This window comes from Glycine soja, chromosome 20, assembly GCF_004193775.1.
Source record: "Glycine soja cultivar W05 chromosome 20, ASM419377v2, whole genome shotgun sequence".
Taxonomy (NCBI): domain Eukaryota; kingdom Viridiplantae; phylum Streptophyta; class Magnoliopsida; order Fabales; family Fabaceae; genus Glycine; species Glycine soja.
In genome coordinates this window covers 47718371-47790459 of record NC_041021.1, presented here as the reverse complement: position 1 = coordinate 47790459, position 72089 = coordinate 47718371, and the positions used below count along the sequence as shown (strand labels likewise).

General features: G+C 30.2%; 5 protein-coding genes and 1 pseudogene across 8 annotated transcripts in view; 5 read left to right on the top strand and 1 right to left on the bottom strand.

Annotated features, from left to right (window-relative positions):
* Window positions 1–3164: 3164 nt before the first annotated feature.
* On the top strand, window positions 3165–4686 carry LOC114402284 (CBL-interacting serine/threonine-protein kinase 4-like). The gene has a single exon (XM_028364798.1). The coding sequence runs from the start codon at window positions 3225–3227 to the stop codon at window positions 4533–4535; it is 1311 nt and encodes a 436-aa protein (XP_028220599.1). The 5' UTR covers window positions 3165–3224; the 3' UTR covers window positions 4536–4686.
* A 7748-nt stretch (window positions 4687–12434) lies between these two features.
* LOC114403294 (putative ion channel POLLUX-like 2) lies at window positions 12435–24495 on the top strand. Of its 3 annotated transcripts, XM_028366158.1 has the most exons (25): window positions 12435–12568; window positions 12718–12837; window positions 13017–13093; window positions 14511–14632; window positions 15273–15559; window positions 15704–15775; window positions 15938–16013; window positions 16125–16223; window positions 16299–16453; window positions 16544–16648; window positions 17690–17776; window positions 18957–19041; window positions 19145–19292; window positions 20182–20258; window positions 20347–20427; window positions 21708–21893; window positions 21992–22105; window positions 22471–22566; window positions 22659–22782; window positions 22844–22920; window positions 23056–23103; window positions 23186–23255; window positions 23352–23425; window positions 23829–23939; window positions 24020–24495. In XM_028366158.1, the coding sequence occupies exons 2-25, from the start codon at window positions 12752–12754 to the stop codon at window positions 24119–24121; spliced, it is 2559 nt and encodes an 852-aa protein (XP_028221959.1). In that variant the 5' UTR covers window positions 12435–12568; window positions 12718–12751; the 3' UTR covers window positions 24122–24495. The 3 variants fall into 3 exon arrangements, with proteins under 3 accessions (XP_028221959.1, XP_028221961.1, XP_028221960.1); XM_028366160.1 differs by lacking the exons at window positions 12435–12568; window positions 12718–12837; window positions 13017–13093 and adding an exon at window positions 13447–13465; XM_028366159.1 differs by lacking the exons at window positions 12435–12568; window positions 12718–12837; window positions 13017–13093 and adding an exon at window positions 13675–13799.
* Window positions 24496–27182: 2687 nt separating this feature from the next.
* Window positions 27183–30571, top strand: LOC114403658 (rRNA-processing protein EFG1-like). 2 transcript variants are annotated; one of them, XM_028366759.1, is made up of 7 exons: window positions 27183–27432; window positions 27510–27770; window positions 27862–28000; window positions 28250–28364; window positions 28660–28723; window positions 28851–29108; window positions 30192–30571. In XM_028366759.1, the coding sequence occupies exons 1-7, from the start codon at window positions 27280–27282 to the stop codon at window positions 30195–30197; spliced, it is 996 nt and encodes a 331-aa protein (XP_028222560.1). In that variant the 5' UTR covers window positions 27183–27279; the 3' UTR covers window positions 30198–30571. The 2 variants fall into 2 exon arrangements, with proteins under 2 accessions (XP_028222560.1, XP_028222559.1); XM_028366758.1 differs by having other exon boundaries at window positions 28845–29108.
* A 2448-nt stretch (window positions 30572–33019) lies between these two features.
* Window positions 33020–39653, top strand: LOC114402188 (annotated as a pseudogene).
* A 7741-nt stretch (window positions 39654–47394) lies between these two features.
* Window positions 47395–49036, bottom strand: LOC114401268 (auxin-induced protein 22B-like). Its single transcript, XM_028363743.1, has 4 exons — window positions 48636–49036; window positions 48269–48459; window positions 48049–48148; window positions 47395–47941 (listed from the first exon to the last, which is right to left on the bottom strand). Exons 1-4 carry the CDS (start codon window positions 48851–48853, stop codon window positions 47866–47868), a joined length of 585 nt encoding a protein of 194 aa, XP_028219544.1. The 5' UTR covers window positions 48854–49036; the 3' UTR covers window positions 47395–47865.
* Window positions 49037–69092: 20056 nt separating this feature from the next.
* LOC114402187 overlaps window positions 69093–72089 on the top strand; it is a 6392-nt gene continuing 3395 nt past the window's right edge. The window contains exons 1-2 of the mRNA XM_028364689.1: window positions 69093–69378; window positions 69465–70312. Coding sequence (XP_028220490.1) covers window positions 69093–69378; window positions 69465–70312 — 1134 coding nt within the window. The remainder of the gene's footprint in view (window positions 69379–69464; window positions 70313–72089) is intronic.

Here is a 72089-nt window from a genome sequence, read left to right as displayed (position 1 = left end):
AATTCCTTCATATAAGCACATGATTTTTCTTGTAAATACAAAAAATAAAATAAAGCAGCCGCCTTAGTACTTTGTCGTTATTCTATCGTGGAATTCAAATAAACCTCCCCTAACCCTATCCCACTGACACATCCTTGGAGTCTGTACTCTGGAGTTTGGAATATCATGCTAGGCTGAAAAGATTCTCATCAAATTCAATTACCAATAAAGTCCAACATCTTTATTTGATTTAGGTAATTTTATAGTAAAAACAATTACTTACTTTTTTGGTGAAATAAAAAATACTTTTCTAATTAGTTTTTGGAGAAAATTAAAAAAAACATTATATTTAGATTTATTTTATATATACTCCATACATTTCAAAATGAGCTCAAAGCATATTTATATTGAATAATGAGTGATTTAGATATTCATATTATAAAAGAATGAAATTTAAACTTTAGGTATATATAATTATTTTAAAGAAATAGTTTTACCAAATTATGAATTTTTGAATTATTTGAATTGATTTTTCACTGAAAATATTTATGATCATAAATAAAATAAGGACTTCTAATAATAATTAGATGTATCATGTTCATCTAATCCAATACTATGATTAGAAAAAAATTATACTAATAGAAAAAAATATGAAAAAAGATTCCTATGAAAAAAAAAAGCGTCGGAGAAGGCTCACACACCGTTCGTTATTTGGAATCCGTGATTTTTTTGGGAAATTAAAGTGAAGCCAAAATTGGCTAGGTGGTCTTCAATGTTGTTAAATTTACAGCAAGCAGGCTTGATTGGCTGATGCGTTGAGAGAAAGAGAAGTAAGAAAATATATTAATGAATTCCGGTTAACAACTATATATGCCTTTGCATATTTTATTTCCAGATTGTACCCAATAGCTTTGCCTTGCCTTAATAATTCTTTCTTGAAAAAGATCGCACATTACATGATATTTTTGTTTACTGTTTACATTGTCGGTACTTATATTATATAGACTAATTAGTCTTTGTATATCTTTTTAATGTTTACTAATTTGTGTTAGTGGCTTTGCTTTTTGAATGCTTCTTATTCCCTCTTTTCCAGCACAGTGATTTATATTTATTTTTTATTTATTTAAAAGTGATCATTTTATATATAAAATATTTCAGCTCAACAAAAGAAGTACTCCAATTTAAGTTCGTGTTTAATTTTTTTATAAGAATGATCTCTCTCTATCACTATCTCACCTTTATTAAAGCTCTTTTAAGATGTTAAAAGAAAACGATTTCGTTTGACAAATTCCAATTAAATTTTTGCGAACGTATATGTTGGTTTGAAGTTGAAACTACTAATTTCGCTTGACGATAATCATGAAGTCACTTTTATTAGTCCTAAGTAACATTTTTTCTACATATTTAAGCTTCATATGTTAACATGTTTTCTTTCGGGTTTGAACAATTTGTTCAAAATTATGGCTCTTATTAGCAAGTAATATTGAAGTTGAAGGTTATGTTAGAATAAAATTAATTGAAAAGTACAAAATTATAAAAATAATAAAATTATGATTTATTTAAAAAAAAATTGAATAAATATATTGAGGATAATAATGAAAGAAAGTATAAGAAATTAAAATGTTTTAAAAAAATATTAGAAACTATTAAAAAAACTTATTTATCCAACAATCAAATAAACTTTTCAACTAAAAAATAATAAATAAAATATATTAGCAAATATAGCCAAAGATTATCTATTAAACGAGAAGAGAGTGTGTGAAATTAGAAAAAAGAGATGATCAAATATTGTACTAGTGTGTAAAGCATATTGAACGAAGAAAGAAAATATTATATACAAAAAGACAAAAATGAAATCTAACAAAGAAAAAAGGTCTAGAAAAGTTTCAAGAATACAGGTGAGATTATTAGATAAAAGCTATATTTATAGACTCTACTAAAACTTCATATGAAATTAAAATCCCACGAGATAATTCATCAAAATATGTATATATTTTAATATTAAAATAATTTTCATAAATTATAAAAAATTTAATTAAATATTATTTTTATTATTCTCTTAGTTTTTATAGTCTTGATTAAATAATAAAAAATTATTTTATTTTTTTTATCAAATACCATAAAAAGTGCACCTCATTGTCCTTAATTAATCTTTCCAACCCAATCTGGACAAGTTATTTAGATAAATAGTTTATTAGATAAATTAAATATACTTAACTTTTGACATTCATATGTATGTACCGTACTCCAACACTCCTTTCTCCCTTCTTTTATTGATCTTCAGATAAGTTATGAGAAACTTGAAGTTAATTACTTACTATGTTTTGCTTAACAGCTTCTATGCAACTCAATCACGTCCTCCATTTGATTCAAACGTGCAAAGCAGTCAAGTCAACTATGGCACTTTGTGTTTTACTTGTTTATTGGCTACAATTAATCAACACTTGGGTAAATAGACTAAGCCAAGGACCAACTATTAACATATGATTAAAATGCGGGTGTTGTCATGTGCAATCTAACAGTATTGTTGGTGCATCCATCATTCTTCTATTTTTCCAATTTTGTCTTTTAGTCCTATGGAAGAACTTTTTTTTAAGAATATGGATTAAATAATTTGTATCATTTATATAAAATTAATTATCATAAAATTTATTATTTAAATTTACATCCGCATTAAATATACATATAAAATTTTATTATTATATATAATAACATTATTTATTTTATAATATAATTGGTTCATTAACTCGATTAATTAAAGAATTGTGTTAATAACCTGAAAATCATAGGTTTAATTCTTGCTTGAGTCATTAATTTATTATAAATATTTTTTAAAAAAAATAAGAAAAAAATTCTTACAAAAGAAATTCTCCCATAAGAATAAGATTTCTTCTCAAAGAGTACTCTTACTCTTTCTTTCGTAAGACTAAAGGATAAAATTGGAAAAATGGAAAAATACTAAATGCACCAGCAATACTGCTTGGTTCACTTAAAATGCTGATTCCAACTTTAGATTCTCATTTATAAGTGTAAAATGTATTTATTTTTTTCTCAGCAAAATTTCGGCTCCTCTGATTTCTGCAATTAATTTAATGATATTTTAAAGTGGAAGCCAACCGGTGCATCTTCTCTCTCGGTGACAGCGATAGGTCCCAACACCACACCATCTCTATATAAACCCGCGCACATCCTCTCTTTACCGTGGTTTATAACTTAACACTCTTTTTGCTATTAGACGTTAAACCATGGAACCGCCATCGCAGCAACAGCCTCCGCAACCGCCATCGCGCACTGCCACCATCCTCGGAAAGTACCAGCTGACGCGCTTCCTCGGCCGTGGCAGCTTCGCCAAGGTCTACCAGGGGCGATCCCTCGTCGACGGTGCCGCCGTGGCCGTGAAAATCATCGACAAATCGAAAACCGTTGACGCCGGCATGGAGCCACGCATAATCCGCGAGATCGACGCCATGCGCCGCCTCCACCACCACCCTAACATCCTCAAAATCCACGAGGTGCTCGCCACCAAAACCAAGATCCACCTCGTCGTGGAGCTCGCCGCCGGCGGCGAGCTCTTCGCCAAAATCTCCCGCCGCGGAAAGCTTCCGGAGTCCACCGCGCGCCGCTACTTCCAGCAGCTCGTCTCGGCGCTCCGGTTCTGCCACCGCAACGGCGTGGCGCACCGCGACCTGAAGCCGCAGAATCTCCTCCTCGACGGCGACGGCAACCTCAAGGTCTCCGACTTCGGGCTCTCCGCGCTGCCGGAGCAGCTCAAGAACGGCCTCCTCCACACCGCCTGCGGCACGCCGGCGTACACCGCGCCGGAGATCCTCCGCCAGAGCGGCGGCTACGACGGGTCCAAGGCCGACGCTTGGTCCTGCGGCCTCATCCTCTACGTCTTCCTCGCCGGACACCTCCCATTCGAAGACACCAACATTCCCGCCATGTGTAAAAAAATTTCCCGGCGAGATTATAAGTTCCCGGAGTGGATTTCAAAACCAGCCCGTTTTGTAATCCATAAATTACTCGACCCGAACCCGGAAACCCGAATTAGCCTGGAGGCCCTGTTTGGGAATGCGTGGTTTAAAAAATCACTAAAACCGGAAACGGCGGAAGAAAACGCGTTGGGGTTCAGCTACGTGAAGAGTAGTTATAATTACGAAGGGAGTAAAAGTTCGGGTGTGACAGCGTTTGACATAATATCGATGTCTTGGGGTTTGGATTTAACGAGGTTGTTCGAAACGAAGTGGGATTCGGGGAGTAAAAGAGAGAAGAGGTTCACTTCGAGTGCGAGAGTTGAGGTGGTGGAGGAGAAGGTGAAGGAAGTGGGAGGGCTGTTGGGGTTTAAGGTTGAGGTTGGGAAGAGCAACGGTGCAATTGCGTTGCTCAAAGGGAAAGTGGCTTTGGTTTTTGAGCTCCTTGAGATTGTGCCTCATCAACTTCTTTTAGTGGCGGTTAAGGTGCTGGAGGGTGCTTTGGAGTTTGAGGAACTTCATTGGGGGGATTGGAAACATGCCTTGCAAGATCTCGTGCTCTCTTGGCACAACCAAGAATCATGATTCATCAATCAAACAAGCTTGATGATGCTTGTTTTTGTGAAATAACACTACCTACTCTTGCTTTGATTAATTTCTGTTGTAGCTTAGTTATAGGTGAGTTAATTCATATACCATGCTTTGAAAAATAAAACTTGTTTTTATGTATACATGACATTAATGGTTATAGTTTTTGTTCTTGTTAATTGATTGGTTTAATGGTCATTTTATTAGATCCCTTGCATAGGCGGAGTAGGAATTTTATCCAAGGGAGCCGATATAAAAAAAAATCATCACTTCAAAAAATATTTAAAATTTTACATGACATTTATAAAAAAAGATTAATATATAGTTAATATTTTTTAGGAGTAAAAAATTATATATAAGTTGTGTTGAATATAAGAGAGATAAGTAGATAAGTATCCAATGACGGATAAGTAGATAATTTTATTTATGTTAAGTAAAAAGAAAATTTTATTATAGTCAAAATTAAACATGTTATTTCAAATATTTGAAAAATGAATACTTGAATCACACATAAAAAATTCTACGAAAATAATTAATTAAATGAATAACACGTGATAAATACTTAGATAAGTTAATTAAGTATAGATGTATCATTAGTAAAAATAAAACTATAAATTTAATAAAATATTACAAAATAAAACCAATGTTTTTATTTGTTCAGTTAGTTTTTTATAAGTTAATCATTTTATAAAAGGTTTGGAATTATTTTAGATATTTTATTATTCATTTTATTATTATTTATAAGATTAAATTAAATTAATAAAAATAACATGTAAGAGAAAAAATGCAGTGGTGAAAAATATTAGAAACATAATAAAAGAAACTCGCACAAAATAAAAAGAATAATAATATTAAAAAAATCTTGTGATCTTAGAGAAACTAGAATAGTGTATGAAAAATTAAAATTAAATATAATTCTCAAATAGAAGAAAATAAAAAAAGGAAAAGAGTTTTAACATTTAAATAGAACATGTTAATTAAAAATATTAGAGAAAACTTAAAGAAATAAAAAAAAGAGATTATAAAATTATTTTATACATAATACTAACAAAGATTACTAATCTCGGGGGCATGGCCTCTATAAGCCCCACTCCCTCCGGCTATGTAGCATGCACAACGAAATCATTTCATACCTATAAATATTCTATTGGTTGATGCATTTTTACAATTTATTAAAATAATGATATTTGCTTAGAAAGTTTAATTGCTTACTTAGGTACATGTGCACAATCTTTATATTTTAATCTTTATATTTAAAATTTATTCGTGTTTGCAGTAAAAAAAATTATTCGTTTTACTTATTATACATACACAAATTTAAAAATAAAGTTACAAAATAAAACTAGTTAAAAAATACAGGTATAAAGATTAAAAAAAAGGTTATTAAACTATAAAAATCAAATAAATAATTAGACATTTTTAATATATACATATATATATATATATATATATAGAAGAGATTAACGTAACTTTAAAAGAATTACTTTTTAATTTGATTATTAATTTTTAAAAAATTTAATAATTAAGATTAATTATTTATTATAACTATTAGATTTAAAGAGAATAAATTATCAAAATAAAAAATAACTTTTAACTTTAAAATAAATTGATATAGAAAATGTTATATTTTAGCAAGTAAACAAGTAACTATCATGCATGCAATAATACTTCAGATAATTTTGGAGAAGGAAAAGTGAGAGTGGATTCTAAAACTCTAGAATTTAAGTTTATACATACATATATATATATATATATATATATATATATATATATATATATATATATAAGACTTATTATAAATATAAGACTTATTATAAATATATCATTTTTTCATGAGAATGCATATGATTTTTGGTTACGGAAATAGATTTTGTATAGATACTTATTAGACACCTGAGTTTATTCAATAACTGGTTAATTAAGAAAATTTTGTTCATTTACGGGCAACGTCCAATTTTCTTAATTAGAGGAAAGAGACATGTACATGTATTTGAAAAAAATGTAGTCGGCTGAATCTAAGAGCGTTATTGGGACCTGCAAAGCGGCAAGGTCCTAAAGGGCAGGTCTTGCAACTTTCAACGGCTAGGCATGCATGTATATAATATTTATTAATCAAATTACTGTTCATAATCATAAAATATTTGAAAGGAGTTATCATCATGATCTCTCTCTCTCTCTTCTGGATGCCATAAAACAACTACCTCAAGAACTGCACTTTAATTTTTGTGGGGTGGAGACTTGTTGAGAAAGATGCATGTACCCCACTACTACTGGAATCGATTATATAGAATATAGCAAACCAGAATAGTCAATTTGTATATTCAAGCAACTCATGATAACCTATATGAATGCTGGAACCACCAAGCTAGCACCTTGTAACTTGTTAGTACAATTCTGTATGTGTAAAACATACTTGTATCACAATATTAAATTACTGCACGTGATCAAGTGTCCTAGCTAGCGCTCTAAATACTGTTACTTTCTCTCTAATTTATGTTCTTCTTTTAAATTGTAAAGCCAAGTTTTTTTTGTAGCTAGTGGTGCCCTTTTTTACTTTCTAGATATTTATTGGATTTTAGATTAGAAAATTAAGTTTTGAGACAAAAAAAAAAGAATTTTCAATATAAAAACACAATTTTAGAAGTAATTAAAATCATAACATATAAATAAAAATAAATATAAAAATATTGAGGTAAAATAATGGAAATAATTACTGGTTTAATTTTTTAAAACATATAAAACTGAGAATTATTAGTGTTCCTAAAAAAAGAGAACTATACTATGTGACATAAGGGTAAAAAAAAGAAAGAATAATAAATAACACGTCCATATTTAAAAATAAAGACCCAAATTTATAATTATATAATATGTAAATAAATTGACAAAATAAAATTATAGATTTTCAAGGGCCTCAAATGCTTAAAAAAAATAATTTACGAAGCTCCTCAAATTTATAAAAGTATTAAATGATATATTTAATCAAATTAGCTTATAAATTAGTAAAAAAAGAAGTAAACACTTCAAGTGCTTACCAGGAACACTCAAATAAATAAGAATGGGCCTTTGGCCCTCCTGTTGACAATATATATATATATATATATATATATATATATATATATATATATATATATATATATATATATATATATGAAACTTAATCAATCAAATTCAGAAGGTTATAAATTTAGTAAAGTTTGTGAGGAGATTATTGATATCTTCGCATATACTTTACATTTTAGTTTATTGTGTTAAATTATAATAGTATAATATAATTTGAATTATATGTTTCACGTGAGATCTTGTATTTCATTTAGATATGAATGATAGTAACAAGCCATGAGACATTCATTCACTATTTACAATTTTACAGGCATATGAATAGATCTAGCACTTGTGAAAGTAAATTAGATATAATCAGTACTAATAATGGAGTACTCCCGAAGTTGGTGCTTTTAGTAGATCTTTTGGGCTTTCATGTGGATAAACTACGTGATAGCAATAAAAATCTACATGGGGGTTGCATTTTTCTTTCGGTGTAGTTTCTGAAAGCTTCGAACCTTCGTTCATGGAAAGGCACATGTTTAATTACTTCGGTGCCGACATTGAAGAGAGAAGAAATCATCTTGTAATGCCTCGCCGAAAACGACCAATTGAGGATATTTCTCCTTCAAGATAGGCACAAGATTGAAGATTGAGAGATAAAAAGAAGAATGTGTCTGTTTGTGTTAGTGATTTCAAGAACACCATTAAAATATTTACAACTAGCCAACTAACTAATCCTATCTTTCTATTACTTATTTGGTCAAATCCTTTCTTGAGGATTAGATGTTAAGTACCCTTTTCCCCCCCATTATATATATTCCTTCTCTTAAACGATAATTATGGCTTTAAATCAAGAGGGACGGATCTTGACATTGAAGATTTGATAACACCCTTTCCTATTATTATATAGAACGTTGCTGGATAAAACCAAACATTTTGGTTCGAATTCAATCCTCACGAATTTACGTGGATGTAACTCAGTGGACGAATAATATACTTAAAAAATTTAAGGAAATATAGAATTATACGGAAATCACCTTCTTTGTATTTGAGATTTATTAAAACTTTTTTCATCCTCAGTAGCATTTATGCATTATATATTTACTCACATAACTTGTTAGATGAAATTTTTGTTAGAAGATTTATAGTTTTTTAAATTCTTTTGGCATGAGTAACCTACCCATCCATTGGATCTAATTGATTTGATGAACTCATCAACCTAAATCAATCTATCCAACAACTGTATTTAAGTTGACAACATAAATTAAGTTTGTGAGAGAAAAATTGTGTCAGATCACCACAAAATACATCATTAAGGAGGGACAAAGACTTTTAAGTGTGATTAAGTCTCAGACCGACAAATAGTTTCATTGTTTGTCCAAATGACTAAAACTTTTGAGTATATCTCAAAATCCCATAAAAAAGCCAAAAATCCAAATTATAATGATTACTAATTAAAATATATAAATCAAACTAATTATAATTGATTTAATTATTATACTTATCTCTTTTAACCTGAATCAACTATTTTTTCTGGAGAAACTTAAACCAACTTGATCATTCAATACATTATTTTTAAATTTTTTGACTAATACTTCCTTAGTACTTAGTTATGAGATCTTCTCAACTAGTTAATTAGCGTCTCTAAAGAAAAGTAGTTAATCACATTAAACTTATCAATTATTTATACTATCATTTTTAGATTATATTTTTTTTATCTCTTTATTAAAAAAATATTTGTACCTTCCATTGATATAAAATAAAATGTTCATATAAAATATAAAATAGGTAAAGATAAAAAAAATATAATTTTTTTTTATCATAACGCGATGGCCTAAACCAAATTAACCTAATTTTAATCGGGTTGGATTAATTCATATTAAGTAGAAAAAAATTTAAACCCTAACCAATTAAACCAACCCAACTAAAGTTAGTTAAGTTCAAATTTTATTTTATCCTGTGAACACTTATAATATTAGAGAATATATTTTTAGCCCTCCTTTTCTAAAAATAGTCTAGTTCTCTTTCAACTTCCAATATATTATGTATAGAAAATAATTAAATTCCAACTAAATACGTACTTGTAAAAATTATTTATAATGAAAAGGAAACATATCTAGCAAATGAATATTAGCTTTCAACTTGAGCTGTTTTATAAACTAATTTTGTTGAAGGTTTATTAATCAATTGAATTAGGTTATACATAATTCAAATTCAGTTTATTTATTTTACGAGATGCATTTTTAACTCAAATTCAATTTATTTGGTTTATGAATCAAGTTTATTAGTTTAACAAGTCAATTGTGGTACATTCAAGTTGGTTGGATTAATTGTCAAACTTAATTAGAGTTATTAGATTATTATACACAAAGAACTATGAAAATAGGTCGGCTTTACGTTTTGCATGGGCTACGCAAGTAATAAATCAATTTGAGGTGAAACAAAAATTGGTTTATGCATCAAAGGTTACGAGCTGGGCTAGAATAAGGAGTAGAGGCTTTTACTTCCTCCTCCCCCATTTTTTTCTTTTTGCACCTCCAAAAGACTCTAAGGGGAATTTTTGTCCAATTGGGGTTTTTGGGGGTTCTGGAAGGATAAAAGGTAGTACAGGAAGTAATTCCCAGGAATAAATGGGTTGTAAATTTTGTGGCCCAAAGCGGAAAATTCTAAGAGCTTTTCTTCCTTGTGCTAACTTTTTCTTTTACACCGAAAACTTTTTTGTTCAAAATTATTTTTGCTAATAAATATATGGATTCATAATGCGCATAATTAAAATTTGTTAGGATCATTGGAGATGATTCTCAAAATGAATGAATATAAATGGGAAGAAATTACACTTTTACTATTTGAGTGGGGAGAATGAATGCTTAGGGAGAAAAAAAAATCAAATAGAGACCGCAAAAACAATTTCCAAGTAAAGAAAAAAAATGGGAGAAGAGACAATTTGCTGAAAACTTGAAATAACATTTTTTTTTTTCATTTATCGTCTATACATATTATTATATCACAATAACATAAAACTCATTCAACATTCGCCTTCTTACATTCAATAAAAAAATTAATACTTTTATATATTTTTGTAAAAATAAAAGAAAATATTTTTTATTTTAGCTTATTTTTATTTCCTTTCCTTCTAGTTTGACAATTTTTTCCTAATGTGCTAGAATTAATCTAAAAAAATATGTAAAATTAATAAATGATTTTCCAAAATAATCATGATATATTTCCTTTCTCCATCTGTAAAAGTTACCAAAATATATGGATAACCATGATAATTGAGTGCTATCATATGATTCGTGCTGGCTAGCATTATACGATATAAAATTATAATGTGAAAGAGTGGTGGGGTATACAAATGTTCTGTATTGCTTCTATATATGAAATATAACGAACGTTCGTTTACCAATACAAATATTTCATTTTTTTTCCCAACAGTTTATTGCAAAGAAATATCATGTTTACCTAAGCATGTTTGGTGATTTTTGGCTAGTTTGAAAATTACAGGTGCTAATAAAAGCTGCAATTACAGCATGAAACAAAACATGAACTTTTTGTCCTATACTTATAACTTTTACTATTGATCCGTGGCAGCGTGGTTCTGTTAGAACAACTAGTCGGTGGCCACAGGCTCACAAGTCACAACTGGCACAAAATTCAAGTGTTTGGTAAGTACTGTATTGTTACTGTTACTAGTGAATAACATGTTTCATTGGTTCACTATTCAGCTAATTTTTCACGTCCAAAACGTGTTGATATCAGACGTGGCTACTGTGGATTTTAATTTTCACGTCCAAAGCGTGCAAAGTGCAAACTTGAAAATAAGTGTGGGGGGTGGGGCCGGGGGACTGTTAATTAGAGGGGATTATTAGTAAACCAACATTTTAGTTTTTAAAAGTGTAAAACATTGTTAGATTAGTTTAAATAAATAAAAATACTCAAAATAAGTTTCTTTACTTTCAAATAAATCTCTCAACTTAATTGTGACTTTAGTCTTTAAAAATAATATTGCATTATTAGTTAACAATGTAAATAAATTAAACATCTAATGTACTAGTAAACTTGTACAGTTAAGAGCAGGAAAGGGTGAGTTTGCAATGCGCACTTGGTGGTGGCATAAGCACGAAGCTGAAAAGCAACAGCAAGATGGGGTTTGATGTGGATGTAACTAAAAAAAGTGAAGGTAGGGTCCCACCACAGCCAAGTGAGTGAGGCATTGAAGGCTTGTAATGTTAGGTGTAAGGAAGGTAACGGCACATGCCACGTGCGGATTCACTCTCATAAATGCATGTTTAGGTATACGAAACCAACATTGATATTAAAATAAAATTTATAAAACTATTCTAATCTTTTTTTGTGTGTGTTTATTTTGCAGCAATTTGGGTATATATTATAAACTAACATTGATCTAAAAATTCACTCACAGCAAAGTTAGACTTAAAACCAATTACCAATCCTTCTTTGCACCGGATCAGCCTACTAAATATTGAAGGAGGGATTGATCTCATGAAGGGACGAGAGTGTAATTAAGTAAATGTTTAATTTTAATTAAAGAACACAAAAACATTATAATATTGTTATTTACACTTAATTTTTAAGATTATACAAGTGTGTTCTTTAGAAACAACTGGTCGACGAATACTCTCATAATATTATATAAATTATAAAAACCATAAAAAAATGATATATAACATAACTTTTCCTTGTTAAATGCCTCTGGACAGTTGTTAATATTAGAAAGATATTTTATTGAGATTGAATGGTATTATGGTCCACCAAGCAATGAGCATAGAGCTCCATTATTAAGTAGAGCATGTCCAAAGCGAGAAAGGGATTGATTGTTTTTTTTTGTGAAGTTGTGGTTTTCAATTGGTTGAATTGAATGATGGTACTATGTTATTTTAACCTCCCCACTACTCTACACATTAATGAACACTCGTCCTCTCCTCTTGGGTAATTATTATCATCCTTCACTCACTTACTCATCTTGGGTTAGTTTCTCTCTCTTTTCGTCTCATATTTCTTTCCATATTTGATTATTCTTATTATTTAGTATTCATTAAATTTTTCACTCTGTGACTGACTTCAGTTCGTTTACTTTTAATTTTATTGTTGGCGTCTCTTTCTTTTTTCTTGCCAGGCAATTCTGATCTCTCCCTCTGGAACAAGGCAGAATGCTTCTCCTTCACTTGCATAGCTGTCAGCCATGGATTATACCACCAACTCACATCCACCTCTCATCAATTACCAACAATTCCAGGCACTCTCTCATTCTCTCTACACTTAGAATTATATAATTGGGGAACAATTTATGTTACTTATGATAGTCTCATTTTGTCTTCAATGGATTTGCATGTCCTCAAGGCAGAAAACATTTGAAGTGGTAGAATAGTTTTTATATGAAAAATTCTCTTTTTAATTGCTATTGATACTTCGCAGGAGGTTTATGCCGTGCCACTTCAGCTGGATCAGATCTTCAGCATTACACGTGGGTCGTCTTAGAGTGCACGGTGAAGGTGAGCCCCATGAGCCAAGAGAATTCCATAATTGACTTTATCCGTTCAGTTTTTATCAACTGAAATAATGCTGCTTTATTTGAGTGTGCAAGATCTTAAACTTGTCATTGTCAAGTTTCTGTAGGGTAATATGTTCTTGACTTATGAAAAAACTGAATAGTGATTTATGTACCTACTTAATATGTCATTTGTGACATCATTGTCAGATGATAATTCAAGTTTCACTCAACCAAGTTTTTTATTCGATTTTGTGTATCTAAAATGGCCTAATCCAATTTTTTCCCCAATCATTCTCCCACTGTACAAGTTACTGCTTTGTCTCAAGCTTGTAAGCTTGGAGTTTACCTATGATTTTGGAGTTTTAATGACTTGGTTTGTTGTTCACTGCTCTTATGTTACCGATCTACCCATTTCCAAATTTGATTACTGTTTTGACATTTCTTTTGTGTCCTCAATCCATCAGTATTTCTTCTAATTGACCAATGAGATTTTTTCTTTAATCATTTAGCTCTCTAATTGGCCACTATATATTATTTTCTTCTCGTGGTCTTCTCTTGTTCTGTGACCAGTTCTGATGTGTTGTACTCTTCCCCCTTCTGATGTCTATGAAATTATAAAATGAGTGATCCAACTACAGTCACAAGTCTTAAATTGTTTACATTTGTTAGATCTTGTATTTCCATTTCTTATTTCTATTTTATCAAAGGTTTCAATTGAGTCCTCAACTATGTTGTTCTTTAAGCTTTAATTTGTTGGGGTTGGGGTTGTTTGCCTGTTTATGACAAGAGGCACATTTTGTTGCTCTTTCTACTACACATCTTGAAATCTCCTGTTTGAGCCTTTTATCGGTTTACTATGCTATAGCTTCATAAGAAAAGAAAGGGGAAGATTACTTCTACTTGCTTTTGGATTGGGCTCATGATATATGCATATAACACACCAAGAAACTCAATCAACTATGCAAAGATTATTGATTCACACTGTCAAAGTCATAAAACTTCATTTCCAGCATATCTTGGGTTTTATTTATTTTTATTTGTTTTGGTGTGTATGTGTGCGTGTGTTAGTAACTTCCAGAGTGGATTTATCTTTAACAAGATGGTTACAGATTGTTATCTGTCTTCTTTTTTGTGTTCAAATTATTTTTTCTGGAATGTTTCTATCCGTGAGCTTCTATATTGTCGTAGTGGAGGCTTTTGATCTCTAATCAACTTTGATTATTCTTTAATCCTTCTTTTCTTTTGGAAGAACTTAATTCTGTTGTTTCAGCTCTTACAAATTTTCTTTTTGTTGTCCTCCTTACTATTTCCCATGATATATATATATTTTTGTTTGATTTGAAGTAATTTCTACGGATTAATTTTTTGATGGCTGTTCTTAACTAAAACTAAAAGGTGAATTGATGAAATTCCTGTAGGGAGATGGGAAGTTGATTCTCACAGGTCAGAGGTTAAGTCAAATTCCACCACTTACAAACATGTCCTGGAAAATTTGGGCTCCGAGTTTGTTTGGATGAAGAAAAATAATAATAGTACTCAGGTGAGAAATGTATGACAAAACTTGGAAAATGGTATAACAAAAAAGAATTCAAACATGCAATTCAAAATTGTATCTGATGATGAATGCTATGTAGTGTTAAAGTGTTAATATTGCTGCATTTTCCCCTAATTCCTTATTTTGAAGCATGTGATGCATGAGAACAACTATGTTTTTTTAGCACTAAAAATCCTTTACATTATTCCTGTCAATAGTGCCTGATAATGGAGTAAGTAAAATGAATGCTAGTCATACTGGCTAAAAGAAACTCCTTGTTGGATTTCTTGTTCAATATATTCCATGATTCTCTGTTTCTTTTATGCAAGTAAGAATTTTTGGAAATGGTGTTGCGATTACCAATGTCATCACATAACAGGCTCAGTATTTCCAATGGGAAAATGCCAACTATAATTTGTATGGCAATATGTACTGATAAACGTTGATGCATAGAATTATAAGGTGATCAGAAATAACTATTATTGCATGCAGCGACTTGGAACTTGTGGTGATAAAAAAGAATGGTTCGATGATTGCTTAAATATTTGTCTATGTCAATATCATGGTTGTATTCTGCTCAAATATGTTGGATAAATTGATGTACTTAGTGCTAGCTAAATCTCTCAAAACACAATATGTTTTTCAGGGTCCACAGGCTAGAAGCATGATACAATTTATGTCATTGTACATCATACTCAGAATGACCCATAAGCAGCTGTATAATCTAATGATAAAAGTTGGCCAAGCAGTACTTCCACATGTGTTTCAGACTTGTAGTGCAACAAGCTTGCCTTTTGCTTGTGTTTCTAATGCCTTGAATAAACCTAAGCCTCTTAATTTAGACGTGTCCTTGCCTTCTATTCATGATATTAGATGGAGCTTAGCACGGTTGTTATACTTATTTAACATCCAGCTTGAAAGAAATGTTGCCACGTAAGTTAATCAGTTCATCATTTATTTGGCTGAGAACTTTTCTATATATATATATATATATATATGTGTGTGTGTGTGTGTGTGTGTGTGTGTATGTATGTATGTATGTATGCGTATCTGTAACAATCATATAGACTCTTTCAGGTTCTTTGTGGTGCTCCTTTTAGCGTGCTTCTCATTTGTTGTCATTGGTGGTCTCCTGTTCTTTAAGTTCAGGTAATCATAGATAAGTCATTGTTTTAAGAGTGTTCTGAGTTCAATGTCTCTCCTTTGCTAACAACTGAGTTAGATCATGACAGCTTAAAATTTTGTTACTTGAGTTCACTGCTGTTGTGCTTATATATGTTTGTTACTCTGGGTCAATATTATATTATACAGGGGTAACAAAAATTCTCTGGAAGATTGTTTCTGGGAAGCCTGGGCATGTCTTTGTTCATCGTCTACTCACTTAAAAGTATGTTGATTTTGTTTTGGACTTTGTATACCAGTTTTTTGTTTACCCCTTTCACATTGTTTGTAAGCATTTTCTGTGTAACCAAATAATATACTTTTTGTTCTTCTACAGCAAGCAACACGTGTTGAGCGTGTTATTGGCTTTCTTCTTGCAATATGGGGTATATTGTTTTACTCTCGACTTCTAAGTACGATGACTGAACAATTTAGGGTAAAATCTGAATTATTAAGCATTCATTAAGCAATATTTTCTGTGCATGCCATTAATTTTGAGTCTTCACAACAGAGTAATATGCAAAAGCTTAGGGAGGGAGCCCAAATGCAAGTTCTGGAGACTGATCATATTATTATCTGTGGGATGAATAGTCATCTTCCCTTCATATTAAAGCAGTTAAATAAGTATCATGAATTTTCTGTTCTCTTAGGCACAGCTACAGCTAGGTAAATGGTTCAGACAAGGTAGTTTCCCATTGCCCTTATCTTGTGTTCTGATTTCTGGCTTCTGCAATATGCTTTTTCATCTCTACGCAGGAGGCAGAGAATCCTTCTTATGTCTGATCTTCCAAGAAAACAGATTGATAGAGTAGCAGACAATATTGCCAAAGATTTAAATCATATTGATGTCCTTACCAAGAGGTATCAATGCTGGTTAATTTCCTATTTTAATCATGGAAGCACCTTTTTGTAGAATTACAATTTGTTTCTTTTCTTAAGCCAGAGACTTTTCTGTACTACTTGATTGACTTAGGTAAAGGTTCTGTTTAGAGAATGTAAAACAGAGTGGGACTGTGTGTGAAGAGATCACATTCACCAATTATATTACAAATGAAGGATTTCTTATTTTCTAGCTTTACTGCCTGGAAATATATATTGCTAAATACGGATAAAATGCAAAAACATTATCCTCTTTCATTTTATAGAGGTAACATCTTGCTGTATGTGTCTGTTGTTTCCCTGTTTACTGTTGTCTTAATATAATTATTTGTGTTTAATTTCTCTGTAAGTTCCTCTTGTTTGCTTATGAGAGAAATTAAGGTCATTGACACAATAAAGCTCTGCAGTGCATTTCCACTGATATCTGATTGATAAATTCCCATAGTCAGAGAACCAAAAAAAAGAAGCAATTAACATTAAACAATCCAACATTTAGAAAAACTCTCTACTTAGTTCGTATGTGGCCACAGAACTACGTAAAATTGTCAGTGTTTATTTTTGTAGTATGTAAAAGCAAAACTAATGAATTGTTATCATATGTTGAGTTGGTTTAGAACTTATTTTCTTTAACGTCTCATATGTTGGACTCAAGAACACACAGAAATTAATTAAATTTTACTAGAATAATGTGGTCTATAGACCAGATTTGTAGAACAGTATATCAATTACACAGGGTTTCCCCCTATCAAGGAATTTCGTCCTTTAAGACTCCACAAATAACAAACTGACTGCCTCCCACAGGTCTGTCACACAAAATATGTAACTGCTACACAAATTCATAATTGCCTAAAGACTCAAATACTACAGAAGCAATAATTATTCAGATCCCTAACTGCCTAAATAACTATCTAAAGACACAAATACTGCACAAACACTAATAATTCAGGCTTAATGAGTCTTGGTCATCCCTTCTGACACAAATTTTGAGGTCTATCATCTTACGTGAAATTTTTGGCTTTACAGTTGCAGCCTTAGTTTGACTAAATCATTTGAAAGAGCAGCAGCTAACAAGGCACGTGCAATAATTATACTGCCAACAAAAGGGGATCGGTAAGAGTTGATCGACTTAGCTTGTTATTGTCAGGTGGTTATAGTCTTAATAATGCAGTTTAAATTGAAATCACTAGAACTGTTTCCATAAATGTTGATCAAGTTCAGCTTGTTACAACTAAACTAGTTCTAACTACAGAGAAAGCCTTTGTAAACAAATTTTTCAGTTGCTTGATTGCTAGATATGAGTGGCAACCTGATTATCGCTTCATAATCACACTGGTAAGGTGTTTGGAAGCAAGTGTTGAATCCACATCAGCTCAAAAGTTGTTTATGCCATAGTATGATACTCAGCTTCAACACTATAACTTGCAGCTACAATACCCCGCTTCAACACTATACCATGAAGCTGGCTTTATCCTGAACAAAAGCACAATACCCAACACTGAATTTTTTTGTGCATAGTATATATTATTTGTCAGTAAGAGCTTCTGAGTAGGTGGTGTATGGTGAAGACATAAACTGGCTCATAAGACTCGCCGGAAAAATAATGTCTGACCAAATAACTGTCAAATTACTCAACTTTTCCTCAAACCTCCAGTATATCTTTGGGTCACTAAATTCTGTTTCATTATCTGCTGTAAAATTCACACATGGTTCTGTTGGTATCTCACAAACTATGTTCATCTAACCATTTTAACAATGTGACATAAGCATGGTATTTGTTCTTTAACTTCAGCTGCAGATACAAATTTTGTGAGGAGTTTAGTCAATGGATCTAGGGACTTTAATGAATGAGAAAATATTGCAGATTGAACAGTTTGTAAAATCATTTTTGTTAGATAATTATATTAAGAGTGTGGTGTACTTATTTACCCAGACTTGTACTTACTGTAAGACACTTGTACTACACCTAATTTATCAGGATAAATAGATACATGGAGCCAAATTAATCATGAAGTTACTTCACCTGATATATGGCAATCTTCTTCCTCTTTCTAATGCACACATTTTCTCCAAATGACTAAACTGGTAAACATTTGTTGTAGTGGTTGAAAAGCATTTTCTCTTACTTTCCTATATCCCATGTTGACCAATTACAAGCTTCACCATGTTCAGTTGTTCACATCTAGCTTCAGTTGTTTTAGTAGAGTAACTAGTTTTTACTTAATTTGACTTTTGTCATGTGCTGAATTTCACTTAAATGAAGTTAATGGATTTCAGATTGTTTGTATGCTAGGTATGAAGTTGACACAGATGCATTTCTTTCTGTTTTAGCCCTTCAACCAATTCCAAACATGGATTCTGTCCCCACCATTGTTGAGGTTTGTTACTTATGACTTATGAGCAGCTTTGTTTAAAACTAAAACTAAAAATAAAAAGCAGAGAATAAACTTTATTTGAAATTTTATTAATTAATGAATATAGGTTTCAAGTTCCAAGACATGTGAGTTGTTGAAGTCAATCTCAGCATTGAAAGTAGAGCCAGTAGAAAATGTTGCATCGAAACTATTTGTTCAATGCTCTCGGCAGAAGGGACTTATAAAGATCTACAGGCACTTGCTAAATTATCGAAGTACTGCATCTATGTTCTCTACATTTCATATATGCCATGTTTGTATGGATTACTTCCTATTTCTTAAATATTCTGTAATGGTATTTTATATTTATTTCATTTTCTACCAAAATAATTCAGAATATATTTCAGATAAATTCATTTTTTTATAATATGTGAATTGGGCCTAGCTGCTACCAAATTATTCATTTAGCAGGTTTCTATTTTTCAATTAGTTGTTATCAATGTAAATAAACTGTCGGAAAGTTGTCTTAATTGTTGTTACTCCTAGTCTGCCTTAATTGCTGCCTCTTTGGGGATTGCTTTAATTGCAGCCTTGAGGGTTGTGTTTAGTCCTACAATGCCTAGAGATATGACTTAAATAGTGCTTATAAAGTTTGAGCAATCCTCACCTTAGAAGTCAGATTTGTGGGATTGAGTTTGGCTCTAGGCCAAAATTCTAAGATGATATCAATGTCTATCCTAGATTAGTAGCCCATAGCTTTCGGAGTGAGGGGGTGTGTTGGAATGTCGCGTTAATTGTGGATTCTTTGGGTTACCTTAATTGCAGTGTCAAGGGGGTGTATTTAGTCTCATACCGCCTAGAGACAACATAAATAGAGCTTATAAAGCTTGACCAATCCTTACTTTGTGAGCCGGTTTTGTGAGGTTGAGTTAGACTTGAATATCAAATTCTAAGGTGAACATAAAGCATATTTTATTTTAGACTTTTTTGTTCTATCCTTTAATTTGATATTGGCTTCCATTTCCTAGTTTAGTTGGTGTTACACTGAAGTAGGCTGAGGTATTTTGCCTTAAATTTGAAAACTGGTTAAACCTTTTATGATGACTTTTTAGTTGATGTACATGCATTTATTCTTGAGTTCTAATTTTTAGTTACCATTTGCAGAAAATGTATTCAATCTTTGCAGCTTGCCTAATCTAGAAGGAATGACATATAGGCAAATAAGACATAGATTTCAAGAAGTAATTACTTTCTTCAAATGTAATTTCTTGACTCAAATTTCCATTTATAGACTTTTCATTAATGCTTTCTACTTTGATATTATTTCAGGCTGTTGTATGTGGTCTTTACCGGAGTGGGAAAATATACTTCCACCCAAATGATGGTGAAATTCTGCAGCAAACCGACAAAGTATGCAGACTAATACATACCTTTGTCTAATTCACATTTATATGAGATCTGTCCTGTCTACCTTTTTGTCTTGGAATTTATGAGCTCATGGTTAAGGGCCCATCTGTTAAAGCTTAAAAAGTGACTCTGTCTTTTTTCTGAAACTACTAATTTTCACTTACGAAAAAGCACTAAAGCAACTTACTTTTTCCAATTTTTTTGAAAAATTTACATAAGCATTATAAATACTTTTAAACATATATTTTAATTCAAAAAAAAAACTTGAAAAATGGGTATTAAATGGTTGTCCAAATAAACAAGAGTGTTAGAATATATGAAAATGCCCAATACTGTTTTTATTATATGTTATTAGATTATTCTTTAGGATTAGTTTCCTATTTTCTATCTCTTAGGATCTTAGGATTGGTTTCCATATTTCCTTATCTTGTGATTTGCTTCCTTTTTAGTTAGGCTTATGATTAGTATAAATAAGGGTTACTGCTTTAGGTTTTATGATCTTATCATCACATTGTAATACATCACATCATATCAAGTCAATGTCAATCTCATAATATTTAGCCTGTATTTTCTCCTTTTGCTTTCTCTTTACTTAAAACTTCATAATTTCAACAAAGGTCATGGGTCATTGTTCCAGATCTTTTTATCAAAGTGCGTAAAAATTGCAATCAGAACAAAATTAATGATCAAACAGTTGGTAAACTGGAAAAAGAGAGTTGGCATCAGAAGACAGAAATTGGATTAAAATTTAGGGCATAGTACATTTTGTGTCCTTGATTCCTTGGTATGAAAAAAAATTTGCGTTACCTTTTTGACAATTTCCCTAAAGGCATTTTTCCGATTGCCAAACTTTGGCCCTCTCAACTAGAGATTCACCTTGATGTCAAAAAAAAAACTAGAGATTCACCTAGGTTGGCAGGTTTATTACAAATGGGTATCCACTTAAATATCCATTACAAGTTCTGTATATCTACTGGTCTGCAAGCAAAATGAGTAATCAATAAGATGGTTAACTCTTGTTCTGTTACAATGTTTTCCCATTAATATGTTAGGCTTATTTTTACTGTTTGTCTACCTAGTTTAATTTTCATTTGTTTTCCCTGGTTTCATTTTAATAATGATGCACTGCTGTCAAATAATTTTGATTAAGTCCTTCTAGGTATTGTTTATTGGATCCAGTTCACCAACAGGACAATGGCCTGTTGGTTAAATTTTAGTTTACATTAGTCAATTTTCAAAGCTTACTAGCATACGTTCTGATACCACTTTACTTTTCTTGTTAGGTATTGTTCATTGGATCCCTTCGGGATACTAATACTAAAAAGCCAGAAGTAATCCTAGATGGGAAAGAAGGAAACCACGAAATTCATAATGAGGAAATACTTGAAAAGGATCTGGAACAAGCCATTGAGTTGAGTAAAGTAAGACTTGCTAATATTGTAAAACGGCCTAATAGATCAGGTTCCAAGGTATGGCTTCCGGTTCTATGTTGTATACATGTTTTGAATGAGCATGATACCATATATACTATTTGATATGTTAACCTTTATTGGTTATCATCATGTAGGGATCAGACGGGAATCTTGGACCGAAAGAATGCATTCTTTTACTTGGGTGGCGCCCTGAAGCTGTAGAAATGATTCAAGAGTATGATAACTATCTTGGTCCCGAAAGTGTTTTGGTATGTCCTTATATATCTTAGAATCTTTGTTGATCAATCTATACTTTTGTTAGTGTATGCTGCCTGTGTCTATAATGCACATTGGTGTTGTCAATCTAGTGGAATTGCACTTTTAAGGAATTAAGATGGTTTACTGTTTGCTATATTTGTGTAAATCTAAATATGTGTCAATCTAAAATGCATTACCCCTCCAAACTTCTTCTGCTGCTGATGTGGATTCATCTTAATTTTGAACTACCAGCAAATTTATGACACTGGAGATTGTTTAGGGTTTAGATACTGCATTTTCCCCCTTCTTTCTACATTATATACGCATTTACTTGGAAGTGTAATATTTACCATTTCTGGCCATAAATAATATGCAGGAAGTGTTATCAGACACACCATTAGATGACAGGATTAATAAGGCAAGCAACATCAATGGTCATAATAAACTCAAGAATGTCCGGGTTTCTCATCGGGTATTGTCTCATGCAGTCAATTAATGTATTCAAATTTCTTTTAGTGTGGTCCTGCTTCTGGTATGATCTTTCACTTCTTTCAATTTTGGCAGATTGGAAATCCCATGGACTATGACACCTTAAAGGAAACCATTTTGAATATTCAGAATTCTTTGAAGAATGAGGATGTTCCTATGTCAATTGCTGTCATATCTGACAGAGACTGGCTTCTTGGAGGTAATTATGCATAAAAAATTTGTGAGTGAAAATGGCCTATGGTTGACTATTCTTTTTTCAGATCCAGCTAAGGCAGACAAGCTGTCTGCTTATTCTCTCCTCCTTGCTGAAAATATCTGCAACAAACTTGGGGTTAAGGTGACATTTTTACCTTCTCTCTATCTCTGTCTTGCATATCTTTTATGCTGATAGGGACTTTTCATTTTGAAATATTAGTTATTCTTATGAAACAGAGAGGTAAAGCATAGTTGGATTGAATTGGATATTTTGTAGGTGCAAAATCTAGTTGCAGAAATTGTTGATTCAAAATTGGGGAAACAAGTAATTCTCTTGTTTTTTTTTTAACCTTTCAAATTTTATACTGTGGTGTCTTTTGATGATGATATTATATAAAATGCTGCAGATTAGTAGAATCAAGCCATCAGTGACCTACATTGCAGCAGAGGAAATAATGAGCCTTGTAACAGCTCAAGGTCATTAATTTTAATTCTCTTCTTGGTTGAGTTTTTATAGCTGTGGTCTATTTTATTTATCAATGTTAAATTTATTTTTCAAACTTGAAAAATCAGTGGCAGAGAACAGTGAACTGAATGAAGTTTGGAAAGACGTATTAAATGCGGAGGGAGATGAAATATATGTTAAGGTAATATCTTTCGACTTTCACGTTGTGATACTTTTTCTCTTAAACATTTATCCTAAGAAAGGTGATATTTGTGATACTTGGTGTCATGCCTTTCTTTTAATTTTCCTACCATACCATTTTATTTCACGGACAAATTCCTTCCTTAATTACCCTACATTCCTTTTGAAATAATGTACCTTACCAAATGAATAAATGACAAATTGATTTGGCACGGCTTGCTTACAACGTCAACCTAAGTTACACATTTTTTTTTTATAAAAGTATATGGCCTTTAAATTAGAACATGAGTATCAACCTGCTCCATAACAAACGAACAATGCTGAGGAGTGAGGACCCTTTTATTTAATGTCTACATGGTTGCTGTTGTAGCAGTTCAGTTTACTCTCTTGTTCTCTTATTGCAGGATATTGGCCTTTACATGAAAGAAGGAGAGAATCCATCATTTTCTGAGCTTTCTGAGAGAGCATATTTACGGAGAGAAGTAGCCATAGGATATGTGAAGAACAAGAAGAATGTACGCCAACAGCAGTCCAAATTTATTTTCCCAGTACTTCATTTTGAACATGCTACTCACAAACCTTTTTCCATTTGTAGGTAATCAACCCAGTTCCCAAGTCTGAGCCTCTCTCTCTTGAAATGACTGACTCCTTGATAGTCATATCTGAGCTGGAAGGAGAGCAACCCGTCGTTTTGTGATGCTGAAGCTTTAATCATGTCAAGAGCCCCAACCCCAAGAGCCCTGTCAAATGTTGATTGATTTTGATGATTGCATCCAGGTGATTGATTGCTAATTAGGATGATTCAATATCATTGTGTTACTCTTTAATCATTCGAAATAAATTGTCTATGGTTTCTCTCCTCTCTAAGGATATTCTTCAGTAGACAACCAAAAGTTAATCTCTTTCAAGAAGGAGAGATTGCCAAAGTAAATATCACCTTTCCATGTGTTAAGCATAGATAGTACTTGAGACTAGCTACTTATGTCATGAGAGGTTGAATTCCAACTTTGTTTTTGACCTTTGAGAGATATATGATGATATTACGATAATTGAGTTGTCAAATTGTGATCATATATGGTTTTAAGACGATTCTTTTTTGAATGTGTGCCTTTTAGACGAAGTGATTTAATTCATTTTATATGATTCCTAGCCGTATGCTTAAAGAGAACCCGTTAAAAGCTTTTATAAATCATTTATCTAATCATCTTCAATTATATGGTTTATTCAAATCATAGGAACGGTCCGTCCAAACAGGAAAAGATCCATGATAAAAGACATAAAGATCCTACTACTAGTAAACGTACTATAAGATAAACTCGTTTTTTTTTTTGGTCGACAACTCACATAATTGAATATACAATTTATATTTTAGTCTGTCTAATATATAAGATAAATGTTTATTTTTATAATAAATAAATATTTTTGAACATATAATTATATTATCTAAAAATATAAATATTGTGAAACAAAGTTGTTTTTAACTATTAATCTTTTATTTTAAAAAATTATTGAAATTTAATATAGAAATATAGATAATAAATGACTTACTAAAAAAGATAATTAAGAAGCTGAATAACAATAAAAGAAAGGGTAAGATATGTTTGAAGTAATCGTAAAAAAACTATGTTTTATTTAATTACCAAAAAAACAATATAATTTCAATGTGTGGTTTCTCCAGTTTGGTCGGTTTTTATAATAAAATTCGGAAATCAAATCCTATAAAAAAATATGTGATTTTTTTAAAAAAATTGTTATTAGTGGTTTTCAAATTTTTTTGGATTAGTTTGATGGTTTATAAACTGAACATTCTTAATTGACAAAATTATTAAAATTATTTATTCTGAAAAATAGAAAATTAAATGTTTAAATTTAAAAATAAAGAGACTCAAATTATGGATTTGAAATTATAAGAAAATTAAAATTAAAATTTAGCCTTTTTTTAAGCGTCTTTTTTTTTCCTATAAAAAAATATTTTCTTTAAGCTTACAAGTTTGCCATGTTTTTATGTAAAGAATCATTTAAAAAAATAATATTATACGGAGAACAGAGTTCATATTATGAAACAAATTGAAATAATCATCTCTATTTAAGAAGTTAAATAAGTGAAAATGTTTTTAAAAAACTATAAAGTTTCCTATTTTATTTTTTCTCTATTTTAAATTAAAAACAAATGAAGCATTTTTTAATTTTCACTTACTTTTGTTTCAATTAAAATTTAAGTTCAATTATTTTAATTGAGACAAGAAAATATTTTGTAATCATAAGCAATCATTGCTTAAAGAAGTAAACAAATTTAATTTTAAGCAGCTTATCATAATACATAAATCTTCTCTAATGATTAGAAAAATAACCAATATATTATCTTAAAATAAGCAACTTGTTAAATATCTGAATGTTGATAATTCTCTGAGTCTTGATGATGCTATGAGTCTCTAATCACCTCAAATCGAATCTAAATTATTGAGATGGTGTTATTGAAGAATTTGCTATAATGTTGTCTAACTTGAGCTAAGATTATTTGAAATTGAAATCAAACTTTAGAGCAATGTCTAGATGTAAGTGGCTCAATTTTCCATTAGAAATAATGTTTTGTTAATTTTTAAATTTTTTTAAAAAAATATCAAAATGATACATTTAAAAAATATAAAGGATGAAAATAAAATTTTTAAAGCTTAATGTACCAAAATAAAACACAATGAATTAAAAGTGACATTAAATCTTTTAAAATAATTAACTTTACATAGTGATGACTAAAAATTATCATTATCTTTATTTTATTTTATTTTTAAAAAAATAAGTTAAAAAAATTATTATCTCCTCCAACCTCTTCCATACCTGAAAAGGTAAAAAATACAATACTATATAGATCGAACGACATCATCACAGTCTCATTGGAATCACTAAAAATTATTATACTCTTCACCGGAAAATCAAAACCTTTCACACAATTAGGCTATTGGAAACATAAGTAGGGGAGGTAGAAGTAAGAATTGTCTTTAACGAAAGACAAAAGTATGATTCTAACTCACCAATCGACCCATATCTAAATGAAAAAAGTTACAATGTGGCTCTTTGTGAGGTCTACGAGCAAAACCTCCATTGTCACGCACAGTTGGTTCGGGCAAGCAGATGATTTCTCATCCAAACATCTGCAATTGGGGATGGACGAAAGCGAACAATGCAAAGATTGGACCACAACGAACATTGACGTTTCTAACAAAAAATTGAAAAAATAGATCAAAATAATACATTTTGAAAACGTAAAGAACTAAAATGAAATTTTTAAAATATAATATACCAAAGTGAAACAATTATGAAATATAAAGAAAGAAAAATGACTAAAATGATATATTTCAAAAACATAAAAAATCAAAATAAAATTTTCAGAACTTAATGTACTAAGTAGAATAACTGCGAAACATAAAAAAGCAAAAATAATATTAAGTCTTTGCAATAAGAAAAGTAAAGTTTAAAAATCAACCTAGATAAAACTAAAATTCATAGTTTATTTTAAAAAAGGTTAGGAACTCAATTTTTAATATATTTTTTGTGAGATTGAAATTTGTCAGAAATTATAAATATTGGAAAATTTACATCTTATTTAATAATTTTTTTCTTAACTTTATATTTATGAATAAATCTTAACCACGAAAAAGAGTGTGTTAGAAAAAAAATAGATATTTACAGAAAAAAGTAAAATTTTGAGTAATTTGAGTATTTGACTACCATTTCCCCATTATATATATCAGACCGAATCCCTCTCTCCCTCCGTGGGGTTTGGCCGTGTAAGATAAGAGGGCAGCCAACAAGAAGCAAAACACTGAAACAAAAGCAAAAAAGAGCTGTGAGACAGTGATGGCTCACGGTGCTTACAGCAAGCGGCGCGTGAGCGCAACGCGTCGATCCAACTCCAAGCCTCTGGGCATCGCCAAGAAGCCCAAGCCCAAGCCCAAGTCCTCCGTTTCCCTCAAAAACCAGATTCGATCCCTTGAGCGCATGCTCCGCAAGGTAACCCTAACCCTAGCCCTAACTCTATCCCTATTGGCTTATTCGTTTCCATTCATTTCTCCGAACTGGTATAGCAGAATCTGCCTCCCGAGGTGCGAGACGCGCAGGAACAGAAGTTGGAGGCGCTGAAGAAGCAGCAGGAGATTCACACTCGCCTCGCCGCCGAACGCAAGATATTCTTACGCGACCGAAAGATCAAGTTCTTCGAGAGGAGGAAAATCGAAAGACGAATCAGACGCCTCGAGAAACTGCACCGTGCTTCTTCTTCCTCTTCTTCCGCTGCCCAGCCTTACCCTGACCAGCTTTCCGCTCTCAAAAAGGATCTTCAATATGTCATGGTCTGTGTTCACTGCTCTTTTTTTGTTGCGATGAAATCACCACAAATATTGACCGTAAAATATCTTGTTACTATTCAATTTTAATTTGCAGTACTTTCCGAAGAATGAGAAATATGTGCCTTTGTTTACCGGCGGTGATGATTCGGAGATAGTTGACCGGAGAAACGGGCTGCGCAAACAGATTGAAGATAGGTTGGTTGCAGCTGCTGCAAGTGGCAAGGATTTAGAAGGTTCATTATTTTTGAATTTTGATCATCCATGCCATTATTTGTATGATTTAGGATGTTGATATTCTGCAAGAGTTTGGTTTTAGTTGTGCGAGAGCCCTAGTTGAATTGAGTTTGTAAAAAAAAAAGGAAAACTAGGTCATTCGCATGAATGTGCTTGAAGCTCTGCTTTGTATTTATAAATATGCCTTTGTATTTATCTCACATTCTTGTTTGATTAAATGCCAATAAGATTTCGTGCTGTTGTGGCAGAGACTGGCAGTGAGGATGATGGTCTTTTGGATCTGAGTGATGATGATTTTTTTCTTGCCGGGAGTTCTAGTGACGAAGCAGATGCGGATGATGAATGGACAGACAAAAGTGCAAGGTCAGTGGAGTGGAGATGTTTTAATACTTCTGCAATTATATCAATGAGAATTTCTTATATACCCTGCGTGCATTAAGGTAAAGGGAAATTAGAATGTTAAAAGGAGAATAGCAGAATCAACCTTTGTTTGTGATGTTGGTAATCAGGAAGTGGAAGCCAAGGTTTTCTTTGGTGAAACATCTGGCATTTGTCCAACATTATGCTAGGGAATTTGGAATTACATTAATGATTAAGATGATGCAAACATGTTTTATTTTGATGAAATCTAATGTATCAAATTTTCTATTGGTTGCAGAGAGCAGGCTTCTAGTGCTTCTGGGAAAGGTGTGTCTGGCATGTCCAGTGACGAAAAAAATCAGGTGTGCAGTAAGAGTAGCAATTTGTGTTTGTTTTAATTCCCAGTATTCCCTACTATTAAAATTAAATAGACAGTTATAAACTATTTTTGCAAATTTTGAATGTCTTCACCCTTTTTTATAGAGGCAGATTTCTGCTAGAGCTTTGATGCCTCCTCCTCGTCCTTCAAACATGAAGTTGTCAAGATTTGGGTCTTCTTCTGGCCATAATTCATCTGCGCAGAGATCTGAGATTTCCACATCGAGCAACACATCAAATAGCAAAAGCAGCTCAGACTTCAAAGTAAGACCCTCAAGATCAGGGACTGGTCATGGTAGTAGTCTAAGCTCCAACTCTGATGCTCACAAGCCTCGGAGGAAGAGAAGACCTAAGAAGAAAAAGAAGCAGGTTTATTACTTATGCTCAGTTTTGTTTTTTTATTAACGTTGGTTTTTTTTTTTTTTATTGCCAATTATCCTCTTATTCTATCTATTGTCGATAGGAAGGTCTGGAAACATCTTTACACACACTCTTTAGTCATGTCATGTCTATCTAGTTTCTCCTCTTGCGCATATTGTTGATAAATTAATTTTGCATCTAAAGTAATGGCTTTGTTTATTCTTGTTTAGTATGAGGCCCACACTAAGTAGTTTTACTTTTACCATATGTTGATGCTGATAATCAGTAGTTTAATGTGCAAATTTGTGAATAAAAAAAATCCTCCTGGCCTTCTTCAAAGAAGTTTCTTGGGATTTTTTATAGACTGGACAGGAAACTGTTGTGTGAACTGGGAGTCAAGGCAGGATTTGGGAGTTTAAGGACTGGCCAAGTCTGATTGTCCTACTGCCTGTCTGGCAGCATTTTTTTGTGCCTAGCCTGACATTTTCCTGCAACCCACTGATTGCTTTTCACCCTCTGCTTATTCACACATACTTTCTGTTTATTTAGTTTGGCCAATACTTGTTTTCTGCTCCCTTATCTGTTATAGGTCTGATTCACAAATGTTGCAGTTATTTTTTTTGGTGTGGTACATTACAGTTCATAGTCCTCTAATTTTGTTCTCATGAGTCATGACTCCCCTCCCCCTTCCTTTTTTGCAACTTGACTGTTATTTTCATTAACTTGTTTAGTTTTGGCAGTTGTAACCACTGCTTTTGAGATTGTTTAAATTTTAAACATTTGTAGGTTGTATTAATTATTTATCTTGTATCCTTAATCTTCAATATAACAGCCATTTCACTGTCCTGCTATAGCATTTTTGGGGTTGACTGCTCTGTACTGCCATTAAGTTACAACTATGGTTCTATTAAGGAGTACTCCTAAAATAAGTATGAAATGAGACAGGATGATAAAATAATACACGTCATAGCATTAGTGTGCACGAATGATGTCTTCTGCTGTAGAACACTTAACTAAGTAGTTCCTTGTTCATTAATTGTATCCAGTATTTACTTTGCTTTGTCTTCTTTCTGTCTCTAATTTATCCTCCAGGTGTAGGCATGATGGCTAAACTGAGCAGTAGAATGAGCAATTGGATTTGTCGTATTCATTCGAGATTCTTACGGTTGTCTTACCTGCTGGGAGTCAGTTTCACTGGTTGATATGATGATATATATGTATTGACTTGTTAGGTTAGATCAAGAATTCGTTACTGTAGATCTTTTCTGCGGGCTCATCATATTCAACCATGGCTTACTGTAAATTATTTTGAATTCTGATTTATTTTGTGGGATAATATTCAACCTTTTCGGAGTACTCTCGCATTGGCATTCGGCAAATCCTATGTTTGGAACAATTGGTGCGTGAGGATCGATACTAAATTTTAGTTTAGGCTTAAAATACGATTTTTGTCATATTTTTTTATATTTTAATTCTCTCTCTCTCTCACACACACACACACACATATATATATATATATATATATTATATTATTTTTTTGTTTTTATTCTTGATTTTATCGAAGTACATATTTTTCGTTTCGAAAACTGGTAGTTTTGCTCCGCTAAGTGATGAATTGGTAAACAGATCATAGACATGGTTCATATGGTATGTTTACGTCATATCAACTTCTAATGAAACAAAACTAATGGCAGTGACAAATATAAATAAATATATACAAGGAGTAATCAAATTATATAAGAATAAATTTCATAATTATTACCTTATTTTATAATTTTGAATTAAATAATATTTTTTAAAAACTCATGTGGATTGAAAGTTTTTTATATATAAAATTTCATATTAATTTAAAATTATTTAATATCTCATTCATATAAATTAAAATTAATGTAATAAATATTTCAAAATATACTAAAACATATATCAAGAACAAAATTAATGTGTAGTCTTTGAGCAAAATTATTATGAGAATTTAATCTTAATTGCATAGAAAAAATTGGAAATGGGATAATACATGTTTTTTTTATATAGATTTTTATCATATGGATGAGTGAACGATGACTACTATCATAACATAAAGTTCCTACGTTATCAACAAAATAAAAATGACTATTTGAAGGATATAATATGGATGAAAAGTAAAAGAAAACAATGAGAATATGAATAATATCGTGATACGTAAAAAAAATCATTAAGTTATAAAAATAGTATAATAATTCTTAAAATTATATCGATGTAATTTGATATCTTCTCATATATATATATATATATATATTGTGAGTGAGAGTATCTTATTCCTACCGTCCCTATGTACACACACCATGAAGAGTGAGATAATTAAATTTAGACTGCATAATTAAATATGGACACCAATATTTAATTTTAAAAATTTATGTAACTTTTTAGGTAATCACATCATATTAAATCTTAATCTTTTATATATGGTTATATAGTTCTGATTTAATCCTCTTATTCTTATAGAAAATTTTATGTAAAGATATTATAGTAATTTATAATTTAATTTAAAAATAATTATTTTTCTCTTTTCTCCTATCTCTACTGTATTAAAACTTTTAAATATTATTTTCTCTTCTTTCTCATAAACATTAAATTATCAATTGCTCTCTTCTTTTCTCTCATAAACATTAACTCTTCAATCTCTTTCCTCTCTCATCTATCATCATAATATAAATGTATTATAAAGATAAATGTATATTTTAATTTATTGTATTTTTTTATAATTTCATAAACATATTAAGTGGAAATAAATCAAATTAATATGAAAAGGTTGATTTTATACCATATACATTAAACATATAATTGAATATAAAGAGAAGATTCGGTAAAAAAATTTAAAGAAATGATTACTTTTTTTAAGTGATTAAAAATATTTGTTTAATAAAGATTTAAAAAACGTTGTTTTTTTAAATGTGGCTCAAAGAGAGCAACAATTTTGTTGAAAAAAAAAAATAAAAACAATGTAATTTACTATTTTTTTACTATAAATTGTTTTTGAAAAAATAGTTATTCTTCAAATTCATTTAAATAGAACAACTATTATTATTTTTTAAATAAATATGAATTAGACACATTACTTATTTTTTTAAAATGAATATAAATTCTAATTTAATGTTTATTAGAGAGAAGAAAGAGTGAAAAGAGAATATAATATTTGAAAATTTAATAATGATATAGATGAAATATGAGAGAGAAATAATTATTTTAAAATTAAATCAAAAAATTACTATAATAATTATATATTTAGCTTACTAATACAAAGAAATTTATTGATTTTTTTATCTAAATATATATAATATTGACTCTAGAATTCGGAGTTCTAAGCTGTTTGACAAATGATCCTAGTAAGTTTGCCATTTTCCCTTTAGGTTTATTGAAAGCATACATTATGCAAGGAATCCAAGTTATAGTCTTTGAGAAGATATATGAACTAAAGTTCTAAATAAGCAAGGACCAGGTGCAATCTTGTATTCACTATGAAAATAACTCCAGAAGTTATCAAAGATATATCATTCACAAGTAACAATATGATTAAAGTAGGCCAACAAATGACAGGATTGTATTGGCTTTTGGTTTAGTGTTCTACTCTCATGGCTGCTGTTTCCGAGTTGCTGTATGTTTTCATTTGTATTTTCTTTTTGCTATAAAAAAACAGAGAGAGAATGGAGCAACCATTTTTTGATAGTAAAAAAATTATTCCAACTCTCTCTTCTCTCTTGATAGTAAAAAAATATTTTCAATCCATTTTTGCTTTCTCCCCTTCCTGCCCATCCAATGTAGCAACTGGTCCCCAAGTTGTATTTCATTTATTGTATTCTGGGGTCTGAATAATGGGGAGTATTGTTAGCTTTCATATCTGTTTGTTACTTATAATCCTATTTCCTATCTGTTTGTTTCTTTGACATGCAGTTTTTGAACGAGTCACCAAGAATGCAGTGTGTGGACTTTGGGCATGGCGTTCAAAGCTTAATCTGGTTGGTGGTCATATTAATGTTTTCACAGGTGAATGGACACAAAAGGTACAGAGTATATATATATATGTGTGTGTGTGTGTGTGTGTGTGTGTGTGTGTGTAATGACATTTTTCTTATTTCTTTTGTGGCATTATTTCTTTTTTCAGAGATAAATTTTTAAAAATGATAGTCATGACATATATAGAATGTGATGCTCTACTTTCTGTACCAATTACAGTGCCTCTTTTTCGTACTTGTGTTTTATCTAAATGTTTACTACCTTGTAAAACACTTATATATCCCCTATTCCTCTGGTCTAAATAAATGTACAGGGATCCTAAGTCCTAACTAAAGCTATGTTAGCAATTTCTGTTGTTTTACAGTTTATAGATTTTGCAGTCATCTGTCATTGCTCCACTCATCTTTCTCTGCCTGAATATGCCTAACTTTTCAATTAGGACTAGATTCTTCCAATTTTTGTGAATCAACAACTACTACAGCTATCTCTTTGTTTTCTTGCAGGATGCTGGGATAGGAACTAGTATTGACTCTTTTTATGAGTATCTGTTGAAGGTTAGTAAGTAGTAATAGAAATTTAGTAAGGTGAAACCTATATGGAGCAATCTTTACTGAAAAGTTAATTCCTAATTTCCTATAATTATGCAAAGGAACTATGGTTTGATTTAATTTGATATACTAAATTATACCTGAGATATTTTAGGATTTTTGTATACATATATTTTGTGGTAATGTATTTCCCTATGTGCATGTTTGTGTGAACACACATTTGTTTTATTTGTTGTTTCTGCTTTACTATCTAATTTGATATTATTCCCATTTGTACATGTTTTTGCTTCCTTGCATTATATTTATATCTGATTTAGGAAAAAAATCTTACAATCTTATTCCTTGCTTTCTTAATCTGTTAATCACTTTGTCTTTTTATCAAAATATTTTAAAAAATATAAAGTTCTTCCTGTATCTACCAGAAACAAACAAGTAAAATTGCTCAGCATAACACTCTTCCTATTGCTAATCTGCCACTTGTTTGAATTCAGTGTTCTTAGAATGTGGGTTTGGGCCTAACTCACTCCAAAAGCTAGCTCATAGGGTGAGGGTTGCCTCTCAGTTATATATTCTATCTTGGCCTTATCTCTAGCCGAAATGAGACTTGAGTTTTTCCCAATAAATGTGAAGAATTTCCCTGGAATTTTTTTATGCATTTAGGACTTCTTTAACAAAAGGACATTTTAATATAGTAAAAAGGGGTAGCATTGAGGAATGTAATTTTGTTTACATATTCTAAAACTAGTGTGCTTTTTGTACCAACTTATTGTCACTCTTCAGCTCTATTTTTTGCTGATATGATATGATTCATTGATTTTACAACATATAAAACATGTGGTTCTTAAAGTTAAAGACCCTTTTTGAGGGAAATTGCCAAATGAAATTATAGGTTGAAATATTTAAAAATATTTTCAATCCAGGGACATTTATATACCCAATTTATCAAGTCATTTAGTGGCTATTGATCAACCAATTTTTGAATGTTATTAACTAGGCAGAATAATTTTATCTAGAATTCTTTTTCTTTTCTTTTCTTTTTTTTCGTTTTTCCTTTTGGGGGCATAACTTTGTTAGTTGATATGCATCAAGTTCTCTGATTTTGTTTTCCATGCACAACCTTTCAGGCGTATTTATTATTTGGAGATGAGGAGTATTTATATATATTCCAAGAAGCTTATGCTGCTGCCATGCATTATCTTTACCATGACCCTTGGTAAAAGCTTGTGGCTATGCGTGCCACTCTGTAGATATACTTGACTTACTGTCTATTGTTTTTTGAAATGCTTAAGTATGTTTATTTTTAAATGTATTTCAAGTTTGAAACTCGGATTTGTGTTTATGCTTCAAGGTATGTAGAAGTGAATATGGATTCTGCTGCTATTGTCTGGCCATGATTTAACAGCCTGCAGGCATTTTGGCCTGGCCTTCAGGTTTTCATTTTTCTTGTTTTTGATATAATGGTATTTTTAGTTGACTCTGGATAAATAATATCATGGTGGGGCTAATTGTAATGTGTATTTTTGCAAGGTTTTAGCTGGAGATATCAATCCTGCAATTCGCACTCATGCTGCCTTCTTGAGTGTCTGGAGAAGATATGGTTTTACCCCTGAGAGCTTTAATCTTGCTAGTCTCAGTGTTCAGGTATAATTAGTCCTAATACCTGGGGCCCAATATAGCTGTTAAAACAATGCTTAATTATAGCTTCAGCCTTCTATCTATTAAGTGCATTTAGGGTAGCATAATTGATGTTTTGTTGCACCCGAATTTAAACGATGTCCTCTTAAATAAACTTATCTCAAAATCTCTGCACATAAATAAGTCTTGTTTCATTGAAAATGAATCTCATCAGAGAGAAAATAGGAAAATATCCTCCAATGTCAGGATGGAAAGGGAACTTCAGAAATCAACAACACAACAATGCTGCCCAGTCTATATCAGAAATAACGAGTCACTCTTGAAAAAGCACAAGCAGGACTGTGAAGAGAAGCAATGAACTAAATTCTATCCCACAAGTGTAAAGCCAATTTCTTAGACAGTGTTAAGATGTCCAACATGGGTTGGGAATATGGCCAAAATACTTTTTATAAGACTTATATAATCTTCCTCCCTTCAGATAGCTTTTGAGGTCTGGTTAATTTTAGAGCATATCCAATCTTTTGATGTGTTTGCTTTTGAAGTTGAGTTAGGTCCAATTTATTTCTAATATGGATAGTATAAGAGTTTATCTGGTCTTGCGACATGTGCAGATGTCCAGTGTTGCAAACTTTACGCTCTACTTGTCTAGTCCTGGGTGTGTGTTAAGATGTCCTACATTGGCTAGGAATATGGCCTAAATACTTGTTATAAGACTTTGGCAATTGTCCCTCTTTGAACTAGTTTTGGAGTTGAGGTAGGCTATCCATTTTTAATAGACTGCACAATGGTTAAGCATTTGAAATGAATCATAGTACAGAACTTCTTCATAGCAAGACACACCCAACGATTATCAGGAGTCCTAAAAAAATTGTTCCATGGGAATGTAGAATGCTAGTTGCCTTGCCATGCAACAACAGGGGCTGTACTTATTTGAAGTTAGGTCTAAACATAATATTGAGAGAAAAATCAGTTTGAGGTATAGGACTTTGCAACTAGAGTTGATACTTAAACTATTCATAAGATGAACATTAGTTTAATCTAATATAGGTCTAACTGGTTTTTCTTGTCAGTTTTTTTTTTTTTTTGAGCAATCCTAGATTTTAATGACAGGTTGACTGTGGGAGATTTTAAGATATAACCAGCCATTCAGTTGGTGGCCCTTCATTTTCATTTACGTTTGGCCAAGTCTATATTATCTTGCAGACAGAAAGCATCTTACTACGTTCTTTTTTTGTAATCTTTTGGTTGATTATCTCTAATATTTATGAACTGTTTATACATATATCAGCATGGGCAAAAGAGTTACCCTTTGCGGCCAGAGCTAATCGAGAGCTCCTATTGGCTATAAGAAGCTACCAGAGATCCTAGGTTTGCATACATATTCCTTTAAATTGTGTTATCATTGTAAAATTTAGCTCTGTTTGATTTGTTAATATTGATTATTGTACTACAATCGTATATAGCCTTGTTTTCTCTCTCTAAAGATCCTCTCTTTTCATGTTTGTTGCCTACTTCTTGTAATGTTTTTTCCTCCCTTTACTTTTGAAAAAAAGAAAAAGAAATTGGGATTACCCTTTCTTGTTGAACTTATACAAATTTTTTGTTGATAGGTGTGTTGTAAGTTTTATTTTGTTGACAATTTGACATGAAACTAGATTCTGTCTTTTCTGTTTCTTTGTAGATATCTTGATGCTGGGAGGGACATGATTGCTAGTTTACAGTATGGAACTCGATGCCCTTGTGGATACTATCACATTTCTGATGTTGAGAATCACATGGAGAGCTTCTTCTTAGCTGAGACGGTAAATAAATTCATGACATAATTTTTGAGAACACAAGCCCTAAACTTTTTCAAACCTAAAAACAAAAGAACATATCTCTTGAGTTGTATTTTATTGAAGATTGTTGTAACGTGTAATTATATATGGAATATTTCCTTATTTATTAGGATTAATTTTTCCTAATTTCTCTCATTATGTACAGATTGGTAGCCTAAAATCTATAGATTAGCATTTACATAATTTATTTTTCATGTCTATATATATGCCTTACCTACTATTGTAAACAATCAGAATTTCTCTTTTCAAGTAAGATCATTGGTCAAGATAGGTAGATTAATTTTTTTATTTAGACTCCAAATAGTCTCTCTAATAAGATCGACAACTGTGTGGGATATTATGATTTTAGATGAGGCTCTGATATTATGTCAAGGACCAAGTTTCCTAGAAGCTTAAGTAGTCAAGTGGAAATCCGGGAATGAGTTTAAGTCTCTATCAATTTCATTTTGTTTTGAGTTTCTACTTTTCTTTCTTTTATAAACTATGCCTCTTACTAGCATTAGCATTTGTCTTGCCTTCCCCCCCTCTATTATTTATTCAAAAGAAAAATTCTGCTACTAACCTATGCTACAATTAGGTCAAGTATCTGTGGCTTCTGTTTGATTTGGCTGCGGGTCCTGACAACCTTGTGGAAAATGGGCCATACAAGTGAGTGTGCTTATGCATTTACAATTTAGTGGCTGAACTTTTTTTACAATAAAATTAAGGTACTTCTTGTTTTACATTTTTCTGCGACACAGGTACATATTCAGCACTGAAGGTCATTTACTGCCTGCTACTCCTCAAATCTCCTTACTGAGGGAACATTGTTTATACTATGGGGCTTATTGTAGAAGTGGTGATTTGAGACAAACTTACTTTGTGCCAGAGTCTAACAAAGATAAGAAAGAATCCAATGATGCTGGACTAAAGCTACATATTCTTCGGACTACTCTACTTTTGAGCCAAGTGCCGTTTCAGGTTTGATCAAGGTGCTTGGTACTCTTTACTTCCATCTCTTGGCTTTGGCTTGGCTTTCATATTACTTGTGCCAAATATTACACTTAGACCTTTTATTTCAGTATTTCCCTCCTTTCATTCATCTTGCTATAGGGCATGCAATGGATAAATTTCTTAACACTTGTTTCATTAAAAATAAGTTTTAGAAATCAAGTGGTTTTGTTAGGATTTGAGGTTCACTGCATATTTTCTACTTATTCTGCATGTTTTTAGAAGAAAAAAAGGGGTTTAGTTTTTGCAGATTCTGTTGGCCAGTCTCTCTTCAAAATTCAAAATTAGATTAAAACTACGAAATATCACTATGGCTACCATGTGGTTTGTTTGACCACTCTGGCATACATTGGGCTGGGAATTTTCTACAACTTGTAGATTGTGTTTAGGTTCTCACAGCAATGAGACAAACAAAACAAAGTAGTTTATTTGGTCTATATGGCATATGATCTGATCAGACTGCTTAGGTTGCTGTATTAGCATCCCATCCATTTTGGTTTAAGCCATAATGCTATAAACCTGATGCAAAATGAAATGGAAGTGTGAAATTTCAGTATTGATCTAACATTTTACGGACTTTATCTGTCAATGCTCCAGTGCCAGCCATCTCGTGTATAATTTCTCTCAAGCATGTTTGAACTTTGAAGTGACATAAATGTTAGCTCACAAGTAAATGCCAATGTATAGTGAAGTTATGGATACATTCAAGAATAAATAGCAAATGGTTCTGTAGAAATCTGATTCATGTTTGTTTGTATTTTGAGATTTTTATTTTTTATTTTACAACTCAACTTTGGAACAATTCTTTCATGTTGAGTATATTGTTATAATTCTGCAGGGTTTCTGCCCAGGATTAAATCATGGACAGAAGTTTGGTATATTATATGCGTATTCAACTGATGAACAACATGATTATGAAACCAAGCAAGTCCAACAGAAAGAATTAACTACTGTGCAACTGCAAAGCCATTCAGTATTGGTTCTTCGTGACCAGAGTTCTGCCCATTTGCTACCAGAAGACAATAGCAGTGATCATAATGATAGTCAGACACATTAATCAGGCGATACTTCTTGAAGTGGGAATTATAAGATCTCGGTTATGCAAGAGGAATGGTGGGGAAGGATATAATTTTCAACATAACATCAAAGGGTTGCACTTTTAAAACTTGGGCTGGCTCAGCCACCTGAAATTTAAATTCAAGTTTTGTTATTCTGTCTAATTGAGAAAGTATGCATTTGATAATTTCGGCAACTGTGGATAGAGAGCATGGAGCTGAAAGAGTTAAATTATGGATGAACTGACCCTAGTTCTAATGTTGTGCTACCGAATATCCTGCCTCCTAATCATCGGGCACATGTATAAGAATGTAATGTAATTATTTTTGTTGTATCATTTTTCCTAAGGCCCTTGTAAACCTATTGCCAGAGGTTTAATCAAGTGTACATGAGATAGGTATTGCCAGATTCTTGAAATTAGATCATAATTTTAATTGCTGATAGAAGAGAATATCTCAATCTTCCATTAGATCAAGCATGACACATACACGATGATTCACCTGTTCCAAGAGTTGTACTGTTAAGTATTGTTAAATTTACTCTATTTTTTTTAATGAATATAAAATTTCATAAATTCAATTTTTGAATTGAAAACTTTCATTGAATTTCATTAAGAGTGTTTGGATAAAGAATTTTAATTGAGAAAAGTAATTTATCAGAGAATTTAAATTTCTTTAATCTAAAATTCATTGTTTGAATGTTTTTTTATGAAAAAAATTAAATTTTTGAAATTTTAAAACAGAATTTTAAATAACAAAAAAATGTGGAATTTTAATTTCATTCTAAAAGGTGAGAAATTGAAATTATCTTCTTGATAGAAGAATCTTCCAAAACGTTTGTGTATTTCCTTTATAATCTTATCCTCTCGTTCTCGAACTCGCGACTCTTTCCTCACGCTCATGATTCAAGAAACACCGTCTGAGTTTGCGGAGCGTCGATTGAGTGCGCGGGCGTAGAGGGGCACGTAAAATTGCACCCGCTAATCAGGGGAGGAGTCGTCATTGCCTATCACGCGGTGGAGGTGCTCGCTGGTGCGGAGAGCCTGGGTCATGTCTTGTGCCGTTGACTGAATGTTGTTGTCGGGTAGGTGATGTACGCTGTCGTGTCTCAGTTCCCCCACGACTTCCCATGCCGCATCAATATTCTTCTCTTTGAAAGCAGACCAACCATATCTTTTCTTCTCTTTGCATTCATTTTCTTTCACCCTCACAATTTTAATTTTTTTTTTATCTAAATACAAAATTTTGAAAATAAAAGAATTTCAATTAAAATATTTGAAATTCTTAAAATTTAAAATTTCTCAGAATTTAAAATTTTCTCATCTAAACACACTCTAAATGTTCACTATACCATTATATATTTATATATTTTTAATTTAACTAGAATTTAGTGTGTGATCATTAAAATAATATAGGCTCAAGATTTTAACGCAACCTTCATTTTTAATGGAAAAAATTATTTTCCTTCAGAAAACAAACTGTCTCTCAAAAAAAAATATAATTACTAATAATACAAATATCTCTAGATTTCCAACTTGATTTGTTTAAGATGGTTGAAAGAAGAATTTCTTCCAAGTTCCCTTTGCGTTCACTTTTTATTTTACTTTTGTGGCAAGAGCCAGCTAGGGTGGCCTGGTGGGACTGGGAGACCTTAGCAAACTCAAACAAAGAGATTTTATATATATATATATATATATATAAAGTGGACAAACCAATAGGCTTAAAGCCACAGCAGCCCAGGTTTGGGTTTAGGACTTAGGTTTTATTCTTCACAGAATCAGTTTCAGGCTGTTGCTTCATGTACTCTTTTTGGAATGTTTTTTTTTTTTTACCTTCCTAATTGGTAATTCTAGAAGTCAAAATCTGTAATTAACTTGAAATGTAATTTTACATTCCGGAATGTATTCTCTGGAAGCCAAAAAAAGGATGCAGGAAGCAACTTGAAAGTGCAGGAAACAACAAAAATCAGTTTCATTTGATTTTTATATTTGGCCTTTCTGTTATATCAACAGAACACGTTACATGAAGGAAAGCAATAAACAGTAAACCTTGAAGTTGAAGATATATATAGGTCTTCTATGTTTTCTTCAAACTTGCGTTGAGATAAAAATTTATCAAAGTAAAGGGGGGAAACTAATCTGTTCATGCATGTTTAGAGTCTCAATTCTTCATCCACTCGACTTTTCCTCCGAAATTCTAAAAAGGTTGCTCCAAATATTAATTAATGGCTATCAAATAAAGAATATTCTACTTCGAAGACAAAAATAAAAAGACGAAAATCTTCGAAGATTAATTTAGACATGTAAATATAAACTTGACGCAAGAGTCTATGAGACTACGGCCTCTAACCATGTATTTTGCGGGCGCGGCATTTGTTCATACGGCGTGGCTTCTTGTATGAAAACTTGGCCACCCTACCATACTTCCCAAGCTAAAAATTAAATTTTATGTTAAAATAACATATAAAGTTTAATTGTCACACACGGTTAGTATAAAAATCAATCAATTAGAAATTAGAGAAAAATGGTTATGTAATATCTAATTACAAATTATCATTTGTGATTTTTATAAAATTATATTAAAAGTTATGTAATTATAAATAGTGATTTGTGATTTGATAACAATCTAAAATCAATGCATCATTATTAATTTTATAAAATTATTTTAGCATCTTTAAAGTAATTATTATAATATAGATTGTGATTAAATTCTAATGTGAGTAGATTAGAGTAGTTGAGGTGAGCGTAGACCTAAAGGCAACTTAGAATTCCCCGAAATTTTCTATGACAGCGCCATGATACTACTGTCTTTACGTCAAAACGAAGTGATCATTTCTTTGATTGAATAGATGAAAAGAGTCAAAGGAAACGGAAAAAGAGCCTTAAATTACATGTGTAATTTCACACACACACACACGTCTATTACATTAACTATTTTGCTATTAAATTAAATATATTTTTTTATAAAAAGAAATTCACAAGTAGCTTAACAATTTTATGCATTAACTTGCTCTTCCTTCTTTTTTATTTCTCAATAGTTCAAAATATTTTTCATGCATTTTTCTAGAATAGTCTTTTCTGACATTGGTGGTGGGCTCCCATTGTGCAGTGTCTCGTCTAGTTATTTTGCGGCACATGGAAGCAAATTTTTTTTAATTTTTTTTTTCTGGTAAGCTGGATATGGTCATTTGTCAACAACAATTTGAACATCACTGTTTTAAGGTCTGCAGGATTATTTTTCTGTACTTGTGCCATTTACTGGCCTAAAATCTCATTGTTCCCTGCTACAGAGTGCAATAGTGAGGACACTTTGTGCTCTATGAATAAAATATTGTACATACATTTTCATTATCTTTCTTCTAGAGTGCCTTTCCTTAAACTTTGCCGGGATCGAAGAGGGATCTAAAACTCTTAGCCACATTCAAATAATATAATTTGATATTGCTAGACCTTGTTTACCAGTGTAGACTTAGATAATAAACTATGTTTATTTCTTTGCATAATTAGTGGCTAAGCAGAAAGTATACTATGAACTTGCCATAAAACTGAAGTTATGTTTAGTGAATATTATTTAACAAACCTTTTGCATGCATATATAATCACATTAATTAGCCAAAACTTTTCTTAAAAGAAGCAATATGCTGACATCGATATAGCTAGATAACTTTATATGCATCTTATGAAGTTGTAAAATCAAACGAATTAAGACACAATCTGAAAGTTATAGATCTTTTTGTCATGCCTAGGGTTCTTAATTATTGGAATAACAAAGTAGAATATTAATTAAGACATTGTTTATAAAGGTTAATAGATTTTCTCATTAATCGAAAGATTTTCTAATTAGAAAATAAACAATTATTTGTCTGAATGTTAATACTTGATGGGTGTAGCTTATCAAAAAAATACTTGATGGGTAAACTGCAGACATATTCTCAAAGGCATCCTAAGCATAAGCCTAGCTAAAATAGGAAAGTAAAAAGAAACGTAAGTCTACCATTTGCTTATCACTTCTAGAGTTAAAGGAAGAAAAACATTTGCTTAATATTTCTTTAGATTGTACAATTCTACATTTAAATATAATATGTTTTATATTTTGCACTTCTAAGTATGTTATACATTCACATCCTTTCTGCGAAAAGAAAAAGAAGGAGAAGAAGAAATATGAAATAAGAGAAGTAAATTATAATTATTTGAGACCTCTGTGTACATCAAGTACTGAACTCACACGCGATCAATAGTCAATTTGAGTATATGTCTTAGATGTCAATTTCAAAACTGCCATTAGGTAAGGTTGATGATGATTAATCAAAACTACACCACACCACAATAATATGCACAAAGAATTTTCCAATTTTATTTTCAGATACTATTCTTGCCGCCAGCATCCCACATGCATGTCATCCTTTGAGTTACATGTCCAAAGCATACTTAGTAAGTCGTACATTTGCATATTGTTTATTTAAAATTATAAAAGAAAAGTGATATATCCAACATATAAGTTGTGTAACGCAGTACTTACTTATTTTATAAATAAAAAACTGTGCGATTATAAAAGTATAAAATAAAAAAATCACATTTAAATATACGATTTTCTTTTAAAAAATAATTTAATTATTTATATATTTTATGAAAAAACTTTTTTTTAAGTATTGTCTTAGAAATACGACTTACTCTAAATTGTTTTTTTCAACTTACATTAATTTGATAAATTTGAAACTAAATTACTCTATTTTGTTGAAAACCAAAAAGCATGATAGAGTAAAGGGTCTTTCCAATACAGTCGAATTACATGTCTTTCTCTCTCTCTCTCTCTTTCTCTCTAATAAAAACAATATTCTAGTGAAAAATTAATAATTATCAGCAGGAAAAGTATATTTTAATGATTTGTCATTTTTAATGAATAAGAAGGATAAGAGGGATCTCATTCCAAAAGACCAACGCCAAAGTTAATTATTCTATTATGTATATTCTTAGAATAACTCCACGTCTTCTACTAATATTTTTAGTAAAATTAATTCTAAATCTTAATAAATACTTATTCTGTTGGATTTAAAAAAAAAACGAACCTTCTTAATTAAATAAATTGTTTTATCTTATTTATGTTCTCAAAATATTGCATAAATTTAGTTTTATTCAATATATTTAAGTGTAAGAGAAAAAATTATAAAAATGTTATATTTATATAGAAATAATACGAAAGCTCATATTTCAATCAAAGATCACTGCTATATGCATGAACCTATCCATGACTTTCCTTTAAACAGCTTCCGATTATAAAATTGCCGCCAGCATTGATGTTTCGTCTGTATAATCGTTGCAAGCAGACACGGTTTCAAATTCTAATCAAGACGTACAGCTTTGAATCCATTATTCATTCATATTTTGTAATAAAATTTAGACATTTTATTATTTCTGAAACCAACAACAAAGTTCGGCAGTTTTAATTTGCTTTATGATCTATGAACTTTTATGTAAAATATGAATAATATATTTAGTTGCTTAAATCTTTTTCATATTTCAATACAAATATGATTTGCAAAGTCTCCTGTCTCCTGTAATTAATATTCGCCATGCTTTATTTATGATTTTATTTTATTTTTTATTGTTTTAATTTTACCAAGTGAACTTTCAGATCAGCAATACAAAGATTCCCTGCAGGGAAAAAAACAAAATATAATTTCTTATTTCTTCCTAAACCGCACTGCATCATGTATTATCATAGACAAACACAATTTGTTAAACTTTGTCACTCTATTGCTAACAACATCTGCATTAGGTCATGACATCTAAACTTGAAGGCTGATACTGTCTAGTGCATTATTTATTTGTCCTTGACTTTTTATTTTATTGATCAAATATGATCATATTAATTATTTGAAGATCGTTACAAACAACCACCCATATACCATTTCTTATCTAACCTCACTGTAAATATCGTGTGTAAATATCTATAATTTGTAGGGTAACGAGATTCCTTAGACTCAACAAGTTTGGGGCCAGGAAACGTAGTGATGGTCTGCAGTTGGAATTAAAGAGAGGACCCATTTGTACCAAAAATAAAATAAAGGAAATTATATTTATCAGAGGTCACCTATCTTGTTTCATTTAATTGAAAATCACAACTTCCGTAACGTCAAGGTTTAAATCTTAGAGTCTCATCGTGATTATGTTTATGAGAATATTCGGTCAAACACCGAAAATTTTGAAACTTGCGTGATAGCTAGCCAATAATGAAACAGCAGAATTAGAATTTCTATTCTATATTCACTACTCTCTAGTCTCTTGGTCCCAGTTTGTTTGATATACTGTATTTTGATAAATAAATAAAATCTTTATTTTGATTGTCATTTTACAATATTAACAGAGTATTAATTTTTTTATTAAACCTGTAATCATTTATTGTAGAGTGAGAAAATAAAAATACTGTAAAAATGAAAGAATATAATTAATATGAAAAATAAAAATATATTAAAAAATACACAATAACTTTTATAAAATTTAGAACATTAATTTTATTTTTTAATTCCTATACCAAAATCTTAAAATGCCACGTAAAATAGAATGGAGAAAGTTTATATAAAAACAGGGATTTTGAGTGGAGAAATGACATCATTTTAATATCCTTGTTTCCCGTTCATTTCTTTGTTGATGGATAAGTTCCATTTACGTTGGTTCTTATCCTTTTACTACTATTCCGCAATGTCTTTGTTGAGTCATTCACCATCTTTATTGTAAGTTTAGTAGCGGATCTAGACCCTAAGGCAGGGATAATTTATTTTTAAAAAAATAATTATTATTATAATGTACATGAAGATAAAGACATAATGTTAAAATCATAAAATTCTAATATATAAAATCAAATAGATAAAACATCTCATAATGAAGGATTAACTTTTTAGTTAATTATGTAATTTTAGCTTTATTATTATTATTATTATTATTATTAGCATTATTATCATTATTTAAATATTAAAACAGTTAATTTATAATTTTAATCAATGGAAATGAAATGTAGTAGAAGGCTGGAAATTCAATGAATTTTTTTGAGAATGGGTATATGTGAAAACTGTGTTAGACTGTTAGGAAGTTTAAAATCGAGCCTTATGCATTTGAGGTGTTGTTCAACGAAGAACTTCTCATTTTGTGTTCGGTAAATAGTAACATATATAAGATTTCATCTTAATTTTCTTTATGTAAATACCAATTGGGTACTATATGATATCTTAATCTTATGAGTTATGATCTAACTCGCTCGCCATATTCAATATATTTTCATTTGATTGGTTTGGTTTTATTAAATCAGAATAAAAAACTTCTACTCTACGGGAATAAACTTTTGTAAATGCACAAGTCAAGCATACTCTCTAGAGAAAAACTATAACTTTCTAGACAATAACTCAATAATAATTTTATATCTTTTAACTCTTTTTTTTTTTTACTTGGGCTATGTTCAAATTGATATAAAAGGATGTAATATAATAAAGTAATATTAGATTTTTGAATTTTTTAATTAAATATATAATGAAATGCATTCTATTTCATTACATCGAGCACTTCTAATTTTCTTTCATTTCAAGAGTATTGGATAAAACTACTTTTTTTTTTATTTCGTTCCACTATAAAAATATTCAAATAATGGAATGATAATTTTATTTTACTCTCATATTCCATCCCATTTCACTCATCATTATATACCTAAACATATCTTTGGTGTTGGTTTTTTTTTTTAATATTGAAATCATCGGAGGGAAGGCTACTACATTAATCCATTCTCAAGAATCCGCCATCCACAAAGCCTTGGTAAATGATAAACAGATGGTTATTCGTTCCATTTGAAAAATTATAGTTGTACAGTAATTTTATACAACATTTTGTAAAAAGGCCAAATAAAAAGAAAAGATAGAGAGTATGATAAAACAGATATGTAAGAGAGAGAGATTGTATCGTAGAAAGATATTATATGAGTAATTTAATAAATTTTATTTTGTTTTGAATTTTAATTTAGATAAAAGGGAGTGGCTAAATTAAACCCTTAATAACCATTTGATGTTGAATGTGTGAAAGATGGAAAATGGCCGAATTGAAGACATCAGATATTTACTATAATTAGTCACCTGATGGTATGTTATTGTTGGATATGATTCATAAACTGCGATCTGAATTTTCAGTTTCAACTTAAGAAAGACATTAGCAGTTTGTTATTAAGAATGAGACGTTGGAAGCAATTAGAAGAAGGAAAATAATCAGGCGCAAACATAAAAACTTGGATTAACACAACATAAAAACTTGGTATATTACACGGTATTCTTGTATCAACACAACATAAAAACTTGGATTAAACAATATTACATATAACCTTTTCTCTATCTCTCTTCTACACAAAGTTTCATTTTCAAATCTCTCTAAGATTTCTCATATGAAACTTCAAAAAGGATCAGTGGAAACAACAGCATAGCATGTAGCATCCAACCACAGATGGCAAAATAACCAGAAAAGTTGCCAAACTTGAGGAAGAAACTGCACCGTATCTTCCATCTTCTCCTGCTTCAGAGTATAACTTCGTATAAAGGTATGCCAAAAGCATACACTAGAGTGATTCAAAAGTCAAAACCCTTCAGATCCGAGAACACAAGCTTTTCAGCATGTTTTCCCTTCACCCCCAAAACACTTTTAATTCTCTGCTCATAGTAATTTTTTAGTGATTTGGTTCCTCATACAGCACAACCCAAACCCCTTGCCTCTGATCCTTTCATGATTCTTAGCCTTTTGCAAGAAGTCACAAACATGCTGCACAAAAAAGTGCGGTTTCTGTCAGATTAAGATCAACTCATGATGAGACCCAAACAAAAGCAGATCAAGAAAAAGAGAGAGATGTCATGTAATATAACACTTACTCCCATGGAACATCTCCAACTAACATCCAGTCACCATCTTTGTCTTCATATGTAGGTGCATAGTCAGATCCCTTATAACCTTCTTTTTCAGAATGCTCTCCTGAAAAGCCATAAACATAACATAACCACGGTCATTTTCATAAATATTATAAAATTTGATTAATTAAGCAGTTTCATTTCATCTCAACCAAACACAAACAAAAACTAAAACTCTTCTCACCTATGGTCAACTTGAACATATTTTCTAGAGATTTGAGGAGTTGTGTGTAGCCTCCATAGACCTTCAAGTCAATCTTTCTGAGGAAAGGGGCTCCATCCATGCTCACTTTCACATAAATTCCAGCACCCTCACTCTCCTGAAGGCTGTTCTTCCTATAGGATCTGATTGGTGGCCACCCCACTATCTTAGTCCTGTAATACATGTCAACAAATTCAATGAATCACTCAACTCAAAATCTTGACAAACACACAAAGAACTTAAAAGCATCCATAATCATCAACAAACAACATGAGATAAATAAATTAATGACCTTTAAGTCATAATAATAATAATAATAATAATAATAATATGTTAATTATAAACTTACTTGGCAGGAGGGGCTGTTTCAGTTTTCTCATGTGGAGCACTAGAAGTACCATTTGAAGCACACTCATCAGAGGTTTCAGTTAAAGGTCTTTTGTTGTTAATTCTAGCACCTGCTGACAGTGTTTTATCCTCACTTTCTTCTGTTCCTGGAAGCCCCAGTCTAAGCTCTGTTGCCTTGAGGTTGAGATCAGTTTGATATGTCACAGTAGTGTTTTCCATCTTCTTCCAAGTACAATCTATAATCCAAAACACCCTATGCTAGTTAATTAGTTGCTTGAGGTGGTGATGAGTGGAGTCTCTTGTAGCTAGGTAGCTTCTTGGTATTGTATTGTATCCCTTGTGAGATGATGACGATAAGACTTGAAATGTGATGCAAGTGTTTTTGAGGGTTATGTTTTATAGGAAGATAAAAGGAGGGTAAGGTTATGGTATGGTATGGTATGATATGTGTATGAGTTATGAATGAATAAAATGACATGGACAAAGACAGGCTAAGGTGTCGGTAGAAGGAGCAGCAAGTTTAAAGCAAGATGTCCCCACAAAAGGAGGACAAGGGTGGGGTCAAGATGCGGTTTGGGAGATAAATGAGGGAGCGTTGGCTTTAAGGAAAGGGAAAGGGAACATGCCCATGTGAATGGAGGGTCCCATCCCCTCTCACTTGACACTTGGTCATGGGAGCCATGCCCATGTGGCTCTCTCATCCCTTGTGGGGCCTCTTTACATGTGAACCTCGTTGTGTTGTACTTGGAACTTGTAATTAAGATGCACCTCGCCTCCTCCTCATTAATCAAAAACAAAACAAGAAAAATAGTAATCTGTTTTTCTGATAGGCATTTTGTGATACTAAAAATATCTTTCTTTAGATTAACTGATACCAGATTCTTTTAGTTTAATTTATAATTTTTCTTATAAGTATTTTATGATAAATTTATTATGTTTGAATCGAATATAATCATTATAAACAATAAAGTAAAACTAAAAATGTTATCCAGCATTTGAACCATGAAATTATCTCAATTTAGTTAATAGTTTTGAGAGTCTTTATATGCTTCGAATTTTGTTATCGATAATTATCCTGCTCGAGTGCACCTCATAAAGATTATACGTAGCATATGAGAAAAAATAGAAGTTCAAATACTAATTATGTTAGAACAATTTTATACTGACTAATCCATACAAGAGTAGTGTTATTTTTTTATGTAATAATCAAGTAATTTGTTTTTATCAGTGGGAAGATAAAAAGAGAAAGGAACTAACTAGGTCTAACAACAAATTAAAGATGCCTAATGCATCATCAATAATGAAGGGTAATTATCCCAAACAAAAAATGAGTTTTTTTTTTCTTCTAGATATGCACCCTCTCTCTCCAATAAATTCTCAAAATACATTACTTTAAATTTTTCTTTTCCCACAATACACTTGTTTTGCATTATATGCACCCTCTCTCTTCAATAAATTCTCATAATACACTACTTTAAAATTTTCTTTTCTCACAATACACTTGTTTTGCATGCAGGTAGGAAGTTGGGTTGATCACCTTGACTTCTGTGCTTGAGTTTTTTTTAATTTAAATTATTAAAAAATATAAATATTATATTATATAAAATATTTTTAATTGGTTTTAAAATTAATTTTTTATTAAATTAAATTTTTTTAATTTTGTTTTTAATTTTTTTAAAAGAGAAATATACAGATAAAGAAAAATGAAAAAATTAGATAAAATTATAATACAAATTTGTAGTTATATTGTATGTAATTTTGTGGTTAAATTTATATGTCGTTGATATTTTTTTGTTATGCTCGTTAATTAAAAAATAAGAAAATTAGTTAGTAGTATTAAAACTAATTAAAAAACACATTAAATTGATACATCTTTCTTATACAATAGACATAAAATTTAAAAGTGTAGTAACTGAGATGATAGTAAAAAATAATGAAACATATTAAAAAATATAATTACAATGTAAATATGACAAAATTAATGATAATCTGAAATATGTTGTGCAGGATACGTGTCTTCTTCTTTTATTTCGGTCACTGATTTGTTAAAAATAACCCAAATTTCTATTGATCAGAATTATTTTCAATAGTTGGATTGTGCTAACACCTTATCTTTAATTCTGTTATTTCATATTCAATTAAATTTTTTGAATACTTAGCATGAATCGTCTAACCAATTGTGATTCGTGAATTTCATAAAAGAGAACTCTTATAGGTGCAACTTGCTTGATTAAATCCTTGAGTTTGTCCATGCTATATCCCGAAAGAATGTCAAATCTTATTGGATTTGTTCTAGTAAAGGAGTAACCCAAAAACCTACCTTGACATGGTATGTTCCACTTTTCGTTGTAATACGTAATCCCATAAACTATGTGTCATCGCTATTCACTTTACAACACATTTTACACATCTACAATAAGTTCTTTGGTTTAGTGTCATACGAATCAATGTGACAAAGATACGAAGGAGATCAATGGGGTCCTGATCCAAGGAGAGAGAGGATTACAAAGGGTCGTTCCATTTCAACTCGCATTCCTATTGAGATGGACGAAAATGAAAATGAACAGGAAAATAGAGATAGAAAAAAATGTGAAATTTATCGACAACATGATCATAACAGAAGCAATTGTCCTAACATATCTTTATCTTAAGTTTTTTCTTAACCAAATTTGATTGTTTAAGTATTTTATTGATAATCTAGTATAATGTTCTTCTATAAATAAATTGTTAAACAAAAAGTATTATCATTTTTAATTAAATCTAATGACATAAACAAACAAATTATATTTAATAAAATAATTATATTAATTTTTTTACTAAAATAAATATATTATTAGACAAAATTTAGATTTTTAAAAAATATTCACCTAAAAAATATCTTAAGTAAATTAAATAATATAACAAAAATAATTATATTTAATAATATCATTTTTTTATTTAAAAAATTAATTTAATCAACTCTTGAAAATTTAATTTATTAAAAAAGTAATTTTTAAAACCAATTAAAAATATTTTTATATAATATAATATTTATATTTTTTAATAATTTAAATTAAAAAAAAAAACTCAAGCACGGAAGCCTAGGTGGCCAAATCCGACTTCCTATGCAAAACAAATGTATTGTGCGAACAAAATTTAAAATAGTGTATTATGGGAATTTATTGGAGAGAGAGGGTACATATTCAGGAAAAAAAATAATAATCCAAAAAATGAGCTATCTCTATCGCGAGCCAGTATGCAAACCTATTTCCTTCCCAGAAAGTGTGAGAAAAGGTAAGATTTGAGTGGAGCACCGTGAGATCCATTATAGCTTGAACGACAGCACCATAAGGGTGATTATCAATAATCTAGTAAATTGTTACTTAAGGGTTTCAATATTTAAATATCACGTTAGATATTCCATTCATACGTTTTGAGTCGCTGTGAAATGTCTCCACCTAAATTTGAGGCAGTTGCTGAGTTAAAGTTCAACAACAACATAAAAATAAAAATACCTGCAAGATTGTGTATTGCTATTATTAATAAATAACAGAGAGAGAAAAATAAACCGATAATAGAGACATGAACATTGAACAAGTAAAATTATTGAGATAAAAATAATTGTAAACAGCATCCCAACAATTCGGATTGAAAAATGGTTGACATGATTATTTGATTTTGGTCAGAGAAAAACTCTTGGCAACTTTTTTTTTTAATCGGATTAAAATTTGATGGATTTAAGTAATATTAAAAAAGTAGTTCCACATGCAGTAAAAAAAAGAAAAATCCACATTCCACGATAAAAGTCGAAAACGTCAATCTTTTTAGGGCGGTCAAATCCGCGATAAGTAATTTCATATGCACGGCTCCATTTGATTTATATTTTGGTAAAGTTGATTTTAAATAAAAGATTGTTTCATTTTTATGAAACATGTTTTAAAATCAGGCTTAAATTTTTTTATTTAAATGATAAAATAATAATATTATTTTATCTGTATATAAGAAATAAATGATAACCTTCTTTTGTCCTAAAAATAAGAAACATATGACAATTTTTAAATGTATTAATTATTGAAGTAAAAAATATATTAATTACTAATTTTTTTATATCCTTAATTTATTAGTATGAAGTATTTTTTTTACAGAATTTATTATGAAGCCTATTAATGAGATACCACTCATTTTCTATGAAAATAAATATATTTATTGAATTATTAACAATATAACTCATATACATTGGTTGAAAAAATATTATTTGAATTATGAGTAATATCATTATATCTAATCACTATTTAAACCATTAATTTTATTTTTAATTTTGAAATAAAAATTAAATTTATGATAATATTAATTAAATTAACTAATTTAACCACTTTTATTAAATATATATAGGACCATAGATATTATTATTTTTAATGTATAAATACCAACATATATTTTACAAGTCTCAAATTCATAATCATTTTTTGTCAAAGACAAAACTATATTTTTTTTTACTTTTTTCAAAATTAATTTTACTCACTCCATTCATTAAATTTGAAAATGAAAAATTACAAAAAAAAATTCTATTATAATTAATTATTTTAAATTCCACCGTAATATTAAAAAACAATCAAACATGTGCTTGGCTTTTTATTGATATTTTTTTTTCTTATAAGTATTTTACTTCTTATTGGTATTGTTAAAAGATAAAGTAGGAGTTTGTGTGTTATTTGAGATATAGAAATAGTAATTATCTTCCATGAAAAATACATGTTATCTATTAAAAAAATATAATGAGCATGTCTCTATTGTTAATAATGAGTAAGGGTGCACACAAGTTAGGGTTTTACATCAAATTGAATTATGTTAAATCCGATTTAATTGAGTTGAGTATCAAATTTGCATCAAAATTTTTTATTAGAAAAATAAAAAAAAAATAATTTATGCATATAAAATAATTTATATTATTATTTAATCACAAATCATTATATACTATCATTAGAATTTTGTAATTTGGATTTTAATAGATTTACAACAAATAAATTTATAAAATTTGAAAGGACTTACAAGATTCTAAACACTTTTATGAATTTTTAGAAAATATTTAAATTTTAATTACAAATAAATGATAAATTTTGAATAAAAAAAATAAAATCAATACAAATTCTTACAATCTTTTAAAAAATCTTTTAAAATCATAATTCAGCATTCTCTGGAAAGGGAACGAAAGCTACAAAAGCAATGTCTAATCAAATAACAAACTTTGGAATTCAACATCAATAGAAAATCCCAGGATTCTTAATGTTTATGGAAAATGTTCACTCAGCTCAGCGGAAAAGGCTATAGTTATAGGGGATCCAGTCAGATTCAAATTCAGGGGAATTTTCGCAAATAGCTTTCAGGAATGATTTAATTAATAGAGAAGTTCATAGCTGTTGAAGAATAAAAAAATCAGTACACACAAACAATCACAATAAAAAGAGAAAAGAAGGAGAAATTCATGGCTTTAAAATGATAGAGCGGACACAAATTTATTTGCTTTATGTTACTTATGTTTAGAAGCTTGATGTTGCATGTCCAAGCTTGAAGGCATTTTTTAATCTCATCACTTCTCAAGTAATAGACTTTGATTTCCAAAGGTACATTTTTTTCTTTGTTTCGGTGCCACAAACAAGGATGGTGGGATCAATATTTGAGATATTACTAATAAGAACTGAATTTGGGAGATATGGCCAAGGAAAAAGACGAAGAAACCGGTAGAAAAGTAAAAAAAGTCTGAAAAATCTTAAGGATCTAGAAATTGTTTGATGGGTGTGATATTTATATTTTCTATTAAAAAAAATCTATTTTCTATTAAAAAAATCCACAGAATCCATTGAAATCTATTTTAGAAAAAAAAATTGAAATTTATAGACTTTTGAATACCAATCAATTTTATTGTATTCTTTAAAAAATCTCAATAATTTTGATTAAATACTTCAAAACCTATTTTTATCATTTAAAAGTTTTAATTGAATAATACAATATTTTTTTTATAAAAAAGATAGAAAGATTTATTTTTTAGTTTTGATTCTTTTGAACGGGAAGCATTAATTTGGGTTCATTTCGGGACGGACAAGTGAACATAAGAAGAGGGAAAAAACTAAGAGTGTATTAATTTCGGATTTAAGTTTTTTTTTTCTTTTTTCTTTTCAAAGTTTAGACGACCAAGTACTCTGTATAAAACCAGAAAAGAAGAAGCACATTGCTTAAAGATTTATCTTGTAATTGACTAACCTAGTTATTATTTAAATTATTGGCACGTACAGCAGGGACAAGGGGGCCCTTCCTCATTAATTATATTTTAAGAATAATTTTTTCCATAAAAAATTGATCTTTCATTTTTTTATAATATCATATCAAAGTAAATTTGGGTACTTTTTACGCTTCTTTAAATGATTTATGGATCTGTTTTAAATTTAAATTTTTGTCCATTGTAAGGTAGGACTCGTTTATTTTTGTAATCCTGATGCTGATAATCTTTAAGGTTGATCCAGTAGAATAAGACAGAATTAGATATATCATGTGCTGTAACTGCTGTAAACATATGAGCTTTCAGCTTTTGTCTCAGAAGAGTTCAAATCTGTTAGATTACCTTGGATTAATTCTAACACAAAAACTTATTCTCACACTTGCCATCCTTTACATCCTGCATGCACAAAAGTGAGTGGCAGTGGTAGATGGATGTGAGGGAAAGAAAAAGAAAAAGAAAATTGATGTTATTATATATGATGTCTATCTGGCTAGCTACTAGGTTTTTTTTTTTGGGGGGGGGGGGGGGGGGAGGAACTATGTTCTTTATATATATATACACACATATGCATAGGGCAGATAACTATATTAATTTAATTAGCATTAAAGTAAATATTGTTAGTTTCTTTTTCTATAAGACATATATAAGAAAATTTTAATAGAAAAATCTTGATGTTTATTCATCAGTATTCAAGTTTGGTACCTCCGATAAATTAAAAGCTTCAATTTGGTGGAGATAATCCTCATGCAGTACATTTCCTTAGAAATAATTGCAAACCTAGCAGGGGTATCCGCTTTCATATTTCAAGCTCTTTTTGTAAAGCACAACCCACAGACTTAAGTGTGATGTATTTTTAAAATTTAAAACCTAAGTCTAGTCTATTTCTTTTATTTACGTCATTTTTTAAGGTTTGATTTGATATTTCTAATAGTTTATTTTAAATTAAAAAATTTAAACAAGTAGAAAAAAACTTTTACATAGATTAACCAAACTTGAGATTTTAAATAAACTAATAATGTATAATCTCAAATATTATCGTAACAATTTATAGCTAATGCATGTGAGATGACATTGTTGATTTTGATTGAACTCTTGCGAAAGTTTACTGAAATATGTATTTAACTACGGTGGAATTCTTAATACGGCCAAAGGTCAACCATGAGCAAGGTGATGGATATATATACATGCAAAAAAACACTCTAACAATCAAGTCAGTATAAAATGATTTCACAAAGTGAATAAATGTTTAAGATGAATTGAATTCTCTACCACAAGGTCCAAGGCTTCTCAGAGGAATATTATCCTATTTCAATGTTACAAGAAGATCACTAATTTACTCCAAATCATGTTACAATCTATTAGCTTGACCTTCTTATCTCTTGTTTGTTCCACAATTTAGTTATTATGAATCTTCCACTTTTGAAATATTCATTCCTTTTTTTAAACTTTCACCTATGCTTTGAAAGAAAGCTTTAGCATTGATGAATAAATATAACCCATGTGAGAGAATTATAATAACAAAAATATGGAATAAACAAGAGACATGAATATCGACTTCTTTGGAGGAAGGAGTTGACGTTCCTATTGAATCAAATAATAATAAAAATAAGAATAAATTACACGGATTCTTAAAGTTTTTGCTTATTACATCTGATTATGCTTTTGAACCCTAAAAAAATTTTAAAATCTTAATTTTTGGACATTCATTACATTAACCCCCTCTTAAGTGTAAATAATATTACACCGATCCTCCAAAGTAATGTAAAAAAATAAAAAAATATATCAGATATGATAAAAATAAACTTCTGGAAAAATTCGTGTAAAAACTAAGTAAAAACAAATTTCTCACATGTGACAAATATAAGTAGAAAAGAAAAAGTTAATGTGCTTTTCGGTGTGTACGTGGAAGAACACAATTCTTTAAGGACAATGTTCGAATATTACTCTCCAGTGCCTTTAAACATTGTTATTATTCTTTCATGAGTCTTCGAACACTAATCTCACACACTATCATCTACGAGAGAGAGAGAGAGAGAGAGAGAGAGAGAGAGAGAGAGAGAGAGAGAGAGAGAGAGAGAGAGAGAGAGAGAGAGAGAGAGAGAGAGAGAGAGAGAGAGAGAGAGAGAGAGAGAGAGAGAGAGAGAGAGAGAGACTCGAAAAATAAAACAAAAACAAGAGGCATATTGTAAGAACGTTTGGATTCTCTGCAGCAGTTATTTCTCTACAGCTCCCTGCTGCAGTAGTTACATCCGTAGATCATACATTCAACGGCTTATAATGACAAAACAAGGAGTAGTATTGTTTGATTTGCTTGCTAGTTCAGTGCGTATGGGTGGTGGAAAAGAAAGCTTGCATTTAAGTTTATTAAATTTAATAACTATTATATTATATAATAAAAGCATCAAATTATTTATATATTTATATAAATACTACATTAATAGCATTAATTAAACACTAACTCAATACTTGTGCTTATTTCTATTTTACTTATATAAATAACTTTTATTTTATTTTAAATTTGATTACTTTAGAATATGCTTTTTTATTCATAAAATACGGTTTATGAAAATAATAATTAAAATAAATATTTTTTAATATTCTGAAAAAATATGTATATAATATTATATATATATATAAAATGATAAATATATAAAAAACTATCTCTTACTTTATAACCTAGCTAAATTATTATTTTAAATAAAATATCATAAATTATGCCAAAAATTTAATCATATATTTAAAATATTTATGCTAATTATTATTTTCATAAAACATATTTTAATGTAATCTAACTCAAAATAAAATAACAATTATGTATAAGTAAAATAGAATTAAACATAAGTACTAAGTTAGTATTTAATTAATATAAGTATAAAAATAAATTGATGTTTTTATATAATATTAATTATTATATTTATTAAATATAATGTATAAATATATTATATTTGTTAAATATAATATAGTTATTAAATTTAACAAACATAAATGCAAACTTACTTTTCTACCACAGGTACACACAGGAGCAAGCAAATAAAAAAAATATATTATAACCTATTTTACTTTTAATAAGCCGTTGGGAGCTGTAGAGAAACAACTACAGCAGAAAATCCGAACCCATTGTAAGAAAACGTAGACTCATGCTATATATTTATAAAAAAAAACTAGAATAAGATATGGTGTGTTTGGGTAGAAGATTATAAACGTACGAGGTAAAGGTAAGTTTGCAGAGACATCATCACTCTTATTTTTACTTTTAACTTGCTTTCATTTGTTGGATTTATGTAGAATTGTGAGTATTGTGTTTTCAACTTAAATTTAAATACACACATCATTGGATAAGTCAATTTGATTATCCTATTCTTAAGGTTTATTGGAATTAGAGAGGAAGAGTTTGAGTTTGAAAATATGAGTGCGTTATTAAAATAAAAACTTTTAATAAATTTTTAAATTTATTATTATTCTTTTTAAGGAGTTGCCTATTATTTTTGTTTAACTAGAAAAAGAGTAATCTTTTTTATCCCAATTGTGTACATCTCATTGATACCTATTATTTTTATGAATATCTCTTCTTGTTAAATCATATTACTTCTTACATTTATATTTCTCTTTCTTTGTCTTTATGCGTTTATACTAGCACAAAAATGTTCATACATCATTTTTTCCAAAAAGAAAAAAATATTTAAAGATAATACCTTCACAGTACAGGTAATTTTTTTACTAAATACCTTCTTTTTTATTTTTTTAGTAACAAGTTTATATAGCATTTAATCCTTAAAATTTATCTAGATTAAATTACTCTCTCTTTATATCTGTGGGTAGGAGACCATATAATGTGGTAGGCACCCCCATTAATTTTTCATGAGTCGTGGTGGGAGGACTATTTCTTGCTTCACCACTACAGCTTAAGCAAACTTTCATGGAGACATTCCCACCTGGACAATGGGTGAGAGGACCACTAGCTCTCCTTAAAGCCTAGAATGCCAGTTAGAAAATCAAAACGAAAAGGTGTCAGAAGATATATATGAGATCATATTCATCACTTGTAGGGAGAGGGCCATTAATTCCTTCATCACCACCATTTAGTCAAAGATCCATGGGGCCATCTAACTTTGACAAATTAAGTAAGAGGACATATATACACAAACTATGAAATAATTACATTCCTTTTAAAAAAATAGTTTTCATGTAAAAATGTGTCTGATTTAAATAATTTTTTCATATTCTAATTCAGTGATCTCTTGTATCATATTGTTACTCTTTAACTTATTAGCCGTCATCTTGTTCTTGCTTTAATTTCCTTCGTTATCCTTAATATGTTGCAAGGACTTAAATATAGTTGGAGTGCTATTTTTGTTTTCAAGATCATCAATATTTGTTTTTGAAGAAAGACAGTCGATATAAGGCTGGCAAATTAAAAATTGACAGTCCACATGCACTACCGTGTCATCAACCCTTAAAAAAAAGGGTTGGTGTGAGTTAACCCATTTTTGGGTATTTAGGTTGAAAGTTTTAGTATGTCTTCTTTATGGGTTGGCTAACTGTAAAGGTATAAAATGAAAAAAAAGAAGTTATCAAAGAAAATTGTTTTATGCTCCCGTTAGCTACTATCTATTTCATCTATAGACCTAATAATAGTTTTTAATTGTATTATTTCATCTAATTTGTCTAACTATTTTTAATATTAGCAACAAAAAAAAAACTATTAGAGAAACACATCTATCTTAATAGCTTATCTCCTAACCTAAACTCTCGGCTCCTAAACACAACACCACTTTCATACTAAAATGAAAAGAAAGCCCCCAAAAATCCTACATTTCTACCCTATTTTCTTATTATCTTTTATTTAATTAAAAAAAGGTCAAAGGTACCTGCATATTGCAAACCCATTTTTTAGCAAGTTATTAAAATGAGGTGGACTACAGAAGTTGACGAGTAGAATAATCCTAACCCAACCCACCTAGAAGGACTGGTTAAACCGACTAGTCCAACTGGTTAAATTCATTCTACCACCCATATACCATTAGATGAGGCCACAATGTATTTTTGAAACTTCATTTTAATCATATTGCTAATTAAATAAATAATACCACTTTTCTCATTATAATTCTTAAAACTACAATTAAAAGCTATACAACAAATATCGAATATCTGCAACAGCTAGCCCGGGCTCTTCTGCATGCATCGCTAGCTTGTGAAGGACTGAAAAGATTACACTTCCACTAATCAATAGTATAGTCATAATTATTTGGCTCTCGCTGCTGGGCGTGTCGGATTTTTGTCACCATCGCTGATTAATGAATGAAGCTAGAATCTGTGGTATGAAATCCAACAACATGGCTGTGCAGTAAAGCTGGCATGCAATATATATCTATAGGATTAGTAGTGGTGGCCTATATATTATGAAGGCTTAGGCACTTGGCATTTGAACAATTCAAAACACAAGTGAGATAGCGATGCTCAACTAATGATCACTCGAATCAGATATAGATAGCTTCTATAGCCTGATTTTCTGTTAGAACAAAGGAAGTTTGAAAAAAAAGAAAAAAAAAACTTTAAATCCCATATCGTTTCGAGTAAACACTTAAATAGTGTTTCACTCTCTGAATATAGAGAATCTTTTTTTTCATTTTGTCTTGCTCGGTACAAAAATATTTTCTCAACTTTTCTCTCTCCTTAAAGAAAGGAACATTATCTGCAATTTAGTATTTTTTTCAATTTGTTATAAATTATTTTTTACAACATTTTCGGGTTGGATAATCTGATACGACAAATCAATGTTACTTTGGGGTGTGCACATATATGTATAATTCTCATGAATGAATCAAAAGGATTATGAGAGAGCATTAAAGGTGAGGAACGAATTACAACCATGGAATGTGAAAAGGGAATGTCTGGAATGATAAAATATCTCTATTATATACAAGATATCATATAATTATTAATAGTAGTTGGAAAATTAATATTCCGGTTAATGTGGAGGACTAACAATGATGATAGATCTAAAACTTCCCCTTCCCTTCCCTTAATTGTGTGCTTATTTGATAGGTTTTTGACTAGGTGCTGTACTTCAATGACATGAATTTGCTTGGCATGCACTTGTGGCTAACAAAGATTCTAATTTATTATGTTTGGCCACTAACAGAGTTATGGAAAATGAAGTATCACATGAAATATATTGTCTTGTCCCATTGCATTATTCGCTAGCATTGTCATAGCCAACATTCTCGAATATTAAATTACTATAAATTTTAAAGTCTTATCACTAACGTTAGGGTATTGATCCACAGTCAAATTACATTTTTGTAACAATAATAATAATAAATATTTCTAAAGGGAAATTAATTATATAATAAAGATTATTTTAGAAGAATTTAAAGAAAATTTAATTGTAAATAAATAAATAAATAAATATTGACACTTATTTGTTTTCTGTATTTAATGTTTTTTTAAATTTAAAAACTTTTTTTCATACTAGAAGAATACCATAAGTACTCCAAACTACCTTACACCAAAATAATTTCACATGATGCCCCAATTATCCTTCTATCCTATTGATAAGAACTGAAAAAATGTTTTTTTTTTATTAAATCAATCTTTAAGAGATTATTATCAATTAAAAAATAGTTATGGTTTTATTCCTAAATTTATGTTTATATTTTAATAATTTAATATAATTAGCATTTTAGTTCCTGTAGATGTATGGAATAAATGTTTTTTTATGTATAATCATGTAATTATAAAAAGTAAAATCACTTAATTTAAGTTAATGAATGAAATTAATATAAAAATATAAAATTAATATTTATTTTAATTTAAATTTGAAGATAATAGTTGCAATAGTCATATTTTAAAGATAATATAACTTTTTAGAACTTAAAATAAAACAGAATTTAATTTGAATATTAGAACATACCATAAGAATAATTAATATATGATTTAATTTAGATTTAAAATAATAGTAATTATGAAAGTTTAAAATAAAATGTGATTCTGATTTAAATTTAAAATAATAAAAATCAATCCCGCTCTCGTAAGTTGTGTGTAGATATTATTTTTGTTAAGACGGTAGATATCACTATGAATTCATGCCTAGACAACTACCAATCTGCTGCAACTTATACTCTAGCTACTTATGCACTCTAATTGAATCATGTTTCCTCCCTCATTTACTTGCACTCTTTACCTTGTCAATATGAATCAATAATATTGAATTATTCATGCATGATGCATCGAAATGTTAGATATTCTGGACAATGCGGAGCTATGTTACATTGCTGGAGACAAGGCTATGGTTGTTCAAACCGATGATTGTTCAAAAAATATATCAACTTGGGAAGGAGCTAGGTTGATGCAATAAACATGACTCCACCGACTTGGAGAACATGGTCAATGAGCTAAGATGAGATATTCATAGGCTTGGAGTGTTGCTAACTACTTCTTGGTCTCCTTAATCTTGAATCATGTTTAAAACTTCTAACTTCTACTACTTAAAGGTAACAAGTTATTATGGGCTAGTTTGTTTAAAAAATAATAATTTTTTTTAAAAAAAAATAATTTTTTAAAAAAAAAATTAATTTTTTAATAAAATAAATAAGATTTGTTTCTTAAAATGGACAATTTTTTTAATTAATTTAGACAAACACATAAAAAATGTTTATTTTATTAAAAATTGTTTTTTTTTAAATTAAACAAATTGGCCTCCTATGTTACATGAAATTTTAGAGTAATAAAGATGTACTAAATTGAAGAGTATTTTACTAATTAATTATTTCATGTTTCATGTAACTTGATTCTATCCATGCAGTAATCTATGGAGTAATTTTTAAAATGTGAAATACATAATTTTGTTAAGATCTGAGAGAGAAAATCTTATTTTAAAAAAGGAAAAGTACCTCACTTGAGAAAACAAAGAGGACGTATAGTATGGGAATAATCATCTTTCCATTTCAACCGTTAGATTAAAATAAAAAATTTAGATTAAACATATTTTAAATTCAATTTAAAATATCATTTAACCATAAAATATCTAAAAAATTCAACAACTAAAATCAAATATATAAAAGATAAATTGATCACGTCTTAAATTATATATTTCAAACTTATCACTACCATCATGATCAATTTATCATATTCATCACCGTTGTTACTATCATAATTATCATTGCTTTCATTATCATTATGATTATCACCATGATTATCATCGCCACCACCAAAGTGATCATCATTGTTGTTGTTGTCAATGTCAATGGTGGTAGTGACAACAACAAACAATCACGTTCGTGGTGACAATGGTAGTCATAATAACAATAATGACAATGACCATAATGATGGTTGTGATGGTGATTATTGTAGTAATAACAATAATGGTCATGATGATTTTAGATATTTTAAAACGTGATAAATTATATCTTTTAGATATTTAATTTTTTCTTTTATGATCTTTTAGAGATTTTATGATTAAATAAAATATGAATTTGAATTTAAAATATTTTTAATCTAAACCTTTCATTTTAATCTAACGATTGAGATTGATTATTCTCATTTTTACATAAAATGATTATTCTCACATTTTGAAAACAAAAATGTATAATTATAGTTCGTTATCTATTTAATTTTCATTAAATAAAAAATATACCTACAAAACCAAGTCTAATATTTATTATTTTTCATTATTGTATGCGTCTATGTATGTGTATTTGTAGTGTGTGTAGGGGTACTTAATAGTTTTATATTTAGGTAAGTTTTAATTAATCAAATAACTAATTAATAGTATAAAAAAATTTATACTAATAGTATACGAAAACTAAACTCTAAACTTAAAAAAATTAAGACAAAATTACAGTTTTGGTCCTCCACTTTTGCTTCAATTTCGCATTTGGTCCCCCGATAATTTAATTCACAAATTTAGTTCTTTATTTTGTAAAAAAATGCAATGTTGATTCCTTGACGTCACAATTGGACGTTGACTGTTAACCTCAGACGTTGACTGTCACGTGTCAACGTCCGAGAGGTTCCCCTTCATCACACACCTCTCACTGTCTCTCATAATTTCTCCCTCTCAGCTACTCCAACTTCAAACCCCTCAACACAATCACCCCAGGCGAACGCCGCATAGTGGTAATGGGTTTATCCACCATCATCAAAACTGACCAGGGTTTCGCCCTCAAAGCCTTCTCCTTGCGCTTCTGCCCCTTCTTTTTGGTCAAAATCATGAAACTCTTCCAAACCCGCGACGCCGCGTTCGCGAGGGTTTTGTGGCAACGCAGAAGCTTCAACTATTAGCACAAGACGTGGTTTCGTGGCTCAGTGCGAGGGTGGGGCTGGTAGAACGAATAAAATAATGGACTTTATGTGGACGAATCATGCAATGTATGAGTCTAATTTTTCTGTTTTTGAATAGCCTTTTGCGGGGTTTTATGAATGTGGGGATGGGTTTTGAGGCTTTGGAGGTTTTGGGTATAATGATGGATGTTGGAGTTAGATCTGGTTTGCCCTCACTAACAATTCTCATCATAAGGTTGTTGCTTATGGTTGGTGATTATGGTAGTGTGCGGAAGTTGCTTAATGATATGATTTTCAAATGGGTGGTGTACGTATGTTGCTGTAGAGGAGGCTGCGGGTGATGGCGGGGTCGACGTCTTCGAGGTGGAGGGATCTTGCGTTGAGGTGGCGGAGCTCGACTGCGATGCGCTCTAGGGAGGGGGACGGGTGCTGTGGGGTGGCGGTGGGGGCGGAGTAGGTGACGTCGGGCTGGGGTAGGAGGGAGAGAGAGGAAGTGAGACAGGTGTCTATCAGACGTTGACACGTGACAGTCAACATCTAAAATTAATGGTCAATGTCAAATTGTGACGTCGAGAGATCAACATTGCATTTTTTTTACAAAATAAAAGACTAAATTTGTGAATTAAATTATTGGGGGATCAAATACAAAATTAGAGCAAAAGTGAGAGACCAAAAATGTAATTTTGTCAAAAATTAATTACTAATAATGTAAAAAAAAAATACATTAATATTATCTAGTGATAGATTATTATGTATGATTAAATTATACACTTTCATGATTATTACTTTAAAATTTAAAGTGTAAATTTTTTACACTAACTACTCCAATGGTGTATTAAAGTTAAACTTTAACTTCTTTTTTTAAAGGAGTTAAACTTTAACTTAAGAAATTAATTAGAATGCAATCACTATGTAAAAAAAAATGGTCTCTTTTCTAATCATATATTATCTTGTATGATAAGATTAGTCAATTTTGTTTCCTTTAGAAACATGAAACATATATTTGGGGACCTTGTTTTCACTCCCGGAATTATGTTAAACATATTCGGGGATCCACAATTGATAATGGTCGCTTAACGGCTTAAGTCACATAACTTTGTAGACAAGAGACAAAGCTAATTAAAATGAAGGTGATGTATAATAGTAAGAAATTTTAATGCATTGAGAGCAAAACGACATATTTGTAAACTTTCAGAAAGTAGACGAATGATAACGAAGATGACATCGTGGCTCCATTAGATCCAAGTAGTTGTGTTGTTGCAATGCTACAAAATGGCATGAAGTATATAATATCCGTTTTTGTGAGTTGATATGTTAGTTATTATATGAAAAATTAAAAAATAATTTTACAGAAAAAAAAACTCAGTTACAATGTTTTCAATTTTCATATTTAATTTAAAGCTGATCAAAACATATTGCTTTGTATTTAAAAAAATAAACTAATTAATTAAATGTATAATTTTTTATTTTACTAAATATTGCTTTGAAAAAATTAGAATAAATAATATATGTATATTTTTATCCTATCACAAATCCCTATATATAATGTTAGTTGATTTTTTTAATTATTATCTAAAAAATTATGTCTGCAATGATTTCTGAATAGTTTATATTAGAATATTTTTATATTGACATTCCATATCTTTTAATAAACTAAAAAAATCCAATAGGTTGGAAAACATGATAAATTGAAAATAAAGGAAACTGAGAGAGTAAGATAATTAAAAAAACTAAAACTTTAATAAATCTTAATTAAATTTTTTTGTGCATAAAATAAAATAATGAACTTAGACACAAAAAGTTCTCAATATCATATGACAAACTTCTTAATCCAACTTGAGTAAAAAAAAACCTTCTTAATCCAACTTCAGTAAAAAAAAAAAAAGAAGAAGAAGAAAGAAACTTGTTAATCCAACTATGATCGATATTTAAAACTTAGACAATTGATAAATTGAAAAAAATATACAATCTTGTTATGAAAAATGGTGTATATTTAAAACTGCTGTATTTGCAATTAGCATTCAATGAATGCTATACCTAGTGCTAAATGCATTGGATTGGATATTGAATTACATGTGATTGAAATGGCTTCCAAATACTGCAGGCGACATAGCAATAATTTCACAATGATATGATATCCGACCAAAATGACTAATGACAATACCAACAGAGTGATCCCACCATTTTGTTTTACATCAAACCCTACGTTTGACAGATTGGCCTAAGCTAAGATTAGTTCTCATACCCGTGGGTTTCCTTCTATAATTCAATTAATCCCCTTAATGAATCAATTTGGAGGTTCATATATTTCCTGCAACTATTTATCAAGATGGAAATATTTTAGGAAAACGTTATATAATATGCATGTAATCTGTTACAAGTACACACAAAAAAATATGCTCAAATTAATAAAAATGTAATGGCACTACTTAAAAATTTGGAGTAGTATTTGTGTACATTTTATTTGTAAGGGCACTACTTAAAAATTTGGAGTAGTATTTTATTAATATAAAAATGTAATGGCACTACTTAAAAATGTAATAGCCGCTGTATTATGCCTCTAGGGTATTATTTTTTAAAATTTTAGGCTTAATTGAATTATAAACTCACAAAGTGTTTGAGATGAAATTTAAATATTTCAAGTTTATATGCCAATTTGAACACAAGAACCATTGGGTCAAAGTTGGCTGTTTCTTAAGTGCACGAAAATTATATCATATAACTTAAATATGTAGAAATAAAAATACACTTATATTTATTATTACTAAATAAATAATATAAAATTATAAAACCTAAAAAATAGTTTTTTTAAATTTTTGATACTATATATATGTTAAATATAATTTAATCACTCCCTTTTATTCATTTTTTTTAAATTGTGTTGTTTTAATTTTTTTTTTTTTGCATACTTAAGTGACTAAAATAAAATACTATTGTTGATATAATATTCTTTTATATCTCAATAAAAAAAATTATATTTATATAATATATTTCCAATCAAATTTTTTAAATATATTTATATCATTTCCATTATATTTATATTTTTTAGAACTATAATAGTATATATTATACTTCTACAAAAATATAAATATATTGGAATTGATATAAATAAATTAAAATGAGGTTAATTTAAAATATATTATGTAAATACAATTTTAAGTTAAATACAAAAAAAGTATATAATCAATAATATATTATTTCAGTTGTTAAAGTATACAAAGAAAATTAATAAAAATAAAATAATAAATTTCATAAAAAATATTTAAAACAAGTGATTAAGTTATAATTAAAATGTACTATAGTATTAAAAATATTTTATTTTTTAGTTTAATTTTATAATATCGTATTATTTATTTATTTATTTAAATGAGTATCGTATTATTTAGTAAAGTATAGAAAGAAAGTTAATATTTTTTATTTAAAAAATAAAAATTATTAATTTTTTTATGAAAAAATATTTATTAGTGTATTATGTAAATTTTCAATTATTTTAATTATAATTATTTTCATATTTTGATAAAAATATTTTAATTTAAAAACATTATTTTATTCTAGAAAATAATAGTATATATTTTAAGATGCATGCATTACACTTGTATTTTAAGCGATAAATAAATAGATTTAAAAAAGTAAAATATATTAAAAATTATTGATGCAAGTGATTTCACCCTTAATTTTTTTAATCAAGACATGAGATACATTTGGCTTGAGCATTGGAGGAAAAAGTGGATATACCACTTTAAAAAAAATGTTAAAGAAGACAAAGAAGGTGAAGTACAGGAACACGTGTGGTGTCCCTTTGATGGGTCACACGAGAGGAGTGGTACTATGATGAGACCAGGTACAAAACCAGACACACACTTACCCAATTACAACCCCGTCTTAACAATAACACACTTTTCTTTCTTGTGTTTGTCCTTTTGGTCTGCATCCAAGCCCATTCGTGCGGTGCCCTGCTTCATTTCATTGTTGCTTCCTTCTCCGGACCCACCACATCTATTTTCTTATATTTTGAAACTCATTACTCATCAATATAGACAATTTTAGTGAATTGGGGCCGCAGATGTTAAATTGAAATATTAATAATACATTTTGCAATTAGGAATGATATTAATTTTAAGGCTTAACTAACTTTTTAATTTTGATTTTTAGTCCTTAAATTTTTATTTGACCGGTCAAGATTTTTTTATTTTTCATTAAGATTTTTAGTTCATAATTTTTTTTTTGTTATTCAAAGTCCCTCAATTTTTTCATTGAGGTTTTTAGTTCCAAAACATTTGAAAATTTTTGTTTTTAATTCTTCAAAACTAGTGAAATAAATAAAATAACGAGTTCAAATTTTTATTCAATAACTAAAAATTGAAATTTCTTAAAGTTTAAGGACCTTGAGTTATCAAACAAAAGTTTAGAAATTAAAAACCTTAATGGAAAAAAAATTAAAAAACCTTGACCAATCAAACAAAAGTTTAGGGATTAAAAAATCAAATTTTAAAAAAGTTTAAGAATAAAAACTTAGTTAATCATTTTTTATAAAAAAAAATACTTTTTGTTTTGACCTCAAATTCACAAGCATCATTAGAGTCTCCATATCTGAGGTATTGTCCACTTAGGTACTTGGTTAATCGTCACAGTTTTGTTCTTGTAAAATGTGCCTCAATAAATTAAGAGGAGATAATGTTTATAAATGACTTGTGACCTCGCTTCCTAAGTGTAAGACTTTATTGTTATTGAAACAAGTCTCCCAATTGAGGCAAAGGGACAACAGTGGCAGCCTAGCTCATCTCCCAGGTTAACCATTTTAGACTCATATCTTGCTGTAATTTGTTATACAAGATTGTGTCTAAAATTCTGGCCAACCGCATAGCCCCAGTGCTTGAGACTATTATTGGGGAAACTCAAACTGCTTTCATTAAGAACAGAAAGATGATGGACAACATCTTCCTAGTTCAAGAGATTTTGCGCAAATATGCCCGGAAAAGATCCTCTCCGAGATGCCTCCTGAAAATTGACTTGCATAAAACTTATGATTCCATTTCCTGGGAATTCTTGGATTGGATGCTTAAGTCCATGGGCTTCCCAGCCCAGTTCTGTACTTGGATCATAGAATGTGTTTCTTCCACTTCCTTTAGTGTGGTAGCAATAGTTCCATTTATGGTCACTTCAAAGGACAGCGGGGTCTTAGACAAGGGGATCCTCACTCCCCTTATCTGTTTGTGCTCTGTTTAGAGTACTTTTCCAGAGATATGAGCAGCCTCAAGGATGATGCCAATTTTAAATTTCATCCCAACTGTGCAGGTATTCAGCTATCTCATTTGGCTTTTGCAGATGATATTATGCTTCTATCTAGAGGAGATATCCCTTTTGTGTCAACTATGTTTGCCAAGCTTCAGCACTTCTGTAGGGTTTCAAGGCTTTCCATCAGCTCTGATAAATCTGCCATATACTCAGCCGATATTAGGCCTCATGAGCTTTCTCATATTCAGCAGTTTACTGGATTTAGCTTGGGTGACTTCCCTTTTAGATACTTGGGCGTTCCCCTTTTATCATCTAGATTAAATGTATGTCATTATGCTCCCTTACTTTCCAAGATTACTGGCCTGATTCAAGGATGGAGCAAGAAGTCTTTATCTTATGCAGGTAAGTTAGAGTTGATCAGAGCAGTTATTCAAGGAATTGTGAATTTCTGGATGAGAATTTTTCCTTTGCCGCAATCTGTTCTGGACCGAATCAACGCTTCGTGCCGTAATTTTCTGTGGGGTAAAGTGGATATTGGCAAAAATAAGCCTTTGGTTGCTTGCTCAGTAGTTTGTTCTCCGAAAAAACAAGGGGGTTTAGGCCTTTTTAATCTCAAGGACTGGAACCTTGCGCTTCTTTCTCGTATCCTGTGGGACTTTCATTGTAAGAAAGACTCTCTATGGATTCGGTGGGTTTACCATTACTATTTCAAAGGGAGCGATGTGTGGAATTACAATACTTTTTCATCAAATTCAGTTTTGATAAAGAAAATCATTCAAATAAGGGACTTTATCATCTCCAAAGAGCTAAGTACGAAAGAGGCCAAAAAGAGGATTCAATCTTGGAGTACCAATGAACAATTACTTGTTGGCAAAGTCTATGAATATATTAGAGGTGTCAAGCCTACTGTTAGTTGGTGTTCTGTTATATGGAACCCAGCAATCCCTCCTAAGATGTCTTTCATTCTGTGGCTTGCTAAAAGGAACCGGCTGCTTACTCTTGACAAAATTGCTTTTTTGAACAAGGGTTCCCTCTGCCCTTTATGTTCAAATGAGGCTGAGTCAAATGCTCATTTGTTCTTTTCTTGCAGGAAATATCTCCAAGTTTGGGCTCACATTCGTGATTTGGCTCCTTTCCGCAGGCGTTTCACTTCTTTACAGCGCATTACTAACTCTTTAATTAGGGGCAGATCCACATCAGGTGTTCAAGGAAAATTACGTTGTCTGGTTATAGCAATTACAGTCTACTGCATCTGGCTGTCTAGGAACAAACTGATTTTTGAAGATTATAAATTTTCTGTAATAGAGGTTATTAACAAGATTAAGTCTTCTTGTATTAGGGAGGTTTTTTATTTTCTCTAGCTACGGGGTATGTCTCATTTATTGTTGTATCATTTTGGGTTTAATATAATTTACATTTTCCCCAAAAAAAATATTTCGATCTTAAATCTATAACATCATCAGGGTCCTTGATGACCGTTACGATTTTATCATTATAAAAGATACTTTGGTGGGTTAAAAGAAGAGAATGTTTATAAACAATCTATGACCTCAACTTTTATACCATATAAGATTTTATGGCTAGTGAGAGACTTTTAACATAAAAGTAAATATATATTAAATGGGTTTTTATAACTGTAGGAATAAAAAAATGTTAAACTAACTACTGTGAGCTAAACTTTCTTGCTATATTAAATGGATTTAAGTTTGGATATGGACATTTACGTGCAAAAATCGATGAGAATGTGTATCAGTATGTCTACTTCAAATTATTTAATAGACTAAATTTAAAATTGAAAACTAATATTCCATCTATTGCCTAACAACCCACGAATTTAATAATCTAATATTTCAAGTTCAAAATTGAAAACTCTAGTTCTTTATTATTGTCATTTAACATATGCATCTTTATCTTTGTGATTGTATTAATTGGACTGTTATTGTACAATTAGTTTTCAAGTTTGTTGGAGAAAAAACATTTATATTGCACATATATATAGCTCAACAACTCACAAATCTAATCACCTAACTTCTCAACTATCAAAATTGAATATCTTAATTCTTTACTATTGTCCTCTAACATCTTTATTTTGTGGCTATACCACATTGTTAATGGGTTTGTTTTCCAAGTTTGCTAATTAAAGATCACCAACTTTATTTTTATATTTAGAATAGGAAATAACACTTTTACTCAACTAAAGTGCAAGTATTGAGTCTATAGGCATTAAAATTGTTGTGCGTATATATGGGTCTAGAGAGGAGTATTGTTTTAAAATGTAAATATAGAAAAGAATGTTATAATATGCTAGTATTTTAGTTTGTATATTACATGAATGTACATTTTCCTTTGGTGACATATTAAAAATATTAATATTAAATCATTCTTTTCTCTAGTACACACGGCTCTAAGAAGAAAGTCGTATATATACACATTAAAGGGAGAGTTAGAAAAGGAGTGTGTTCACTAGTAGGTTTGGTGAAAAGAGCATACAGTTTTTAATGAGTTTTTAAAAGAAACAGACATGTCTATCAAAACTGTCATCAAATGTTGGACCGCTCCTCTATAATGGGCTATAACCCCTTTTAAATCTTTTCCATTCATGAATGATGATAAAACGAAATCTTTTCATTTCATGAATGATGATAAAACGAGTTTGCAAATTAGATTACATCGCTTTTCTCTTTT

Bases quoted from the DNA above. Each gene is read 5' to 3' on its own strand.
- LOC114402284 (XM_028364798.1), top strand. From the start codon at position 3,225: ATGGAACCGCCATCGCAGCAACAGCCTCCGCAACCGCCATCGCGCACT.
- LOC114403294 (XM_028366158.1), top strand. From the start codon at position 12,752: ATGCTTCTCCTTCACTTGCATAGCTGTCAGCCATGGATTATACCACCA. The intron at 14,633-15,272 runs GTGAGAAATGTA...TATGTTTTTCAG, and splicing joins AAAATAATAATAGTACTCAG to GGTCCACAGGCTAGAAGCAT. The intron at 23,256-23,351 runs GTCATTAATTTT...TTGAAAAATCAG, and splicing joins GAGCCTTGTAACAGCTCAAG to TGGCAGAGAACAGTGAACTG.
- LOC114403658 (XM_028366758.1), top strand. From the start codon at position 27,280: ATGGCTCACGGTGCTTACAGCAAGCGGCGCGTGAGCGCAACGCGTCGA. The intron at 27,771-27,861 runs GTCTGTGTTCAC...TTTAATTTGCAG, and splicing joins AGGATCTTCAATATGTCATG to TACTTTCCGAAGAATGAGAA. The intron at 28,001-28,249 runs GTTCATTATTTT...CTGTTGTGGCAG, and splicing joins AAGTGGCAAGGATTTAGAAG to AGACTGGCAGTGAGGATGAT.
- LOC114401268 (XM_028363743.1), bottom strand. From the start codon at position 48,853: ATGGAAAACACTACTGTGACATATCAAACTGATCTCAACCTCAAGGCA. The intron at 48,460-48,635 runs GTAAGTTTATAA...CATGTATTACAG, and splicing joins GAAACAGCCCCTCCTGCCAA to GACTAAGATAGTGGGGTGGC. The intron at 48,149-48,268 runs GTGAGAAGAGTT...ATGGCTTTTCAG, and splicing joins TATGTTCAAGTTGACCATAG to GAGAGCATTCTGAAAAAGAA.